The sequence below is a fragment of the Ceratotherium simum genome, chromosome 17 (genome assembly GCF_057802395.1).
Source record: "Ceratotherium simum simum isolate JZ-2026a chromosome 17, ASM5780239v1, whole genome shotgun sequence".
Classification (NCBI taxonomy): Eukaryota; Metazoa; Chordata; class Mammalia; order Perissodactyla; family Rhinocerotidae; genus Ceratotherium; species Ceratotherium simum.
In genome coordinates, this window is record NC_141916.1 from 12,819,800 (window position 1) to 12,888,290 (window position 68,491).

At 46.4% G+C, this 68,491-nt stretch overlaps 5 protein-coding genes across 15 annotated transcripts in view; 2 read left to right on the forward strand and 3 right to left on the reverse strand.

The window, feature by feature from the left end:
• Window positions 1-1,168: 1,168 nt before the first annotated feature.
• Window positions 1,169-17,824, reverse strand: RAB5B (RAB5B, member RAS oncogene family). Of its 2 annotated transcripts, XM_087442258.1 has the most exons (7): window positions 17,520-17,672; window positions 6,859-7,121; window positions 5,382-5,533; window positions 4,989-5,111; window positions 4,102-4,195; window positions 3,621-3,758; window positions 1,169-1,565 (listed from the first exon to the last, which is right to left on the reverse strand). In XM_087442258.1, exons 1-6 carry the CDS (start codon window positions 17,564-17,566, stop codon window positions 3,643-3,645), a joined length of 795 nt encoding a protein of 264 aa, XP_087298384.1. In that variant the 5' UTR covers window positions 17,567-17,672; the 3' UTR covers window positions 1,169-1,565; window positions 3,621-3,642. The 2 variants fall into 2 exon arrangements, with proteins under 2 accessions (XP_087298384.1, XP_004429279.1); XM_004429222.3 differs by lacking the exon at window positions 17,520-17,672 and adding an exon at window positions 17,720-17,824 and having other exon boundaries at window positions 1,169-3,758.
• Window positions 17,825-18,994: 1,170 nt separating this feature from the next.
• Window positions 18,995-24,640, reverse strand: CDK2 (cyclin dependent kinase 2). 3 transcript variants are annotated; one of them, XM_014786595.2, is made up of 8 exons: window positions 24,330-24,640; window positions 23,513-23,590; window positions 23,284-23,404; window positions 22,457-22,627; window positions 21,857-21,958; window positions 21,035-21,178; window positions 20,522-20,725; window positions 18,995-20,243 (listed from the first exon to the last, which is right to left on the reverse strand). In XM_014786595.2, exons 1-8 carry the CDS (start codon window positions 24,443-24,445, stop codon window positions 20,139-20,141), a joined length of 1,041 nt encoding a protein of 346 aa, XP_014642081.1. In that variant the 5' UTR covers window positions 24,446-24,640; the 3' UTR covers window positions 18,995-20,138. The 3 variants fall into 3 exon arrangements, with proteins under 3 accessions (XP_014642081.1, XP_004429277.1, XP_087298383.1); XM_004429220.3 differs by lacking the exon at window positions 21,035-21,178 and having other exon boundaries at window positions 24,330-24,638; XM_087442257.1 differs by lacking the exons at window positions 21,035-21,178; window positions 21,857-21,958.
• A 113-nt stretch (window positions 24,641-24,753) lies between these two features.
• PMEL (premelanosome protein) lies at window positions 24,754-33,546 on the forward strand. Of its 3 annotated transcripts, XM_087442250.1 has the most exons (13): window positions 24,756-25,016; window positions 25,100-25,181; window positions 25,399-25,524; window positions 27,736-27,846; window positions 28,002-28,148; window positions 29,094-29,228; window positions 29,629-29,790; window positions 30,035-30,754; window positions 31,758-31,874; window positions 32,110-32,194; window positions 32,278-32,483; window positions 32,587-32,674; window positions 33,296-33,546. In XM_087442250.1, exons 3-13 carry the CDS (start codon window positions 25,449-25,451, stop codon window positions 33,435-33,437), a joined length of 1,989 nt encoding a protein of 662 aa, XP_087298376.1. In that variant the 5' UTR covers window positions 24,756-25,016; window positions 25,100-25,181; window positions 25,399-25,448; the 3' UTR covers window positions 33,438-33,546. The 3 variants fall into 3 exon arrangements, with proteins under 3 accessions (XP_087298377.1, XP_087298376.1, XP_014642080.1); XM_014786594.2 differs by having other exon boundaries at window positions 24,756-25,181; XM_087442251.1 differs by lacking the exon at window positions 28,002-28,148 and having other exon boundaries at window positions 24,754-25,181.
• Window positions 33,547-33,642: 96 nt separating this feature from the next.
• DGKA (diacylglycerol kinase alpha) lies at window positions 33,643-53,970 on the reverse strand. 5 transcript variants are annotated; one of them, XM_087442247.1, is made up of 25 exons: window positions 53,778-53,970; window positions 53,532-53,665; window positions 47,945-48,092; window positions 47,445-47,518; window positions 46,986-47,118; window positions 46,663-46,737; window positions 46,153-46,202; window positions 45,715-45,789; window positions 45,412-45,531; window positions 45,184-45,298; window positions 44,275-44,363; window positions 44,037-44,156; window positions 43,743-43,841; window positions 43,479-43,562; window positions 43,168-43,241; window positions 42,933-43,007; window positions 42,433-42,518; window positions 42,252-42,341; window positions 35,848-36,008; window positions 35,531-35,595; window positions 35,199-35,289; window positions 34,717-34,915; window positions 34,486-34,606; window positions 34,233-34,293; window positions 33,643-33,973 (listed from the first exon to the last, which is right to left on the reverse strand). In XM_087442247.1, exons 3-25 carry the CDS (start codon window positions 48,006-48,008, stop codon window positions 33,890-33,892), a joined length of 2,205 nt encoding a protein of 734 aa, XP_087298373.1. In that variant the 5' UTR covers window positions 48,009-48,092; window positions 53,532-53,665; window positions 53,778-53,970; the 3' UTR covers window positions 33,643-33,889. The 5 variants fall into 5 exon arrangements, with proteins under 5 accessions (XP_087298373.1, XP_087298372.1, XP_014642077.1 ...); XM_087442246.1 differs by having other exon boundaries at window positions 53,532-53,694; XM_014786591.2 differs by lacking the exon at window positions 53,778-53,970 and having other exon boundaries at window positions 53,532-53,701.
• A 2,814-nt stretch (window positions 53,971-56,784) lies between these two features.
• PYM1 (PYM1 exon junction complex associated factor) overlaps window positions 56,785-68,491 on the forward strand; it is a 14,719-nt gene continuing 3,012 nt past the window's right edge. The window contains exon 1 of one of the 2 annotated variants that reach the window (XM_004429215.3): window positions 56,785-56,856. In XM_004429215.3, the coding sequence (XP_004429272.1) occupies window positions 56,823-56,856 (34 nt within the window). In that variant the 5' untranslated portion in view covers window positions 56,785-56,822. Of the gene's footprint in view, window positions 56,857-56,926; window positions 57,622-68,491 lie in introns of those variants that run through there. The other variant, XM_087442259.1, reaches the window with a different exon arrangement.

Consider the following 68,491-nt stretch of genomic DNA (forward strand, 5'->3'; position numbering starts at 1 on the left):
CACTGTCACCTTCTTGTATGCCATGCACATGCTTTACAAAATTGACCTTTAAATCTTAACTTTTCTTCATTTTACAGAAGAAACTGAAGCAGAGAGCAGCTAAGTAACTTGGTCAAGGCCACAGCTGGTAAGTTGGCAGCGACGAGACTAGAATGCCAGTCTGTCCAGCACCAGTCCTCGTCCCTGTCCTTCAGATTCTTTGGAATTTAAAACTCCTCCTGCCACCATACCTAATCTTTTCTCCCCCACCCACCACTTAGACTATGATGGACTGAAGGGCTTCAAGTACAACAGGAAACTAGAGCAGATCTAGGAGAAATTTTCCTGTTGCGGTGGAAGCCAAATGATCAGTCAAAAATGCTAATGCAGTAATTTTTTTTTTAACCTTCTTTAGGTCATGGTCTCCTTACTAATAAGGCAATGGACCCTCTCCCTAGAGACATGCACATAAATTTTTGCATAATACTTCGAAGGATTCACAAATACCACCTCTCCCTCCAATCTCATCAGTTGTCTTTCCACAGGTCCATAGACTCCCCCTTATATATATATACACTCTATTAAAAGGCCTAAAAAAATAAGCTAGGGTCAGACTTTTTTTTTTTTTGTGAGGAAGATCAGCCCTGAGCTAACATCTGTGCTAATCCTCCTCTTTTTACTGAGGAAGACTGGCTCTGAGCTAACATCTATTGCCAATCCTCCTCCTTTTTCTTCCCCAAAGCCCCAGTAGATAGTTCTACGTCATAGTTGCACATCCTTCTAGTTGCTGTATGTGGGACACGGCCTCAGCATGGCTGGAGAAGCGGTGCATCAGTGCGTGCCCGGGATCCGAACCCGGGCCGCCAGTAGCGGAGAGAGCGCATTTAACCACTACGCACTTAACCGCTAAGCCACTGGGCCGGCCCCTAGGGTCAGACTTGATGAGCTCTCTAGTGGCGTGGGAATAGGAGTGATTAAACAGCAATAAAGAGGCTATTTTCCAAATTGGGTTATCTCACTATTCAAGAAAAGATTAAAAGGAATAAGGAGGTACTAAGATGCGGGGGCGGGGGGTATGTTTCTGATCCAATACAACATTATTGTGTGCCCTTTCTTCCAAATTTCTTGTATCAGACACACAAATAGCAAAAAATAAATAAATAAAAAAGAAAGAAGCAACACTCCAATACACTTTTTTTTTTCCTTTTTTACTTACATTAAATACATCGGTAAATCAGCAGTCGCATTCTGTTACCACGATTGTTATGTTGGGAGAGGAAGAAAGGGGAAAAAAGGCAAATGCTTTCTTAAAAGCAAAAAAAAAAAAAAGGGACACCCCCTCTTAAAAAAATCATCAGAAGAAAAAAATGAAGAGCTGGGATATAAAAACTAAGATCCCCAAGCCCAACAGAGCTCAAAGGAAAGCAGAAGAGCTGGTAGGAAGTAGAAGGAAGGCAGCAGATAGGCCTAGAAGCTAAGGCCAATCCTGTTCCTAAGGGGGGTGGGGGAGGGGACAAGAAGTCTGGAGAAATGGTTTCCCAGCCCCAAGGCAATGAAACATCTTCACTCCTGCTCCACCGGGAAAGCTGCAAAGAGAAAGAACTTCATTTCTAAGAGACTTAAGAGAGCAGCCATCCTAGTTCTTCCACTGGTAAGAATGCACTGCGTGCTTTTAGGGGCTAGTGGGTGCTGGGAAAGGAAGGGGAAAATGTATGTGTTTCAGGGCCACGGGAACTAAGGCTGCCCCTGGAAAAGGAAGGGAATTGAGGCCCTTAGGCCCTACACTGGGTCCTTCAGAATCTCAGCTGCTCTGGGACAGAAGGCAGTCTGCAAGCCAAAAGGGCAGAAAGATGCCAATCCTAGGTCACTGACGCCTCTCCTATCTTACTTCCCCCAATTTTCCCAAAACTCTGGGCTGGAACAAAAAGGAATTTAGAGTTCTCTCTTGCCTTGATGGCTTCCCAAAGACATCCTAAAATACCTAATGAGGGATGTGAAGAGAGGCTAGAGATTTAGAAAGGACCAATGTCCTCTGGTGATATGAGACAGCTGTGAGGGACCTTCAGTGCCCGTTGTTCCCTGTCCACAGGAACAGGTGTTTTGATATAAGGGGGCCACAAGTAAACCTCTGTGGTACAGCCCCTAGTGGTACATGGATTAAACCACTGGTTACATGGGGGGTGGGTATGAAGATAAGCACAGAGGGACTAAACTGATGATACTAACAAAGGAGAAAAGAAGTAGGGTGTGATGGGAGGTGGGGGACAGAACAGACTGTACAGTGGGAATAAAGATCATACGTATTTACAGGGAAGTAAAAAAGACATGGTAATGGGTGGATCAAACTGAATGTGAACCTGGGAAAGGACAGAAAATTCCTCTCTCTGGCCCAGCTCCTCTTGGTTCCTCTACCCTGGCCTGCACTATCCTGAGACCACTCTCCAGCTGCTCATTTAATTCCCCAGGAAAGGCAAAGCTATACCCAAGAGCTAGGATGGCAAGAATATAGGTTAAGAATCAGAGTTGGAGGAAGCTAGCAGTGGAGATTGGGCTTGAGTAGCTGCCACTGGTCCTGTTCTCTACAGCCCCTCCCAAACCTCATGTACACCTCAGATTCCATTTAATTAAAAAGGTGAGAGGGCAGGTAAATCAATCAAAACCTCCATAAAACAAGTATCCCAACTGAACTACCGTCAATTAAAGTGCAAACTGCAGGGGATATAGTGGCTGGGGCTGAGGCCATCTAAAGGCCAGAGAGGAAAAAAATGCATATGTATAGATCAGAGGATGGATATCAGAAATTGGTCCCTCCTCTGATTAGATCACAGCAGAGCCAAAGATGCAGGCAACCAGTGAAGATTCTTTGGAGGACTCTGGGGTCCAGAGTCTCCCCCACTGTGGGGGAGAAGCTACCTAAGAGGCTGGGTGAGGGGAAACTAGGCCTTGGAAGAGTTCTAGAGCCACAGATGACACTGCATCTCCACCTCCGCCCAGTTAGCTAACAACACGACTCCCATCTGTTGCCCAAGAGCTTGCCTTCCCATTCTCAGCTCTACCTAGAAACACCCTCCACAAGGCCAACTCATGGATACTGCAGTGTTTTCAAATATGGGAAACTCCAACCAAATAAAAACAAAAAGGAAATGTTTCCTTACTCTCTCTTGCTTTGAGCCTTACTCTCCCCCAGGGCCCTTAATGTGACTGAACTGGAAACCTCCTTCCTCAGTTCCTGGGTTCACCACCTTCTCCATCCTGGGGAGAGGAGGAAAAGGGGATCAAGAACAGGGATTGACCAAAAGCAGAAGGGGAAAGGGCAGGAGACAAAAAATGTTTTCTGAAAAAATGGGGAGGAGGAGGAAAGATAAGTAGGTCACTGTCTTGCATCTATAATACAAAGTGAAGAAAGTTTGTTTTGGAAGGTAAGTCCTGGGGGGGATCTGACCCCCAAGCCCCAGAGTAGGGGTAGGAGGCCAGTGGCAACAGCTGCCTGGTGTTGGTTGCTGAAGCGTTAAAAAGTGCCATGACGGAGCTGTCAGGAGGCAGCCCTTGGGAGCCAGGGCTCAGTGTGCTGTTACCGTAGGGGCTGTGTGCTGAGGGGTGGGGATGGAGGTTATTTCTTAGCTCTCATGCTAGCTCCATACTTGTTTGCTGCTAGCGACCCCCTCAGTTGCTACAACACTGGCTCTTGTTCTGCTGGGACTGCTCATGGAGATCCACAACCCGGATTCGGCCTGCTGCACCCCCTGGATTCTGGGGTTCACTCTTTGGCAACTTCTTAGCTAGAGATAAAAAGAGAAGGGAACAAAGTATGGTAGATTTTACTCCTCCCCCTAAAAGACTCCCCCCCATTGAGTGGGGGAGAATTAGAGGGGAAAGGGGAAATATGAGAAATTAAAAGAATGTTCTGAAGAGGGGAGGGTTCACTGTCTGTAAACTACATTGAAGACGAGGGGGTTTAAGCTGCAGCCAAAGGATGGAGGTCACGATGGAAAGTTAAGGTATTTCCATACCTAAAGTTTTCACAAGAGGAGACACTCCCATCCATCCTTATGACTTGGGTTAGTGATCTTGCCCAGAGGCAAGGGAAGAAGACAGGAAGACTTCAGGCTGCTGTGACCTTACCTATTGCCAGGAAGAGGTCGTTCACGTTCATAGCTGTCTTGGCTGAAGTCTCCATAAACAATAAGCTGTTGTCATCTGCATATGCCTGGGCCTCCTGCAAGGGGTGGGGTGTAGTGGTGCTCAGAATGTAGGGTAGGAACAAATACTGCCTTTCCGCTCCCATGTAGCACCACTTGGCAATATGCTAGGTTCCCTCCCCTTAACTGTCCCTGGTCCCAAATTTTGGTGACGACTCCCTCAAGGATAACCCATGGTTTAGACCACTTAATCCAACAAACATATGCCAGGAATCTTTTTTTTTTTGTGAGGAGATCAGCCCTGTGCTAACATCTGCCAATCCTCCTCTTTTTTTTTTGCTGAGGAAGACTGGCCCTGGGCTAACATCCATGCCCATCTTCCTCCACTTTATATGGGACGCTGCCACAGCATGGCTTGCCAAGTACTGCATTGGTGCACGCCCGGGATCCGAACTGGCGAACCCTGGGCCGCCGCAGCGGAGCCTGCGCACTTAACCGCTTGTGCCACCAGGCCAGCCCTGATGCCAGGAATCTTAATTATGGGGGAGAAGATAAGTTGGTTGGAGCTTTTGGGTTCTGACACTTGAATAGTCCCTTACCTCAAATTTAATTGCTCCCTCCTTCCTGTTTCACACTGGTACCCCCACAGCTGGTATTCCCCTACCCCTCTGCTCTGGAATTTTCTTCTGACTCCTCTAAAATCTCCTGCATGTCATTATGGTCACAGTGTTGTGGTATTTAACTTGGTGCAGAACTGGGGAATGAGATGATGAAAGTCTTCAGATGAGGCTTTCCGAGAGGACAGGTTTGGATAAGAGGTCCCAAGCACAGAGAGAGTGTGTTAGAGAGGGACTCTGTAGGCCATCTTACTTCATACTCCACCATGCGCTTGTTGGCCAGGTCAGCTTTGTTCCCCGCCAGGGCAATAACGATGCTGGGACTGGCTTGTCGCTGTAGTTCTTTTACCCATGTCTTTGCTCGGGCGAAGGTTTCCTAGGAAAACATGAGGAAAAGAATGAGTGGGCTGGAATGACTGCCAATCTAGGCCAATTACCTTCAAAACTCAGTCTCAAAACTCAACTCTTCTAGGCGGCCTTCCCTCACTGAAACCACCTGTCTCTGATCATTCATTACCTCTGTCTTCTCAGCACTTGGAAGCATAATTTGTACTCTTATTTTGCTATTTCAAGAACTGGTTTTCTCTTCCCCACCTAATTTAATTCCTATAAATAAAAGCAAGGATAATCTTCTCAGCTCACTTACCTGATTAGTAATGTCATAAACCACAATTGCAGCTTGGGCACCTCTGTAGTACATGGGGGCCAAGCTATGGTATCGCTCCTGCCCAGCTGTATCCCAGATCTCAAACTTGACTGTTGTGTCATCTAGACAAACAGACTGGGTGAGGAAGGCCGCTGTGGATGAGATAACGAAAGAGAAGTTGTAACTGGGAGGATGAATGGGAACACCCCACCTCCCTTCAAAATATCTCCACTCTCAGTCTAAGACCAGTCATGACCCAGGCCATTCACCTACAAGAAAAGGTTTAACGATCGCCTTCTTATATATAGGTCCTGGAACCAGCATTAAGACTGCTCTTGGCTAAATCCTTCCTGCCAGAAGTTTCTCTAGCTAAGGAATGGGGGCACATCATAAGCTATGAGGGATAAAAAGAAGAACTGGCACTTATACCAGAGTCATCCCTCTTCTAACCAAAACAGAGGAATAAGAGATAACAACAGAGATCATAAGCTTCAGATAAAAGTTACATCAAGAATTGATTAGAAGGGCCGCCCCGTGGTGGCTTAGTGGTTAAGTGCGCATGCTCCGCTACTGGCGGCCCGGGTTCGAATCCCGGGTGCACACCAACGCACCGATTCTCTGGCCATGCTGAGGCCGCGTCCCACATGCAGCAACTAGAAGGATGTGCAACTATGACATATGACAATCTACTGGGGCTTTGGGGAAATAAATAAATAAAATTAAAAAAAAATTGATTAGAAGATTTTAAAGCTTGATGGGAGGTCCCACCATCATCAATATTATTTGGCTGTTACTTTTTCATATAATCTTCTGCTGGTCCAAGAACAAGGTGACCAGTAAAAGCGAGGAAGAAGTAACATGGGAGTTCTCATAAAAGATTCTTTATTGAATTAACACACTATCTTGGGGGTAGTGGCAGGAAGAAGGTAGCAAATGCGGGAAAGGCAAATGCTCTTTATCTTTTGTATTTAGTTCCAGCCTCTCTTTTTCCAGGTATGTGCACCAGAATCATATAAGGAGCTTTTCCAAACATACATGTCTACACTGCCACCAACCTCATTCTACCTCTAATACTAATCAGTACATTTAGGGTAGAGCCCAAGCATGCATTGGATGAAAATGCTCCCCCCGTGATGGTGATGTACATCTTTGATTAAGAATCCCTGCTCCAAACCAATCCTGCTCAAGATGACAGTCAACTGAACGCCACTGGGATTAAGATGAGAGTGGGAGGAGAAAGACTGAGATAAAGAATTAGTGATTTTCTTGGTGTGCGAAGGTCAACTTTTCTAACTTTCTTCTAGGAAGCAAGAGGATGAACATATACTTGCTTTTTGGCATTATGGCACTTTTTTTCTGTTTTATAAAGGATTTCCATTATGGGGAGCTAAGAGGGCCAGCTCCACAATCAGGTCCCTAGATCTCCCTTCAAAAGCCATACTAAGCATTGAACCTCTTCCTTCCCTGAGGTACTCACCTCCAATGGTGCTCTCTTGGTACTCATGGAACTGCCCTTTGACAAAACGTAATACCAGGCTAGACTTCCCCACTGCAGATTCACCCAGCAGGACCAATTTGAACTGGCATATTTTGCTGGCTTGGGGCTGCCCATTGGGCCTGGCTGTGCTTCTGCTAGTCATGGCTAGATTATCAGAGTGGGAAAGGGTGGAGGGAGGGGGATGCCACAAAGCGGCAAAGGGGGGAGGGGGGAGGGGAGGGGACTTCCAAGCTTCAACAGTCCTGCAAGAAAAAAAGTAGGTAAAATTAAACACAGGGCCATTGCAGCTACAACCACTTTTTAGAGAAAGGATAGAATCTCTTCATTTCTTTGCTCCTATGAGGAGGTAACTTAAAATTATCCTTTTTAAAAAAAATTTTTTTTTAAGCTTCAGTGCATGGTTGTGTATCCTAGTTGTTAGTTTTTCGTTCTCTATGTGAGCCGCACGCAGGATGACAACTGACAGACAGGTGGTGTGCTTCCACGACCGGGAAACGAACATGGGCAGTGGCAGTGAGAGCACCAAATATTAACTACTAGACCACCAGGGCTGGCTCCAAAATCATCCATTTTTTAAAAAATGGATTAAAAAAAAACATTAAAAGGTTACACCACTGAGAGGGTCCCAGGCAGCTGACGCTCAGTGCTAAGAGTGGGGAACAATAAAATAAGAATTATAGCTGAAGTAGAGTTTGCCCTACCATATAATCCCCAACTGCCAAGAGAGCTGAAATAGAGACTGAAAACTGTGTGAGTTTTTAATCTCCTACTAATTCCCCACCAGGTCTTCAAAGAACGGCAAATTGATCAATTTTTAGTTGGCCTGAAGAACACCCAGATCCACCAATAAGTACCCTAGATCCTCAGTATCTCCTTGGTATCCTGGTGCTGGTTCCACCCCCCAGGCCCCTGCTCCCACTTTTCGAGCTTTCAAAATGAGAGATTCACCCCAGGGGTGTGGGATAAGAGTCACCCTAAGGGTAGAGGGGTAGCTTCTGGTTCTGTGTGCTTAATAATGACCAGTCTTCTTGATATTTCTGAAAATCTAACCAGGGTCCGACTGCCAGAAAATCTATCCTTTCTGATTTCTTCTCAAAGGTGAGTAGAGAAACACAACCAACAGACCACATTCAGTATCAACTCTTTCACTTTGCTTCTGCCATCTCTCGGAGTCTGAAAGTCTATCAAGTCTAAGAGTCAGTAGGCTTGACCTACTCTCAACTTGCAGCTGTCTTCCTGGTGCCTAGGGATTAGATTACCCTCCACACTGAAAAGGCCTAACAGCTCTACCCCTCCAAATTAGAGGCAGAGAAAGGTGTACCTTCCAAACACATGCAGGAGTCTCCAGAGGATGTTATAGGGGATAAGTCTTCAAGCAATAAGTATTTCATGAAAGAATAAACTGAATCACCTTTCTACTTTCCAAGAGGCTATGAAAGCTGGTAGTGGAGGAGACAGACAAAGAGAGAAGTTGGGACTTGAAGAGTCTAATCATCCAAACCTGAATATATTTCATCATCCTGACCCTAAGGGGAGAGGAACCATGAGATCCCAAGAAGAGTTAGCATGATCGGAGCATGCAAAACCTCTCTCCAAAACCTAAGCCCTGCTTGGGTTGTACCTTGCTTGTTCAAACTAACCTTTCCCTTCTTCAAGGTTGATCCTAGTGACCCCAGGGCCGGCCCAGCGGCGTAGCGGTTAATTCCGCGCGCTCCGCTGCTGGCGGCCCGGGTTCGGATCCCGGGTGCGCACCAACACACCGCTTGTCAGGCCACGCTGTGGCGGCGTCCTATATAAAGTGGAGGAAGAGGGGTGTGGATGTTAGCTCAGGGCCAGTCTTCTTCGGCAAAAAAAGAGGAGGATTGGCATGGATGCTAGCTCAGGGCTGATCTTCCTTACACACACACAAAAATCCTAGTGACCCCACAAACATCATACTCTATGGCATAAGTGGGGAAACATTATTTTGTCATTATAGCAAGCTGATTTGGAGTCAAATCAGGATTAAAAATTTCTGCAATCCTAGTAAAAACATAAAAGACAGTAAAATCATACAGGAGGCAGTGCAAAGGAACAAAGGCCATGGAATCCAATTCAGTGGGTTTATTTTAAAGTTTTGCTTACTAGCTGTGAACCTTTGGGCAAGTTACTAAATCTGTCCATTCGTTTCCTTATCTGTAAAAAGGGATAATAGCCTTATGAGCACCTACTTCATAAAGTTGTTGTGGGGAATAAATGAGATAATAAATACAAAGAACTTAAATAAGTATTTGACAAAAAGTGCTAAATGAATATTGAGCTACTAATCTCATTATTAATATGACATCAAGAAAATTTCTCTGTCCAAGCCTTACCTTCCACCTTTACAAAATGGAATAGCTACCTCATGGAGTGACTATAAGGATTAAGTGAAAGATGTGTTTAGCGTAGTGCTAATAAATAAGACAGATATTGTTATTTAGCGGCCTTGATTGATAGAAAAGATCAATTTAATATATTAAAGTATATCTCAACATTAGTTATCAATATATTCCTAAAAAGCAGCCATGATATGAAAGAGGTAGAGAAAAAAACAGAAAAAACAAAAATGTAAAGAGGACATTAACAAAGGAATGAGATAGAAGTGAGAATTCAGAAAAGTCCCAAAGGAGACTAGATTAAGACAGAAGAATGTAACAAATCAGTCTGATCCTACTGGGAATTTTGTAGTCCCCTAGGCCAGAGTCCTAACAATCCAGATACACATGTGCCATTTTGTGATGAAGTTTTCATTGGTCTACGATGAAATGATGAAAATAAAGACGATTTAGGAAGTTTTTCTTAAAGCTAAATTATTCAATTTTAAAAGAGTATCCTTTATAACAAGATTTCTAACTTAGTATCAATTTTCTTAGTATCAATTTTCTCTCAAAGGTAAATACATATATTGCATGGGAAAACCTCTAAGACCTATTGTTAAGCAAAAAAAAAAAAAAAGTTTTAGAACAAAACACCTGGTTGGATCCTATTTCTGTAAAACAAAACAAAATCCTGAATAGAGGGGCCAGCCCAGTGGCATAGCAGTTAAGTTCATGCACTCTGCTTTGGGGAGCTGGGGTTTGTGGGTTTGGATCCCGGGTGCAGACCTGCGCACCGCTTATCAAGCCATGCTGTGGCAGGTGTCCCACATATAAAGTAGAGGAAGATTGGCACAGATGTTAGGCCAGGGCAGATCTTCCTCAGCAAAAAGAGGAGAATTGGCAACGGATGTTAGCTCAGAGCTAATCTTCCTTGAATGAATGAATGAAGGAACAAATAAACAAACAAACTAATAAATAAATATCCTGCACAGAAAAAGGTATGGAAGGATACATACCTATCTGTTAACAGCACCTCTGAGGAGAGTGGTACTGAGAAGGGTGGTATGTGAAAGATTCAGATTATTTCATTCTACATAATTCTTTCTTTTTTAACAGAAAATATATATTTTCAAAGTTTTCTAAATAACTTTTTTTAATGCTTTTAAAAAAATAATGGTGTTGATAGGCAATAGTAAGCTTTCTAAATATCCTTATGTGGAAAAATAAAAACCCCCAAATTTGAATTAATTGGTCCATGAAATCCAAAAATCTGGGAACCAGTGCTGCAAGAAATCAGTATTTTTTTTTTTTTAAAGATTTTATTTATTCAGTTTTTTCCCCCCAAAGCCCCAGTAGATAGTTGTATGTCATAGATTCACATCCTTCTAGTTGCTGTACGTGGGACTCGGCCTCGCGTTGGACGGAGAAGTGGTGCCTCGGGGCGCTCCCGGGATCCGAACCCGGGTCGCCAGCATCAGAGCGTGCGCACTTAACCGCCAAGCCACAGAGCCGGCCCAAGAAATCAGTATTAATTAGCTTCTTAACCACTAGTCATAGTTCTTTAGCTCTTTTCATCCTCAGACCGTTAGAGCAGTGTTTCTCAAACTGTGGGCTGTAGGCCAGTAGTGACCTTGAAATCACTTGGTGGATCATGATCAGTATATTTAAAAAAAGAACAAAAAACATCAGGTGTTGCAAATAATAAGCATTAAGAATCATTTTGTGAAAATGTTTCACTTGTGTGTATATGTACACACACTGAGTTACGATGTAAAATGTTTTTTTAATGAGTTGTGATCAAAAAAAGTTTAAAACAGATTGCTTTGGAGAGGCCTGACACTGAAAGATGGGTTGGTAGGGATGGGAGGAAGTACAGTCTCTGACCAGCCTATAGGCTATGGTTACTACTAAAGCACTTCTGGATGAAATTAAGATGAGGGCTGAATATAGCTCTCCAGGGGTCAGAGGATTCTCCAACTCTGCTACTAAAACAATGGAGCAATTACGAAAATGGGAAACCAAACTAGACAGAGGCAGTTCCATGCAGTGGTAAGGGCTTTGGAATCAGGCAATCCTGAGTTTTAGTCTCTGCTTTTCCAGTTAATCCCCTATGATCTTAGGCTACTTACTCCCTTTGCCATTCTGAGCCCCAGCTTCCTTATCTATAAAGATCTTGGAGACAGGGATAGGTGAAAGTAGCAAACAACAGAATTTGAATTCTATTTCAAAGTTCTGGGTACATTTAAGAAATTAGTTTCTCTTAGGGCTTCTCAGCATCTGTGAGGATGAATTTTTTTTCTTTTTTTGGGATGAGGAAGATTGGCCCTGAGCTAACATCCGTGCCCATCCTCCTCTATTTTGTATGTGGGACACCACCACAGCATGACTTGATGAGTGGTGCATAGGACAGTGCCTGGGATCCAAACCTGCGAACCCTTTGCCACCGAAGCGGAGCGTGAGAACTTAACCACCATGCCACTGGGCAGGCCCCTGGATGAATTATTTTCAAAAACATATTTATGTGGTACTTCATACACGTTGTTTCATAGGAAAAAAGGATAGGCCATCATACCTCTACACTTTAAAACAGAACACAGATGACACAATAGGAAAAGAAAACCCTACAAACGATAAGCTGATCAAGTTTCCTTTAGTTGACATACATATACTATACTCTTAAGAAATAACAGGAAAAGTTACTAGATTCTTCGACTTACTCCCTCACATTTTTATCTATTTCAAAGCATGTGATCCAAGGGGCAGAAAACTAAGCCTCAATGTTACTATTCTACAATATGAAAACACGGGAGTTAGAATGGACTGAATTCTCATGGGCAGACGCCTGGGAAAACAGTAGGGAGTTGGATAAGTGGGAAGATAGGAAACAGTCACAGACACACTCAGGTTGCAAAGCCCTTGTCACTAACCCCTACAGAGGGTAAGTCAAGCCAGAACCCAGACACAATCAGAAAACTTTCTTGCTACTAAGCAACCTTGGGTTGTCAGATTAGAAAAGACTACCTCCCACCCCAATGTGTCACCTCAAGAATATGTCCTGTCTTCCCTGTTCACAGTAATTGATGCGCTGCCTATCTCTGTGCCTTGATCTTTAATCTCAAAATGTTTATAAGTGTATCATGTTTTCTGTGTAATAACTAGACTTTCAAAAGATCAGGTGTACAGAAATGAAATAATATGTCTAAGACTCATTTGATTTCTTCCCTATTCTGGTGGTGATTTTTTTGCTAAGAGTTGACACTGGGCAAATGATCCATTCCAAGGCAAAAAATAAACCATAGCCAGTCAAGTTGGTGTAATGATTATTACCTTCTAACCTGAGGCAAAAAAAGAGAGGAGGTTATTCCCTTCAACCCTTTCAGGTCAGAAGAGAAGAAATCAGATTTAACTTCCCTTAGAAGTGGAGCTCCACGGGAATGGCTCATCAAATGACCACTAACTAGGGAAGACTGAGGCTTGACCATGGCATCAGCCTGCTGGGGAGAGGGAGGGGGAAGACAAAGGGGCAAGTTCTTTAGTGTGAGCAGCTCTCCCAGCAGTACAGGAAAATATGAATAGGAAAGGTTTTTAGCCTGCTGATCCCAGCTAGAGCAAGACTCCATTCCTTAGTCCCCCTTCCACTTGGTAGCTTTTCGTCCCTATGCCAACTACACACAAAACCTCCAGAAGTCTGTCACCTATCAATAGAGACTGAGTTCCAGGTATCTAGCCCCTGGACAGCCCACTCCCAAATATCAGCCCTATAAGGTCACTTTGCTAGATAAGAGGCAGTCTAGAGGTCACCTAGTCCAGTCTCTGTATTTTACAGTGAGGAAACTGAGGCAAATAAAAATAATCAACTTGCCAGGTTACCTTGGCAACCATACCTCTGAAGTAAGCAGGAGCTTCTGAACTGAGTTCTGCCTCTATTCAGTTTAAGTATTTCCTTTGGGACTAAAAACAAGTTAGGAAGACCTAAGTCTTCCCTGGGAACTGGGATCCAGTCCCATGGCCTTCTGACAGAAAGACTCACTCATTACTATGGCTCTCTAGAAGGTCTTGACCAACCCCAGCCAGGACAGTTGCAACAGGAGCAATTCAATGGAAGGTGATAGGGAGAGAAGTGTTAACTTTTGCATGATTCAATAGGCCTTGGGGTTAATGTGAGAGATTTATTGAGTAGGGAAGATAGGGCAGAAGCTAGTAAATACCTTCAACTCTCCAACTTTGTTTTGACCCAAAATTACTAGAATCTTGGACTGAGAGTTCCACTATTTGGCTCAGCTCTTTCATCGTGTTGACCCAATGTTAACCAATGAGTCACTGGCTTAAATGCGAGTCCTTCCACTTCCTGCCTTCTCCCTTATATTTCCCCAAGAGGCAAAAAGCATACTTATCTCTTACCAGCATGGTAGTACAAACTCCCTATTATTGACCTAGGAAAGATTGGAATGCCCTTCCCCACTGTCTGCCTAGCAAACTCCTAATGCATCTTTAAGGCCAGCTCAAATGTCACCTTCTCTGTGAAATTGCATAATTACCCTCTCACCTCAGCAGAATTCATCACTGATACCTCTGGGTCCCATAGTATTAAGACTGTATTTCTATCACAGCATTTATTACATTATATGAGTTAATTGTTTGTATCTGCCTGCTCTGCTAAACTATGAACTTCTCAGTAAGTGTGACTTTTTTTTTTTTGAGATCAGCCCTGTGCTAACATCTACCAATCCTCCTCTTTTTTTTGCTGAGGAAGACTGGCCCTGGGCTAACATCCACACCTGTCTTCCTCTACTTTATATGGGACGCCACCACAGCATGGCTTGCCAAGCACTGCGTTGGTGTGCGCCCAGGATCCGAATCGGCGTACCCCGGGCCGCTGCAGTGGAGTGCTTACACACAACCGCTTGTGCCACCGGGCCAGCCCCATATGTGACTATTTTTTATGTCATCTTGAATCTCCAGAGCAGAGCACAGTGCCTGGCCCCTAGTAAGTGTTCATTAAATGCTCCCTAAATTAATTAAGACCAAAGCTATCCTGCTTTCCTCCTCCATCTACTCCTCCCCGCTGTGCCATCTGGATAGATTCTTACTCAGTTCCATTTGGGAATGTTTTTAACAGGCCTCAGAGAACCAAATCTCTTCCTTTCTTCTTTGTGACCTCCCTTGGATGGAGGGCCCTCTTGGGACCCAACCCACAAGGTACTGTTGCAACTCACATGGGCTAACTGCTTTTCCTGTCACCCGTTACTATGCCTCAGATGGCCTAATCACACCAAATATGTGGCCCTCCCACCCTAACACTGAAGCAACTGTGGCTAAAAAACAAAGTTCCCCGAATTTTTGGTTGATGTTAAGTGTTTAAAAAACTTTGGGTCATTATTTCTGTTAATTCCTGAACTTGAGAAACACAAGTTAAAGAAAAAAAAAAAATCATACCACCACAGAGCTAGAGGACACTCTGAAAAGGTACCCAGTGCCCCTAACAGAAGCTACAACCTGGCCCAGAAATCTGCACACGCTTTGCTCACCTGGGTGGCTCCTTACTCAGCTCAGTTACTGTTCAGTCAATGACCAAATCTTTCCTAAAACACTCTTGGGAAGTGGGAGTGTATTGCGTAGGGTTTTAAGGTATCCTTCCTCCTAAAGCGCTGTTGCATTTCCTTATTTTAAGTTCACGGTCTCACACGTTGGTTACTTTCCAATCTGAAATGCCTTGGGATTAGAGAGCAGGCTATATACTTGCTTCTCCTACCCTATGCCTCCTCAGAAGTCAAATTCGTATCAATGCATACAAACAAGCAAACTATAGAAGACCAATCCTTGCTCATGGGCAAAATAAGAGGTAGAAGACATGAGGTATGACTTCAAGGGCAATGGGAAAACCCTCTTCTCCAAATATATTTTTGTAACTCCAGGTCTATGTTTGAAATTCTATATTGATAATTCCACTCCTCAGCTCCCTCTTAAGAAGCAAAAACTCTTGGAAGAATTAATACTTTAAGTGACTATTTGTTACTTACACCTTAATATGGAGCGATTCCAGATCATTTCTTGAAGGTAGGCTTTGAGTAAGGGGAAGGTGGAAAAGACAAAAGGGATGTACAGAAGAAAGGGATAGGATACCACCAAGATGTAGAAAATGGCAAAGCCTAGAGAAGATTAAGAACACACACATACATCTACACAGTATTTCTAGGACTGGCTTTGCAGGAGAGAAAATAAAAGCTCCTGGGGGGACAACATATCGAGGTTTCTGAGGGCACTGTACAAAGGCTGGGCACATTACAGGGTTTCTAAGGCCAGGAAGGACAGATTCAGTTAATAAGGTGGTAGTATGAAATGTCCCAGCTGTACTGAGCTTTAGAGGAAAACCAATTTCAAATCCAGAGAAACTTGGGAGCTTCTCCTATCACTATAGAAAGACAGATACAGGTGCCCCTTAGAAGAATCATCATCTTCTTTTGGGATAATGGAAGGACAGTCATATAATCTGAACATGCAGAGACCATGAACCAGAAGATAGAGGTCTCAAATTCCTCACTTTAGCAGAGATGCTAATAATTCTCCCAAACAAAATGATTCACCCCAACGCTTCTTTCCTACCATAAAAGAGAAAAAAGTTTTGGCCATCTATTTGGACATTTCCTAGGATACCCAGTGCACAACTGGGGTGTGTGTGTGTATTTAAGGAGGTGAGAGATAACACAGAGTAGAGCTCTCTATTGGTTGAATTCGATAGAAGCAAGACAAAATGAACCATGAAAGGAGCATAGTAAATAAGAGAGTATCATCCCAGAAGGGAAAACTGTGAAAAGAATGAGAAACCAGAGTTTGGTGAGAACATGAAAACAGAATTGCCTTTAGTGGCGCATCCCCCAAAGCGAAGCAAGATTATTCTGATCTGCTATCTCTTATCTCTGACCTTTCTCAATGAAATATAATGAGTGAGGTATGTGTGGGAGGATTTGCACTTTTTACACTTCTGTACAGCTTGAATATTTTAAAATATGTACATATTACTTTTGTAATTAAGAAGAAATGTAGTTATAAAATACAGTGGTATAAAAGGGAAAAAGGAGGAAGTAAAATAAGAGAAAATGCAATAAGTTCCAATGTATGGGGGACTACAGAGGTCAGCAGACCATTAAAAATATATGGGAGGAGGGGACTCCTGTGCCTTGGTAATCCAGCTTCCTTTTCTCTACTCATCCCCTTCCCAAGTGCCTCGCTGTTTGACCCAACTTTCCAATAGCACAGAAACCTGGGCTCCTAAAGAAGTGGACAAAGAACAGAGGTGATGCCAACCTTCTGGAATGGAATTTCTCACTCTTCCCCAAATCCCTTCCTCAGTGATATCACCTCATAGTTCCAGGCTTGGTTCCACCTAACCATTACCTGCCTGGGAAATACCCAAGTTTGCGTCCCACAAAAGTTTCACCAACTGTGGTCAGAAGATCTCTTGATGGCTGGGGATCCCTGAGCCCCTTTCCAGTGCAGATAATGAAATCGCTGATTCCCCACTTCTAGGTCAGAGAGATGGTATCCACTAGAGACCACATTATTAAGTGGCAAAGAAACGGACAAACATCCCTCAAACCCAACTTCTTAGGTTTTTCACAGGACATGAAACAGTAGGTAAGACGCACACAGAGACTGCAGCCTAACCCAGCTGAGGCCAAGGGAAAGTGTAGGGGCTGAGTTTGGAACAATCACAGAAAAAAAAAATGACATTGTCTTCACTGGCTACCCCGGGAGTACCAAAAAACTTCAAGTTACCACATCTCAACACGAATGGGAACAAAAGAGTGGGTACTCCCAAGACCCAGAGCCTCCAGCCCACCCTTCAGCATTCCCAGAAGCTCCGATAACTGACACCAGGCCCTGCTTCCATTTCCCCAACTACCTTAGCTTCTAGATCACGAGAGCTCTCTTCGTTTGCCTCAGTTCTCCCTCACTGAACCCAAATCCCTCTCGGCTCAACTGTGGGGCGTAGTTATTTTTATAACAGTCACTTTCCCTGAAAAGAATGCCTCTTACCCAGCTAAGAACCCTTCTCCGGCCCTTCCAGTGAGACACCTCAGGGAGCCCCAGCCCGGTTACCCTCGGGGCCCGGGCGTCAGGTCTGACCCCTCCTCACCTCCCGGCAAATGGGCTTACCTCACCGCCGCCCCGTCCCTTTCCCAGCTCCTCCCTCTTCGGCGCTGCTCAATGAGGCCTGCCCCTGCCCTCACACCAGCCCCGGGCCTCCCGCGCCGGCCCCAGCCCGGCCGCCCACAGAACCCGGCCGCCTCCCGGACTCACCAACTTTGCGCTCCCAGCCCGCCCGGTCCCCTCCTCAGCGCCCCCATTAGGCCTGCCGGGGCCCGGCCCCCTTCTCCCCTCTCCAGTGGGCCGCTCTACCCCATCGCTGAGGCCCAGACCCGCCTCTGCTCTCGGGCCAGGCCGCTCTCCTCTCGCGGGCGCTTCCACCCCTGCCCTTGTGGGCTCCATCACCCCGGTACCTGGGGCTCCGTCTCCCCCGTCGGGCCCAAGCCTGTGTCGAACAGACAAACAGCTACGGCTCAACCAAACCCTCCTGCCCCTCCTCCTCCTCCTCGCCCTGGGCGGGGGCCCCAGCCAGTAGCACGATTACCCGCCTACCACCAAGGGTGGGCTATGTGCGCCCTAATCCGCCAATCCTCTGGAGAAGGGCGGGTCTCTTTCGGGGCTGTCACCAATGAGTACGAGCAATGGACTCGACAGGCGGGGCCCCAGACCAATAAGGAGAGGGAACCCTTGATGATGGATAGGGTGAGGAGCCATAAAAGCGCGAGCTCCCCGAGACAGGGGGCGGTACACTGTTGACAGGCGTATTTAGCAACCAATAAAATCTCGACACCCTCATGACCCCGCCTTTTGACTCATAAACATCTAATCAGGTGAGTAATGGGGGCGGGTCAAAGGGAAACTTTAACCAGTACTGCGAAAATTCAGGGCTTGAATGGCAGGCAAGGCGGGGCTGAAAGAGGCCTTAGGAAGGCCGCCCCTCCCCTGGATTTGGCGGGGGCTGCCTCTAGCGCCCCGCCCTCTATGACAAATTCGCGGGTGAAAAGGGAAATACCTCTCCCGGGGACCCGGAGCTTGGGAATTGAAGTAGCCGTCACGTCGGTGCTTCCTCTTTTTAGTGGGACAGGAGTCTTTGGGGTGGCCAGCGGCAGTCTGAGATGTTTTTTGGTAGGGTGGGACAATGTCAACTCCATGAAGTGGCAGCTTGCAGAGGCTTTTGCTCCTCATAATAATTTTTCGTACAGACAGCTGACATTGTCTGAATCATATGCAAATGTGAATAAAGTATCTTTAGAAAACTTTGCTGTTTGTGATATGCAAAAAAAGCAAAAACGATGAGCTTACTGGGAAATGCAGTGTCAAGGTGAATTCCCGCGGAGTCCACTCCCAACCACATTGCTGCTCCTAAACCCTTCCTAACATTGAAATCCTGTAACTGCCGGCTGTATGTATGTGTATGTGGCATGTGTGTGTGTTGGGGGGGAGGGGGGAGATGCAGGGTTGTGGGGAAAGTGAAGTAGGAAATACATAGGCTTCAGTTTCCCCAGCTGTAAACTGGGGGCACTATCCCAGTTGCGTCATAGAAGCAAAATGGGGTAGGGTGGGTAGCCCTGCAGACAGAGATTAGGAAAAGTGGAGGTCTGAAACCAATTATCACATATACACATTTATATTCTCTCTCACACCATTTTTTCAGTAAATAAATACACAAAAGTAAAGGAGAAAAGAGATAAACTATAAAACTTTTTTTTAATGAATTACAAACTAAATTACAAATAATGTTAATAGCAAGAACACTCAAGGACAAGAGGTGGGAGAAGACAGACAAAATCACAGAAAGAAAAAAAATACTCTTTTTTTTTTGTAACATTCGCATTACAAAACCCCAAGGTACACATGGCAACAAATCCACCCACTCCCACTTAAAAAACTACTATAACCTGAAATATAAATATAATTGTTCATCCTTCTCTTAAAGAAATATTTTTTCCCAATGCCCCTGCTCAGTCAGAGCCCTAAAAAAGTGTCAGCATTCTCAAAATGATGTCTAAACCCTAACTTCCACTCCTATGGGATGGCCTTCAAAGGAAGATGGGAGCGGGGATCCCTGGCGCCTGAAGAACTAAGACTCTAAAAAGGAAGAGAAAAATTCAAACATCTTTCACTTGCCTCATAAGGCCGCGGTGAAACACAATCCCTGTCCCAGAGCCTCCCAGACACCCTTGCCTATAGGAGGGACAGACAACAGGCCTGAGGGCAGTCATTTCTATTGCAGACCCACCAGGATTGTGGAGACTGGGAGTCTTGAGTCTCCCAGACTGTTAGGTGAGATGAAACACTAAAATTAGGGTATAAACTGGTTGGATCTATTTTTTAACCTAATTCCTTAAAACAGGCCCCTCCCTATGTTTTTGTTTTGCTTGGTTTACAAAAGTTCCAACTTAGCCCGGTTGCTATCAGTTGGCCTTAGGAACACAGTGGCTGAAGGAGGCTTGGGGTCTCTGCCATCCGAAACACGGGAAAATAATAACTGCGGGGCTTTCAGAGATTGGGATGGCAAACCCTATGTTGGGGGAGGGGAAACAGTCAGTCTTTTTTTTTTTTTTTTTTAATACCAGCCTTCCTCAGCAATGAGGAAGAGGAGGGGAGAGAGTGGTGGCGGCTGACTTAAGTGCATCCAATACTGAAGCTTCCTTTCATTTTTCACCCATTTTGCCCCTCCACCCTTGTGTATCCCCAGAGTTGGCTGGCTAAGAGGGGAAGGTGAGTGTTAAGGCAGCCAGACAAGATCGAAGGGCAAATGGCCCAGGGCCAAGCCACATCAGGCCCCCACTGGAGAAGGTGAGACCAGGAGTGGTGGCTTAGCGAAGGCCATCAGAGTCGAAGGTGGGGTACTGGCTTGGTCACATCCTGGAAGAAAGGGTGAGTCAGAGCTGCCTTTGCCGAAATCCGCTTGTTGGGGTCGTAGTGCAGCATTTGCTGGAGGGAGAGATGTATTCTGACTTCAGTGATATGATAGCGGACTAAATGGGTGGCAGGTATTCCAAGAAATTGGGAAATCAGAATTCCTTTTACCCAAAGCAGAGTTCCCATTTCCCTCCTCCCTATATCTGGACAGGTGTGCCAACAGGGAGAGAGGCAAGGACTAGGGAAATGCTGAGACCCAGAGTCCAGGGTCTCATCCTTCCTTCATCCTGGAAAAACTCTGCCCTGGAGGAGTGAATGAGAGGAAATGGATGCCCACCCTCCACTCTCACCGATAACAAGCTCCGTCCATCTTCATCCAGGGGAGGCACAACTTTGCTAAAATCTTGCCGGGCCCACTTGGGGAAACTTGGCTTATAATCAGGCATGGAAGTAACTCCTGGCCAAACCACCTCATCTGGGGTCCCCAGAGTTCGAAAGATCCGGAAGAGTTGGTCGATCTCAGAATCTCCAGGGAATAGGGCCCGGCGGGTCACCTGAAAACGAGGAAAGAGGATAGGCCAAGACTTGCAGTGACGTCAGTCAAAACTGCCCCCAGTACAATGGAGGTTCCCACAGGCAGTGGAAGGTCAGCAGGGCCCCATGACTCCCTCCCCAGGGCCTTTCATGGGTTCAGGGTCAGTCACACAGAGCCTGAGACAATGAAGTCCCTTCATCTGTCTCCTCGCCCCCTCCTTCCTTCCCCCAACCATGGCTTTGCAGATCCCCAAGACTGGGTGGGGCTGGGAGGGGGTGAATGTCTGGGGTGCCACTGACATGTAGCAAAGGGATCCCAAGCCACTCACGGGGTGTGGGGTAGACACTGCGGTCATCCCCCCTCCTTGTGATGCAGCCACTTCTAGATAGGAGCACAGCGGGCAGAGACTGTGTCTTCCATTTCTTCTGTGTTCCCCACAGCACTTAGCATGGTGCTGGGTACACACTAGGTGCTTAACAAATATTTTTGGATGAATTGAGAGAGGAATATGGGCAATTGTAAGGTAATGCACTGGGGGATAAATGCACATTATATATATTATATATGTAGGCTAATGGTCTCCAAGCCCCCAGTTACAACCCAGATAAAGGACCATAAAACATATTGCTGATTTGATTTGAAAACTCAGCCCACTCACTGCTGTATTAAAGGGGATGAGAGCTCCCATATAAAGCTGGGCCTCAGGGATCCTTCAATCTGAAAAGCCAGAGGTTGAGGGGGGACATGATCTAAGCCTGCAGTTTAAATAAAAGGTGTGGATAAGGTGAACGCTGTTGGCTTCACCACGTTCCTGGCACCCTACAGTAAGGTCTACAGGCCATCAAGGAGGCACTAAATGGAATTCAGTCTCCCAAATATATGCAGACCAAAGCTAAAACAGCTTTAGAAATTATTTAGCTCAATTTGGGGATAAGAGAAGTAAACTGGATGCTAAGGCTGTTTGAGGATATCCTAACATGTGGTTGACATCAGGGACAACAATCCTATCCTTCCCCACCACCCCGCGTGGTGCTACTCTAGAGAAAGAACCCTGTGATAATAGGCCCATGAGTCTGGGCCAAGAAACAGTTCTGTTGTTCTTAAACGTGGGGAGGAGTGGGCTGGGTGGAACTAGGGCATGCCTTCGTACCATCTCAGCAAAGATGCAGCCCAGGCTCCAGATGTCCACAGCTGTGGAGTAGTATTTGCAGCCCAAAAGGATTTCAGGTGCTCGGTACCACAGGGTCACCACCTGGGGGATAAGAGTGGGAAGGGGAGGGATGGTGTATGGGGCATGGAGATTCCCACGTCTCAGTTCCTCAGCACTACTCTGCTAACTCTCAGGCTCTTAACAAGCAGCTTCCTTCCCTCCATCCTTCCCCTCCTTCTGACTTCGCCTAAGTGAAATGATTACACACCACTTCTTAGCCCAGAGTTAGCCTTGCCCATGGCTCTGGGAACCGTATTTTCTGAACCCCCAATTTGTGACCTTTCTGGAAAACCTGAGACAAGTCGTCATAATTTTAATGGTGTGCCATCCAGCTCTCCTGGCTTGGTATCTATCAAAGGCCAGTTAGCCCTACGGTATGAAGGTATGAACTATGTGCATACTCTAAGACCTCCTGGGGTGTCAGAGATACTTTCCATCTACTGAGAGAGAAACTGCTGCCAGGTATTTTTAGTAACTTGGTGAATGTCTTTGTTAACACCTCCCAGGAAGTTCAGAGAAGAAATGCAGAGAGAGACTCACCTCATGAGTATAAGTACGAACAGGAACTCCAAAGGCTCTGGCTAGTCCGAAGTCTGCTAGCTTGATGGCCCCCTCTGCATTGATAAGCAGATTCTGAGGTTTGAGGTCTCGGTGCAGGACCCGGTGAGAATGGCAGAAAGCTAGGCCCTGGAGCAGCTGGAACAGATAGCTCTGACAAGGGAGACAGAGAGGACTGTGTTTTTCAACCACAGTGAGAAGATTAGGGTCTGCTCTGTGCCTCCAAAGCTCTACTAAAGCCTTTACTATGTTGGATCATAATTACATGTTTACAAGCTATTTCTCCCACTGGATTGTCAGCCCAGTGAGGGGTAAGGACCAGGTCTTATTCAGTTTTGCATCTCTTTTCCATATGCTGTGCCTAGCACATTGAAGGTGTTCAATAAATGTGCATTGAATAAACATTTGTTGACAGATTGAAAGTAGCTCCAGGAGTAAAGAACACAGGCCTAAAACAGACAGTAGAGAGCTGCTGGCTATTTCTTCCACCAAACAGGTGGAAGGGCTTTTTAGAGGAATCTACCAAGTGCCCTCAAGTCCCATTTATCTGAGTTTCATCTGACCTTCCACCTGAGCTGCTAAGTTGACTTACTAGAGTTTCCACTTCTCTGATTCTCCTGCCCAGCCCTGGGGTTAATAAGCATAATGAGCAGTGAAAGAGCCACAAAAGAAAGGGGTAGGTATTTGTCTGTAGGGGAATGAGGGCTGGGGAGGAAGCCACGATTACAAATCATCACTCAGTCTGAATTGCCTGCCTTCAGTCCCCTCCAAGATGCCCATGATGAGGAGGAGTTGAGGAGAAGGATTACCTTGATGAGGGGAAGAGGAATGCCCGTGAGAGCAGAGGCATCCATGAATTTCTTGAGATCCTGGTGCAGAAACTCAAAAACCAGGTAGAGTTTGTTTTCTGTGTGGATGACATCCAGCAGCCTAGGGAAGAGAGGTCCAGGAATGGAGGTGAGGGAAAGAAATGCCCAGACTTCACAGACAGAAGGCATCCTCCTTTACTATCAGAGTACCTCCCAAATACATACTTACTTGACAATATTAGGGTGGTTAAGCTCCTTAAGCAGAGAGATCTCCCGGATGGCAGTACTGGGTACACCCTCCGTCTCACTTGGAGAGGTTGGGAAAGTAGAGATGGGAATGCGGTTACAAATATTCTTTTTCCTCCAGCCCAGTCACTCCCTCTCCCCCCCACACACAAGGTGACACCACCCCCAGCATCCCCTAGGAAAGTGAGAGAAGAGAAAGAGTGCTGTAGGAGTTAATTCATGGGTGGTCAGGGAGTGGCTTTTAGACATATTAAGGTCATTATTTCTTCTTTTCCCAGGGGTAGGTAAGTAAAGCCTCCTGGTGAAGGTGAAGCAGAGAGAAGGTAACAGAAAAAAAATGGGACTAGCAGCACCCAGCCTCCCTGGAGGGGCCAGTGAGGTTCAACTGTCATTCTTTTGAAAGAGGGAGAGAATTCTAAGATGAGGGTGGGGTTGGGACAGTGAGGAGGGCTCTTCCTTCAGAAAGGTGCTTTTCACCAGTTCCTACAAAACCCAACTCCACCAGGAGTCCTGGACCCCATCTCAGGGGCCTCCTTAGTCTTCCTGAGTCTTTCTGACTGCACATTTGGGGGGGGTATCACCCGGCTTTGGGGAGGAAGTTCCCCATGGATTGTGCACTACGCTATACTCTCCACAGGGAAACTTTCTACTGTCCTCCAGTCCACCTCTCCACCTCAAAAGAAGTCCCTCCCTGCTACCTTCCGGTCCCTGGACGGCTACCCGCCTGTGGGGGTGGGGGTGGGGGTAGGGGCACTCAAGGAGCTCCGGAGTTAGGAGTCCCGGGTACAGAGGCCACTCACGTGTCCAGGCGGATTTTTTTAAGCGCCACCACTTCTCCCGTCAACTTGTTTTTGGCTTTGTACACAACTCCGTACGTGCCCTCTCCGATCTTTTCCACTTTTTGGAAGTTCTCCATGAAGCGCTAGCGAGCCGGGTCAGCCCGGCCCTGGAGCGGGGGCCTGGGAACCCTGCAGAAAGCGGGCCCCGGCTCTCGGGGGGCCAAAGAGGGGGAAACAGGGCCCAGCACCGCGACCCCAGGTCGGGATGGAACGCAGTGTATCTCTCGCTCTTGTCAATTTGTCCAACTTAAAACAATGTTGCCGCCTCCCCCCCAGTTCTCTACCGCCACCAGACGCCCCGCCCCTCCTTCCCGCGTTTCCCTGGCTCCGCCCCCGGGCCTTCCCATTGGTCAACGTCAGAGCGGGCGGGGCGAGCCCAGCGCCCCTCGCCGCAAATGACCTTCCCGCGCAAGTTTGGTTCTGAGGGGCGTTAGAACAAGTTTCTGCGTCGGTGACGAGGCTGAACACCTTTTTCCAAGTACCTGATTTGGGCTCGAGTTTCCGACCCGTGCCCTCAGTCTGTAGGGACTTCCTGATCTTTAACTCGCAGGGTTCGCCACCCTTAGGGGAAATGTGTATCGACCTAAGATGAAATTCCCCCCGGCCCAGGGAGCCTCCTTTGAAAAGCAGGAAGCTGGGAATCTCATTGTAAGGGTTTCCTGGGCCTCGGAGGAGTCGTTGCCTCCGCCTCTCAGCCTACCCTGAGACTGTCTCTCTGTTTTTGGATGCAGGATCTCTTGTCTTTTTGAGAGGTTCCTGTTGGACTCAAACAACAGACTGATTCACTCTCCCATGATGAACTGTGTGTGTCCGGTACGTGTTACGTAGCTGCCCTTCACTCAATTCTTTCCCGGGAGGATGGAGTGTGTCCAGATGAAAGTGACCCAGAAACTGTCATTGAGTAGTGGGATGTCCAGGGACCAGGATCCCTTGTCAGTTCTGCCGTTCTCCGGTCCTCCCGCCCCTCCCAGACCTTCCCTGGAGGGAGAGGAGGAAGGGCTATGCAAATAAGCACCCCTTTCTTATATAGGGGCTTGTCCCAGCCCACCAGCACCTTTGGTTGCTGGAAGGAAGAAGAGGATGGATCTGGTGCTGAGAAAATGCCTTCTCCATATGGCTGTGATGGGTGCTCTTCTGGCTGTGGGGGCCACAGAAGGTGAGTGTGGGGTGTGTGGAGATGAACAAGTATGAATTTGAGATTGCACATCTGCTCTGGTTTTCCCCCTCCTAATAGGAGTTACCAGCAATACTTCTGTCTTCTCCCATCCATTTGATTTAGTGAGGACATGGGCACCTGAGCTCCCTCCCCACATGGAGATTTGGGACTGGACCTGAAAATAATCCCATCTGCTTGGAAGGGAAAGAGGATAGTGGATCTTCACGGCCCTAATTCTGAGGCCCCCTGTGCAGTGAGATGGGGCAGGGGCTCCAAAGGGCTGAAATGAGTGGGAGACTCTTTTAGGCAATGTCTCAAACACTTGGGATAGGGTAAAGTGAGGAATAAGAGAATGTGGTATTGGATAAGAAGGGTAAGGGGGCCCCATCGCCCCTCTTTGGGATGGAGATGGGCGAACACAGCCCAGGCTTTTGTTCTGGGGCTGGAAGAGACAGGCAGAGGGTCTCAGCTGAGCATCACATGAAAGGGCTTTGGGGGATTGAAGCCTCGTGATAGGAGCAAGGGATGGGGGCAGGGGTGGTGAGAGGGTCTGGAATGTCCCGTGCTGCTCTGAGAAGGGAGGGTTGGGAGTGGAGAAAGAATAGGGCATCTTATGATAGGGTGGGATGCTCAATGACATGCTTCCAGATCCTCCCCCAGTGGAATCAACTAGGTTTCCAGTACACATTAGAAATGGAGTGAGGACAGTTTCTGCTGTGCTGAAATATATACCTCATATCCCAGTCCCCATTTTCTTTTTTTTTTTAATAATTTTATTTATTTATTTTTTCCCCCAAAGCCCCAGTAGATAGTTGTACGTCATAGTTGCACATCCTTCCAGTTGCTGTATGTGGGACGAAGCCTCAGCATGGCCAGAGAAGCGGCGCGTCGGTGCGCGCCCGGGATCCGAACCCCGGGCCGCCAGCAGCAGAGCGCGCGCACTTAACCGCCAAGCCACCGGGCCAGCCCCAGTCCCCATTTTCTATCTCTAGATCCCTAGTCACACAGACTTCTAGGAAGTTCTCCTTGATCTGACTTCCCTCATTCATGCTGCAGTTTCAAGTCTTATTCTTTTACTATGTTCCTTAATGTATTCTGGAAACATTCTGTTCATACTTGTCCACCTGAGGCTCTTAAAAGATTGTGCTTACTTTTTGGGTCCCAATTTTTAAAATCATAAGAAGACATTTTTGGATATTCATGAAATTTTATATTGACTGAGTTTGATAATTTCGTCTAGTATAAATTGACATTGTTCTTATTCAAGAAAATATTCATATTTAAAAAAATTTTTTTAACCCTACAGATACATGCTGCATTTGTAGGGTTAAAATAACAAGATGTCTGGGATTTTTTAAAAAATACTTTAGCCAAAAAACAAACAAACAACAGTAATAAAAGAGAGATAAGACAAATGTGGCAAAATGTTGACAGTCGTTGGATCTGGGTGAGGCATATGGAGATCCATCATATCCCTTTTTTTCTCAGACTTCTCTCTTGGTCAGTTACAATAATTTTATCTGCTCTGTCCCCACCCGCAACCTTTGCCTGCCTCTGATCCATCCTCCTCACTGCTTGCCAGTGATCCTTCTAAAACACATCTGATCATATTCAAAAGCTTCTGAAGGGTGAATTTTATGGTATGTGAATTATATCTCAATAAAACAAACAAACAAAATCTTCTGAGGTGGCCTTGCCTACAGGATAAAGGCCAAACTCCTTCACCTGGCACTGAAAGCCCCCATCTTCTTGGCCTCATCTCTCACAGTGTGCATCAACCACATTGCTGGTAGTCTCCTATCATGCCATGTGCTTCCCTGCCTCCATGCATCTGCTCATGCTGGGCCTTATCCCACAGGCCAACTCCTCACTGACATCTTTCCCAATCTGCCAGAGTAGAACTAGTCTGTTTAGTTTGTCATTTCATGCACTTTGTGCATGTCTGTTATTGTTCATATTAAACAGTGCCTTGAATTATAGTAATTTATGTATATGTCTATTTCCTATACTTTACCTTGAATCCCATTAGGGCCATGTCTTGTTCATTTCTTAAGTCCTTTGTACCTAGCATAGTGCCTGGTACCTGGTGGGCATTCAGTAAATTAAAATGCAATTTGAATGTGAGAATGAGTGGGGCCACATGGGACGGTGTTATCCCCTGAGAAGGGACTGAGTGAGGATCCTAGGGCCCTCATGGTACCTTCCTTTTAGGACCCAGAGGCCGGGACTGGCTTGGTGTCTCAAGACAGCTCAGAACTAAAGCCTGGAACAGGCAGCTGTATCCAGAGTGGACAGAAATTCAGAGGCCTGACTGCTGGAGAGGTGGGAACTTGACAATTTCTGGGGAGGGTATGGTGGGAACGGGGTGAGGAGAGGAGCAAGAACGGGGTTGGATGTAGCTTGGAATGATAGGAAGGGAAAAGGTACATGGGGAGTGGAAACCAAGGAGTCCCAGCTAATGCAGCTGCCCTTCCCAGGTGGCCAGGTGTCCCTGAAGGTCAGTAACGATGGGCCTACACTGGTTGGGGCAAATGCCTCTTTCTCTATTGCCCTGCACTTCCCTGAAAGCCAAAAGGTGCTGCCAGATGGGCAGGTCATCTGGGCCAACAACACCATCATCAATGGTGAGTACCTTTCTACTCCAGGCCCTCATTCCTAGGGCTCGGATTCCCTGGTATCCCCAATGAGCTCAGGGAATGCTCCCTTCCCCTCTAATTTTTTTTTTTTTTTACAAATTATATTTGTAATACATATTCATTGTAGAAAAATTAGAAAACACAGAGAAAGCAAAAAGAAGAAAAAATTATAGTCCCCAAAATGGGGGACAGAAGACCCAGTGGACCTAGAAGTGGGACAGACTTTGATTTAAACTTGCTACTAGCATGTGATCCTGGGCAAGTTACTTAATTCTTTTATGCTTCCATTTCCTTATCTAGAATGGGGATGATAACTTGAAAGGTTTTTTTAAGGATTAAAATGTGATAATCTGTAAAGAATTTAGCATACACCTTCCACAGCCTACAGTAAAGGCTCAATAAATGTTAGCTGGGGCTGTTATTTTTATTTTTAGTGAGGAGATCAGCCCTGTGCTAACATCTGCCAATCCTCCTCTTTTTTGCGGAGGAAGACTGGCCCTGGGCTAACATCTGTGCCCATCTTCCTCCACTTTATATGGGACGCCGCCACACAGCCAAGCAGTGCGTCAGTGCGCGCCCGGGATCCGAATCAGCGAACCCCGGGCCGCCGCAGCGAAGCACGCGCACTTAACCGCTTGCGCCACTGGGTCGGCCCCGTGGTGCTGTTTTTATTTTTATCCCACTAGCTAGAGCAAATCACTCTAAACATTTTGATATATGGCCTTCCAATCTCTTTCCTATTTAAATATACATATGAATCTTTAATTGTAGTTTCCATTCTCCCCACCACCACCCCAAATGGGTTATACAAGGGGAACGTACTTCGTAGCTAAAGAAGTATTCCCAGACCCCCTCTCTGGGAGCCATGTTAGGGGTTCTGGTGTATAGAAAGGAATGCCAGGGTTTGAGGGTGACTCTGTATCTACCTTTCAGGGAGCCAAGTGTGGAGAGGACAGCCAGTGTATCCCCAGGAACCTGATGATACCTGCATTTTCCCTGACGGAGGGGCCTGCCCATCTGGCCCCATGTCTCAGAGGAGAAGTTTTGTTTATGTCTGGAAGACCTGGGGTGAGGGACCTCCTTCTCTGGCCTGTCATCCACACTTGGATTCTCCTCTTCCTACCTGATCCCCTTTCTCTTTGGTCCCATCGCTTAAGCTCTGTGAGTTTCCCTAATCTTCATTTCCCCCATGGCTCTTTCCTCTTCCATAGCACCTAGCCCCCTCCGACTCTCTTTATTATAATTCTTTCTGCGGACGCTTCCCCAATTATAGTTCCATCTCATGGAACCCCTCATTAGGACTCCTTTCCTGCCCCCCATATCACAACCTTCCAAACACCCTCTGAAATAACCATCCTCAGTACATCTCCTGACCTTCCTTCTCTGGTGCCCTGTCTCTAATCCTGCCCCTCAGTCCCCTTTGACCAGTAACCCCCACCCCTCCTGCTTTTCTTTCCAAAAACCTCAGACCAATACTGGCAAGTTCTGGGGGGCCCAGTGTCGGGGCTGAGCATTGGGACAGGCACAGCAGTGCTGGGCACACACACCATGGAAGTGACTGTCTACCACCGCCGGGGGTCCCAGAGCTACGTGCCTCTTGCTCACTCCCGCTCAGCCTTCACCATTACTGGTAAGGATTTAGGACGGCACAAGGCCAGCTGCAGGGCAGGAGAAGGTGGGGAGGCTTGCTAGACTGGAAAGGGAAATGATGTGTAACCTTAAAGGGGCAGAGCCAGGAAGACCTGGGGGCAGAGGAATGTGGAGATTAGAGCCAGTGAAAGGCCACTTAGTCAGCTTGGGGTTGGAGGGTGGGGTTGTGAAAAGAGAGGCTATGGCCCAGACCTGCTTCTCACTTTTTCTGGCTCCAATCCCAGACCAGGTGCCCTTCTCCGTGAGCGTGTCCCAGCTGCAGGCCTTGGATGGAGAGAATAAGCACTTCCTGAGAAATCAACCTCTGACCTTTGCCCTCCGGCTCCACGACCCCAGTGGCTATCTGGCTGGAGCTGATCTCTCCTACACCTGGGACTTTGGAGACAGTACTGGGACCCTGATCTCTAGGGCACTTGTGGTCACTCACACTTACCTAGAGTCTGGCCCAGTCACTGCCCAGGTGGTGTTGCAGGCTGCCATTCCTCTCACCTCCTGTGGCTCCTCCCCAATTCCAGGCACCACAGATGGACATATGCCAACTGCAGAGGCCCCTGGCACCACAGCTGGACAAGTGCCTACTGCAGATGTTGTAGGTACTACATCTGGTCAGGTGCCAACTGCAGAGCCCTCTAGAACCACAGCTGTGCAGGTGCCAACCACGGAGGTCATAAATACTACACCTGTGCAGGTGCCAACTGCAGAGGGCACAGGTACTACACCTGAGCAGGTGTCAACCTCAGAGATCCTAGATACCACACTTGCAGAGATGCTGACTGCAGAGGCTATAGGTATGACACCTGAAGTGTCAACTCCAGAGTCATCTGGAACCACGGTTGCCCAGGTAACAACTACAGAGTTGGTGGAGACCACAGCTGGAGAGGCATTCACCCCTGAGCCTGAGGGTCCAGATGCCAGCCCATTCATGCCTACAGAAGGTGTTACAGGTAAGAGGCCAGTGTGAACAAGGTTCAACGGGGCAGGGCATTTGTCACTACTCTAAAGAGCTGACTCACCCAGGACCCAGATGTTACCCAATCTTTTGCTTAGCAATGGAGTCCATCAAAGCCCTCACTGGTTTTAAAGCCCTCAAGTCCCTCTTAATGACATGGAATAGAACTGGAATTCAGGAAGCCAAGTTCTTCCCCTAGGCCACAAGGAGAGAGCTTGTTGCTTCTCTGTCCAAGGAGAGCTGTTCGCTGAGAGGAAGGTCAGGGAACAGACCGTTATCATTTACATAATATTTATATCTCATTTTCTGTTCAAATGTAAATGCCTAGAAATCTTTCCCAAATTCTGACACCATTTCCCACCCCTGGATTCCCATCCCAAAGCAGGTCAACCTGGGATTGTGGTAGGAATACTAAAAAGGGAGGAATTAGATAGTGATGCTTTAATGACTTAATGGATGTCCAGTGTCTAGCATGGGGCCTGGCACAGTGTGGGGTGTGATAAACATTTGGGATTTTTTTTTTCTTTTTTGGTGAGGAAGATTGGCCCTGAGCTAACATCTATTGCCAATCTTCCTCTTTTTGCTGAGGAAGATTGGCTGTCAGCTAACATCCATGCCCATATTCCTCTATTTTGCATATGGGAGGCTGCCACAGCATGGCTTGATGGGTGGTGTGTAGGTCCACGCCTGGGATTCAAACCAGCGAACCCCAGGCTGCCAAAGTGGAGCGTGTGAACTTAACCACTACGCCACTGAGCCAGCCCCATTTGGGATTTTTTAAAACTCTAGCTCTACCCCAAATGGTGTGACTCTGGGGCAGTCATTTCTCCTTCTGGGCCTCAGTTTCCTTACCTACAAAATGAGATTTCCTAGGTCTTGTCTGATTCCAAGCCTGGATCCATTAGTTCTGACTCTACCTGGAAAAATGCCTGCTTGGCCTCTGTTTCCAGGTGAGTCATTTGTCTCCTGACTTTTCCTCTTCAATCCTCTCCTGCCAGGCTCCCAGATCCCCCCGCTGGATGGCACAGCCACCTTAATCTTGGTGAAGCGACAAGCCCCCCTGGATTGTGTTCTGTATCGATATGGCTCCTTTACCCTCACCCTGGACATTGTCCGTGAGTCTTGCCTACTTTGGGGCTGGTGGAGGGAAGCATGTGCTGCCTAGGGCTGGCCAGTGGAAGCATACCTTGGAAGGAGTTACTCACCTGGACAAGAACACCCAAATCCTAGGGTTTCCATTTGAAGGCACAGGGGTGGGATTAGGGGGAGCAGCCCTGGGGCTTTCCTGTCTATGGGCCCTTGAAGAGGCCTAGGAGAGGAATCCAGACTTAAAATCTCCCTACTGTGCAGAGGGTATTGAGAGTGCTGAGATCCTGCAGGCTGTGCCATCCAGTGAAGGGGATGCATTTGAGCTGACTGTGTCTTGCCAAGGCGGGTGAGTGTCCCACTGGTTGTCCTGCTCTCTGGTGTCTAGCATTCCTTCCCAGACCCTCTGACCTAAGCTGACATCTTTCTCAGGCTGCCCAAGGAAGCCTGTATGGACATCTCATCACCAGGGTGCCAGCCCCCTGCCCAGCGGCTGTGTCAGCCTGTGCCACCCAACCCAGCTTGCCAGCTGGTTCTGCATCAGGTATTGAAGGGTGGCTCAGGGACCTACTGCCTCAATGTGTCTTTGGCTGATGCCAACAGCCTGGCAATGGTCAGCACCCAGTTTGTCATGCCTGGTAGGTACTTGGACAAGAGCTAGGAGGAAAAGGAGTGGGCAGAGGCTATCTGGCAGGGAGCAGACACTGATTGAAGCTGTGCCTGGGATTCTTCTGCTCACAGGTCAAGAAGCAGGCCTTGGGCAGGCTCCCCTGTTCATGGGCATCTTGCTGGTGTTGATGGCTACAGTGCTTGCATCTCTGATATATAGGTGAGGGCCCCACTATCCAGCTTACACCCCCTTATCCCTTATTACCACCATTCATTCTTCTTCAAGGGGAGAAGGAACCACCGCTCCCTGTGAGGAAGCATGGTGTCCAGGAATGAGCCCAGACTTGGAAGTTAAACAGGCCTGGGCTGCAGTCTTGCTGGTGGGACCTTAGGGAAGTAGCTTAACCTTTCTGAGCCTCTGAAAAGTAGGAAAACTAATACCTGCCCTGTGGGAGATGTTGTCAGGATTAGAGACAATGTGAGTAAAGCTGGTTCTGAAGCAAGAGTGCAATGAATGATGATATTGATGACTGTTGTTGTTAATAATATAAAGAGTGGAGGAGGTTGGGTGAACTGAGTTCTCCACCTATGAGAAGGGCAGATCCCCAGGCCCAGAATGCCAAGATCCTCAAAGCAAGGAAACTTGTAGGGTGAAAGGGGAATGGACAGAGGTTACCATAGAAACAAGAGAGGATGAACCCTGTTGGTGAGGAGAAGAGGAGAGAGCTAGGATCAAGGCCAAGTAAACCTGGGATATGGGTGTGTCCTCTTCTTTGGAGAAGCACAGAGAGGCTGCCCTTGTCCCTTGCTTACCAGTTTCCCCCTTCTTCTCCCAAATCAGGCGCAGACTTATGAAGCAGGGCTCAGCTCTCCCCCTTCCCCAGCTGCCACACGGTAGAACCCACTGGCTGCGTCTGCCCCGGGTCTTCCGCTCTTGCCCCAGTGGGGAGAGCAGCCCCCTCCTCAGCGGGCAGCAGGTCTGAGTACTCTCATGTGATGCCATGATTTACCCAGGTGTGGACAGCAACGCCTCTCTTTTCTCCAGTCTTCCCTTGGAGACTACCATTACCTGAAATAAATACTCAGAACCTGGTGCTGTTTTTTTCTTGCTTCTGGGAGAATCTATGTCATTTAAGGAGTGGAAGTATAAAGGAGGGAGGTGTACCACTTACTTAACAGATATCCCAGTGGGAAAAACAAGTCATTTTATTCAGATGAGGCACTTTCAATGTATGTGTTTGTGGTGTGTGTGTGTATGTATGCGTGTGCATGGGGAATAGTGGAAGGTTGGTGCAGGATAATAAATACTGTGAGGGTGAAGGAACACCCCCCTGAGCTGGCAGGAGGATGTGGCAGCAATGTACAGAGCCTAGGAAATAGAGTCCAGAGACGAGGAGGTGGGTTCAAGGCTGGCTTGGAGGCTGAGGTGTCCCCCTCAGCACAAGAAGCCAAAGAAATTGGAGGAGCGGGGGGGTGGGCCCATGAGCATGGGCATCTGGTTCCTGTGGGTGATCTTGATCTGGAAGGGAAGGTGGCATGTTCAGAGGCAGGACCTTGGGGCTGGAGCAGCAGAGATTTGGGGGAAAGTCTTTGGGGTCTGGGGTGGGTTGCTGGGGTCCTAAAGAGGCCATAGTTGGAAGGCCAGGGGCAGAGAAATCAAGATTTGGGAGAAATGGTGCACAGGGGAAGTTCAGGCATCAGGAGGAGGTAAAGAAGCTGTGCTATGGAACCCATGGAGCCTGAGGGTTCAGTTTATGGCAGGCATAGGCAATACTCACTGTACAGGGCGTCTGCATCCAGGGTTCTCCATCAATTTGCATGGGGAGGGTTTTGGTGGTGCTGTGGGAGGCCAAGGCAGATTGGTGATTTCTTTACCAACTGAATACCAAAACTTGGTTTCTCAGGCTGGCTTTGAGACCCTTTGTTACTGAGGAAGAACTCCTAGTACAGCCCCTCCCCAACATTTCCATGACTCTCTGCTCTCCTAAGCCCACTCCTTCCCTCAGAGCCTGTGGCTGGAGTTCTCCTTACTGGAAGGTGATCTCAGAGCACTTGGCCAGCCGATGTCCAGCATTCTTGAGCTTTGTATAGATCTGGCCCATCTCAATGGCACCCTCCAGCCCTACTACTTCCAGCCGCTTGTCACTTAGGTCTGGGGGTGGGAAGCAGGGAGATAGGTTTTGCAGAAGCAGGGTGCCTCCAAAGAGAGTCACACCTTTCCCTTTGTCCTGCCCACTCAGCTCCCAAAGCTGCGCCTCTCACCTGGTACACAGGTTTTCAGGATATCAGGGTCGGTGATGACTTTAGCTGCAGCGCCTAAGGCCTGGTTGATCCCATGGATATCCCCGTGAGGTCTCTTGGTATCCCCCCAGAGGTTGGAGCCGCCATGCGTGCTAGGGATGTTCAGCACTGCGATGCCTTCTAGGGACAGGTTGCTCAAATCCAGCGGTTTCCCACAGATCTGAGGGGAGGAGAGCACAGATCCTCACCTCATGGCGTAATCACAGATTTGACCCCTCCCTCCATCAGATGACAAACTGGGAAGGCCAGGATTTGGAGGTGTGTAAGGAAAGGAGGGAAATAAGGACTGGTGTATCTTGAAAACTTGGGAAATTAGGATTGGAGAGCTGGGAGGTCAGAGTATAAGTCCAAGAATATGGGAAGTTCCTGAGGGCACCTGTGGAAGGAGAAACTAAGATATAAAGAGCTAAAAAGAATGTAGGGTTGGGTCTCATCCCACCCACCTCAACTGTCAAAGACTCCTCCAGCTTTTTGCACGTTGAGAAGATGGATTCAGAAGTGGCGAATTCAAAGTACCATAGCTTGTTCTTCATTCTGTGTCAGCCCCAACACAAGGCCCAGTAGGGAGGGACAAGTTATACAGTGCTGGCCAAGGTGGGCCAAGTGACAGGGAAGGACATCAACCTCCCGACCCCAGTCCCATGGGGAACAGGGTAGCTTTGGTTGAGGGGCTTCCTAGAGGTGTCACTGCCTATCTAAGTGCTCTGAGTCAAAGTCAGCCACAACCTAGTCCCTGCCACTGTATATGCCCACCCCCCATCCCCTTGCCCCTCACCTGCTGTTGAACTTCTCAGGATATTTCTCTCGCATGACATGGAATCGGTGAGCAATAGAGGCATCCTGGGGAGTTCAGGGCATGTAAGATCAGAGGCCTGCCTCCTCTCTCAGCACAGAACTCTTTCTCTCTTTAACTCCCCAGTTTGGGAGCAGTATGTCCCAGGTTCTTTTCTTGCAACTAATACCACTGTACCCCACCCCCAATTTCCCTGTGTCACAGCTCCCTTAACCTCTACCTTCCCTTTCTGCCCTCTTCCAGGCTCTGCCTGCTTAACCCCTACTTCCTCCCTTACCCCCAGGCCCCACTCCACTGACCACACCGATGGAGAAGTAGTTGTTGATGATTTGAAAGGGGACTGGGTCACTCTTTTCTTCAGTTTGTTGGGGTATCACTTCCACAGACCATCGATCCATATGTACCACCTTACTCATCTCTAAATCCTTGAGGATCTTCCCCAAATTCTGTCCCTCATACCCTAAGGATTGGGGAGAAGACAAGTTAGCACTGAGCCCTGGATCCCTGAGGGACCTCTTCTCAGTTCCCAACTCCACAAATTCCCAGAGATCCTCTGCCCTGGTTCTGCAGACCCTCCCAGCCTAGCCAGTGAAATGGCAAGGTGCTCGGTCATGAGTCCCATGGACCAATCTTAAGTTCAGCCCCTTACTGACTCTTTTCTCCACATTGTCATGGAGGGTGAATGTTCCCAATGTGCGTGCACAACTAACAATAACACCAAAGTTCCTCTGGAAGATTAGAGAAAATAGCCAGGAAAATACAAAACAATAAAAAAGATGAGCGAGGGGCCGGCCCTGTGGCTTGGTGGTTAAGTGCGCGCGCTGCGATGCTGGTGGCCCGGGGTTCGGATCCCGGGTGCGCATCGAGGCACCACTTCTCCGTTCATCCTGAGGCCGAGTCCCGCATACAGCAACTAGAAGGATGTGCAGCTACGACATGCAACTATCCACTGGGGCTTTGGGGGGAAAAAATAAAATAAATAAAATCTTTAAAAAAAAAAAAAAAAAAAAAAAAAAAAGATGAGCGATAAGTGGGGGGTAATCTCTTTCTCTCTCTGATGCTTCCTCTCGCCATTCTATTGGATAGAATACAATGTAAAGCAATGGTGTCTAAATAGTGTGATACTGGCACAGCAAATAGAATAAAAAGTTCAATAGTAAAGAATAGAGTGGGGCTGGCCCCGTGGCTTAGCGGGTAAGTGCGCGCGCTCCACTACTGGCGACTGGGGTTCGGATCCCGGGCGCGCACCGACGCACCGCTCCTCCGGCCATGCTGAGGCCCCATCCCACATACAGCAACTAGAAGGATGTGCAACTATGACAAACAACTATCTACTGGGGCTTTGGGGCAAAAAGGAGGAGGATTGGCAATAGATGTTAGCTCAGAGCCGGTCTTCCTCAGCAAAAAGAGGAGGATTAGCATGGATGCTAGCTCAGGGCTAATCTTCCTCACAAAAAAATAAAAAATAAAAATAAATAAAGAATAGAGTGCCCAGAAATAGACTCAAGTATATCTGGGAATTTAGTATATGATGACATTTCAAAGAAATGGGGAGGGCCGGCCCCGTGGCTTAGCGGTTAAGTGCATGCGCTCCGCTGCTGGCGGCCCGGGTTCGGATCCCGGGCGCGCACTGATGCACCGCTTCCCCGGCCATGCTGAGGCCGCATCCCACATACAGCAACTAGAAGGATGTGCAGCTATGACATACAACTATCTACTGGGGCTTTGGGGGAAAAAAAAAAAAAAGAAAGAAATGGGGAAAAGATGGGTTATTCAATGAATGGTGCTGAATGAGAAGTAACTCCTTATTCCAAAATAAATTCAAGGTGGGTCAAAGAATTTGTGAAAAAATGAAGCAGAAGTTGTACTAACAGAAAACAGGAGTGAATGTTTTTATAATCTTTGAGTGGAAAAGTCCTTTGTAAAGCATAATATAAAACTAGAAGCCAAAAAGAGAAGACTGACAAATACAATTATATTAAAATTAAAAACTCCTGTATGGTTAAATAAACTAATGCACACCCGGGAAAAAAAAAAGACAAAGAAAAAATATCTGAAGCACATTTAACAGACTAACTTCTCCAACATTCAAAAAATGCTTACAAATCACTATATTTAAAAGTCAATAGAGGGCTGGCCCCATGGCTTAGTGGTTACGTGCGCGCGCTCCGCTGCTGGCGGCCCGGGTTCGGATCCCAGGCGTGCACCGACACACCGCTTCTCCGGCCATGCTGAGGCCGCGTCCCACATACAGCAACTAGAAGGATGTGCAGCTATGACATACAACTATCTACTGGGGCTTTGGGGGAAAAGTAAATAAATAAATAAAATTATATAAAAAAAAGTCAATAGAAAAATGGGCAAATAACACAAACAAGCCAATCACAGAAGAAGAAATACAAATGGCCAGTATGCATATTAAAGATGCTCAATATTACTAATAATTAAAAGAATTGTAAATTAAAATAATTAGTTAACTTTTTGTTGCCTCTCAGATTGACAAAGTATAAAAAGATTTAGAAAACCAAGTGTTAATGAGATTATGAATAAACTGGCACTCTCATTTGCTGTTAGTTGGAGCATAAATTGGTATTTCATTTTTGGAAGGCAATTTGGCAATTTTTATCAAAATTTTATCAAAACATATCCTTTGATGCAGCAATTCCACTTTTAGGAATTTCTCCTGCAGAGACTAAAACACATGTGCACAGAGATGGTTGTACAGGATGTTTGCTGACATACTCCCTAAAACAGGAAAAAACTGGAAACAATCTAAATGCCCATCAGGAGGGGAAGGTTATGTTAATTACGGCAAATCTACGCCATGAAATGATGTGCAGCAATTGAATATAGAATGAAATCTATATGTACTAACATAGAAATATCTCCAAGACATATTAGTCAATGAAAAAAGAAGTCCCAGAACAATCTGTAGCATGATCTCATTTATGTTTGTCTAAAAGTGTGTGTGTGCGTGTAAAAACAGGAAAATGAGTGTCAATAGGAAACAGTGGTTATCTCTGGGGAAGTATGTGGAATTTGGTGGAGGGTAGGGAAGAGGAGACCTGTGTAGGAAGTCTCACACATTTTACTTTTTAAAATCTTTTATAGTGAAAATGTACTGATATATTATTTGTGTAACTTTTTAAAAATACAATAACTAGTAAATGTAATTATTCATACTCTTTGAGCCAGCACTTCCACTTCTAGAAATCTCTCACATCTGTGTGCAGAGACAGAGGTGCAAGGGTGTTCACTGCAACACGGTTTGTGATAAAAAACCGATCATTACCCAAATATCTCTCGATCGAGGACTGGTTAAATAAATTATGACATATTTACTCAATGGAATGTTATTCAGTAATAAAAAGAGTGAGGCAAACCTGACTGTATTGAAATATAATGATAACCAAGATGAACTGTTTAGTTAAAAAAGGAAGAAAAACATCAATAAAATGATCTCATTGTTTAAATACATAATAGTATGTGTCTAGAAAGAAAAACATGGAGGAATAGACTCCCAAACTTTAGGGAGTAGATTACAGGGAACTTTCACTTTCTTGGCATGTATATCTGAAATGTTTGAATTACTTTTTACCACAAGCATGTATTATTTTTGTAATCAGGAAAAAAAAAGATTAAAAATGTAAGTCTCCACTTCCTCACATTCCATTTGATGGTTCAACCCACTGTAATTTGCCTTCCACCATACCTCCCTGCTGAAACTCTTTTGGCAAAGATTGGCAATGATTCCTGCCAAAACCAAGAGTGTATCTTTAGTTCTCACTTTAATTCATGCAACTCCTCACTTGGCCTCTAAAATACCACTCTCTAAATTACAGAGGACCCTCTCTGACTGTGCCTTCTTAGTCTCTATGGTAGGCAGAATAATGGCCTCTCAAAGATGTCCACAGCCTGGGCCGGCCCCATGGCTTAGCGGTTAAGTGCATGCGCTCCGCTGCTGGCGGCCCGGGTTCGGATCCCGGGCGTGCACTGACGCACCGCTTCTCCGGCCATGCTGAGGCCGCGTCCCACATACAGCAACTAGAAGGCTGTGCAACTACTGAGGCTGCGTCCCACATACAGCAACTAGAAGGCTGTGCAACTACGACATACAACTATCTACTGGTGCTTTGGGGGAAAATAAATAAATAAAAAAAAAAAAAAAAAAAAAAAAGATGTCCACAGCCTAATCTCTAGAATCTGTGAATATGTTGCCTTACCTGGAAAAAGAGACTTTGCAAGTATGATTAAATTAAGGACTTTAAAATGGGGAGATTATCTTGGATTATCTGGGTGGGCCTGATGTAATCACAAGGGGCCCTTATAAGTGAAAGAGGAAGGCAAAAGGGAAGAGTCATGGAAAGAGATGTGACAATGGAAGCAGAGGTTGGAGTGATAACATTGCTGGTTGGAAGGGGGACAATGAGCCAATGAATGCAGGCAGCCTCTAGAAACCAAAGGCAAGGCAAGGGATTCTCCCCAAGAGCCCCTAGAAAAAAACAGAGCAGCGCCAACACCTTGATTCTAGTGCAGTGGGACCTATTTTGAACTTATGAACTCCAGAGCTGTAAGATAATAAATTTGTGTTGTTTTAAGCCACTGTTTGTGGGGATTTGTTACAGCAGCAATAGGACACTAATACAGACTCCTTTAATAATTCATCTTCCTCTGCTCAACCCTTAAATAGAGTATTTACCAGGATCTTGCTGTCCTTGTCCACCTTCTCTTCTTACCTCTTTCTCTGGGTAACTCATCTACTCTCAGGACGTCAATTACCTCCTAGGAGCAGATGACTCTCAAACACATATCTTCGACCCTGACTTCTCTCCTAAATTCCTAACATTTATTTCTAACTACCCATCACACATCTCCATCTGGGTGCTCAACTGACACCTCAACTCAATATGTCTAAAACGGAATCTATCTTTCTTCCTTAAACTGGTCTTCCTCCTGTATTCCCTATCTTAATAAATGGCACCCTCATCTGCTCGCTCCCCATGTAGAAAATGTCCTAGATTCATCTTCACCTCCTCCTCCACACCCATCAGTTACCAAGTGTTGTGGCTTCTACCTCATCAACTCCACTGCTGCTGCCTTTGCTGTTGTGTTCATCATCTCTTGTCTAGACGATTGCAATAGACGTATTCTCCTATCCTGTCTCCTTCCTCCAACCCATCCTCCACAGAGTTCCCATAGCAGTATTCTTTTCATCTCCCCTTCTTCAAATGTTATGATTTTTTCAATATCAACACAAATTTTCATTAGTGCTGTATTTATATCATTATTTTCATGATTCAGGTTGAATTATCAGAAACTGCTATGAGAGTCTCATTTGCAGAACACACAGTAAAGACTCAAAATATATGATTTCAAAGTGTCTAATACTATAAATGAAAACGAAGTCAGATGTTGAGGATTTAAAAACTGGCCAAAAAAATTGATCATGTGTTTAAATACAAGATTTAAGTTATAATATGCACCCAGAGATATTTCTGCTTTCTGGAATAATATTTTATATACACAGAGAGTAATTTTTATTATATACATAGAGTAAAATACCATATATATTAGCATCTATATATATATACCTCTCTTTTCTTTTAGTTAAATCTTTCATGAGTTCAAGAGTTACCCACGGTTCAAGGATTGCACATTCAAATGCCTTAGTGGCTAGAAAGGTAAAGTGAATGAGTGAATAGCAAGGAACCGAGGAGACTGTGGTAAATTGAAGAATACATGACCCACTTCTTAGAAATAACCAAATTCAAAAAAATTTAAAACACTGTAAGGCAAACAATACTAAACAAGACAAATCATTTCTGTGGGCTGTCAGCTTTCAATCTCTGGCAGGATAAAGTTAAAAGTTCCTCAGCACAGCATTCATGACCCTCCATCATCTGGACCCTGCTCAACTCAGTCCTCTCTCTTTCCATTCCCCATCTTGTACCCTATGTCCCAGTCACAATGAATGACATACACTAGTGCACCTCCACATTGTTTGGTGGCTCCTCTGGCCTAACACGACTTCTTCCATCTAGAATGTCTTTCACTCTCCTTATCAAACCCTGATTCCATAACCTCCTGCAAGATCCCAGAGCTGGATTCTCAACACAACAGCCTCAATTCCAAGATACCTCAAACTCAACTTGCCCCACACTGAGCTCTTCATCTACCAATACCATCCCTCCAATTCTTTCTCTTTGAAGGGAGAAAGAGACTAGAAATGGGAGTGCAGTTAGGAGACTGTTGCAATAGATTTGGGAAGAAATTATGATGAATGAATGAATGACCACTGATTAACTGGTTGAATGAATGAATGAACCATGGCCAAGTTCCCTGCTAGCTCCATCACTCAGTATCTGGCTTAGCTCTTATACAACCTTCCTTGTTCCCACATTGTCCTCCCCCCACCCCCACATTCTTGGCTTCTCTGAGCCCTAAGAGTTGGTTGGGAGAAACAGATGGATATTTTTAGGTTTATAGGGAAGAGGATTGTCACCCTTGACCCTTCTAGGTTCAGATTATGGTCCTTGCTTCTTCTAAAGCTCCCTTCCATTTGGGCAATCCACTTTGGTACCCAACCATCTGTGCCTCTCTTCTTCCTCAACTCTCTTTCTATGCCTTGATACCTTCTCTAAGTGCCTTTCCCTTCTTACCCAACTGCCCTCATTCCCCAGGAAAACAATTTCTAACCACTTACCTCCTCCCCATCTTAGGCAACGAGCCAGATCATTTCCAGTGCCCAGGGGCAACACAGCGACAGGAGGCACAACAGGCAAGTTGGCTTTGTCTGGGGAGGCAGGTGAGGAGATGGATGGAGGGAGTTAGCTCTGGAAGGCCACTGCCCCAGTGCCCTGCCCGGAGCCTCTCCCTGCACTGACCAATGGTCTCTAGAATCCAGCCTACTGTGCCATCTCCGCCACACACCAAAACCCGGCAATCAGGAACCTCTCTGAAGAATCTGAGCCTGAGACAAAGGTGAGAGAGAAGGTGAGGAAGGATAACAGGATCAAGGCTACCCAACTCCTGGACAGGCAGATTACTTCTTGTCTCTCATTCCTTATGACCCCCTTTCCCTTTGTTAAAAGGCTTGAGTTTCAATTAAGGGCAGAGAGAAAGTACATTGGGGGAAGTTACATCCACTCCTCAGTGGTTAAGGAGAAACCGGCATCTCCATCCTTTGAGAGCAGGAGAAAGATGAGCCAGAGAACTCAGAGATGGGGTACCCAGTGACCCCAGGAAAAGCAGCATTCTGAATTCTGGTTTCTTGGGGTCCCCTAGCCTTCCCCTCCCAACATACACTCTTTCTTGTTCTCTCCCAATGTACAAAGACAGGCAGGCACACACAAACACTGTGATACAGCCCCTAATCTATACTCACCCTGGCTCAGGACCATCCTTTAGGAGGTTGAACACCTGTCGAGGGTTTAGCAGATATTGGAATTTCCAAAGCACCCTGTGTGAGGGAAAAAGGAAAGCTCATGGCAGCGGATAGATATTCTGCACCCCACCCTCTTGATGTCCTCCTCAGGGTATGTCCCCTCCATACACACAGATTCCCAGCCTCTATCAGTCATCCCTCTCCATCTTAGAAGACCCAGTATATCTCTTCTCACCTCTCCCCCTGCTTCCCGCCACTCTTAGGGTTGACGAAGACGAGAAGCGGGTGGGTGTTAGAAACAGGGTCAATCTGCATTGGGAAAGAAAACAAGGACAGGGAAGCAGAATTTTGTCAGAGTTAAGATGGGCCCTGGAGACAGGGGCAGAAGGCTGGCATTCCCCCAAGATGCTTTCCCCTCCCCTACCAGGGTGGGGCTTCTGAAAGCAGGCACCATTCCCCAGGTTTCCCACTTCATTCCCTCCCATGAGGGCTCCAGCAAAGAAAAACCAGCCCCCACCATGAATCCCAAGCCTCTCAGCCCTGTACCCGCAGAGCCTCAAAGGTGCTCAAACTTAAATCATCCACAGTCTTCTGGCTTGTTTTGCTAGTTTTACGCTCTTGTCCAGAGGCCTAGGAAGGGAGGGAAGCAGAGGGAAGGAAAACTGGATTGTGTGTGTGAATCCCTAAACAGATGAGAGTCTGACTTGAATCCTAAAAGTATAGGCTTTCTGTATGAAGTGACATTGTGTGTGTGTTTTTTAATCCAGGAAGCACTCCTGTCACCTCCCAGCTGCTGCCCCAGGGTCTCACCAGGACGCTGGGGTAGATGGAAGATGGAGGCAGGATGTGATCACGGAGCAGCCCACAGTCACACTCAGGGCCCACGGCTTGCAGGCAGTCATCATGGATCTGAAAGACAAGGAGGGCTCAGAGAGATGGAACCCCGTCTCCTCTCAAGTTGGGGGTCTGGGACTGGAAAGAGAGCCCTTGGGAGCAGGGGCAGCTGTGGCTGAAGGGGAGATGGGACCAAGAAGGTGAGGGGAGAGAGGGCGGCTTCAGGAGGGGACCTAAGCCATAAGCTGGAGGGACAGCTCCTAAACTGACCTCTAGGTGGCACCACACACAATGCAGCCCGACTAGGCTGTGGTAGATCCGGATCTTTTTCTGACAGCGGTCGCATCGCCCGGACTCACAGCCTCCTCGAACCCACACATGTGATTGGACCTTGGGTAGAAAGGCAATCCCACGTCTGAGAGGGTCTGAGCAGGGACTGGGGGAAGGGCTGAGGGCAGCAACAGGCTAAGAGCCATGGGTGGTGATGGGGGGGCATGGGGTCACTCACACCAATGTCCTTCCGAGACTTGGCATAGGTGCTGACTTCACAAGGCAGGGCCTTCATGGCACAATGGTCGTGAACGATGTACTTACAGACTGGGTGAGAGGGGAGAAGATCAGAGCCTTAGCTGCAGCCCCTTCCCCTATTTCCTCCTTACCTGGGGGTGAGGCGGGAGCACTAACTGAAACAAGACATCTAACCCCTTGCTGTGGGGGTGGGTTAGACAATTACAGCCTGGGGCAGGGGCTTACCTCCAAGACCTGGGCCTCTTGCTCTCTTCCCCCTAAAAGAGCAATTGCTACCACATGCCCGCCCCCACTCCATCCATGTGCCAGGAACTGAGCTGGACGATGCAAAGGAGGACCAGATATAACAACAACAATAATAATAAAATAGCTCATTTTTATTGCAGACTTAATAGTATGTACATGCACTGTGTGAAGTGCTTTTCTTGCATCAACTTATTTTTTTTCGTGAGGAACATCAGCTCTGAGCTAACATCCAATGCCAATCCTCCTCTTTTTTTGCTGAGGAAGATTGGTCCTGAGCTAACATCCATGCCTGTCTTGCTCCACTTTATGTGGGACGCCGCCACAGCACAGCTTAGACAAACGGTACGTCCGTGTGCGCCTGGGATACGTACGAACCTGTGGACCCCAGGCCACTGAAGCAGAGTGCGCGCACTTAACCGCTTGTGCCACAGGGCCAGGCCCCGCATCAAGTTATTTAATGCTCCCTGTTACCTCACTTTCAGTACAGGAAACTAAGAAGTTACATGGCTTTCCCAAGGTCATATAACTAGTCAGTGGCAGAGCCCAGGACTCAAACCCAAGGCTCTCTAAGTTCAGAGCGCCATGCTTCCTCAGATAGCTGGGCTGCCCCTCTGCTCCCACACTCCCAGGCCCCATCACTCACGGTTACAGCTCAGCCCCTGTTTGCCAAGACCAATGCTCGACTCGCACAGGTTGCAGTAGACTGGTCGGGGGAACCTCTTGGGTCTCCACATGTGCTGCCCATTGTCCTTCAGGGTCTGGGAGAGCACAGCAGACGCTAGGGAGTGCCTATGCCCTTAGAGGGCCAACCTCTGACAAGCACAACCCATGGCAGCTGTCTTACCCATCCTCACAAGTCTTTTCTACTCACCATCTCCAGACCCAGCAGCACTAGCAGTGGCACAGTGGTGGCCCCAGCCCGGAGCCACTCAGCTAGGGAGACAGAGCCGCTGCCATCATAGTCAATCTCTTTCATCATCTCCTGAAGAATCTGAGCAGAGAATGGGGGAGACTTGTGGCATGAGTTGCTCCTCAGATCTGACACCTCTCCACTGCCCCCTAGGACACCCAGCCCAGCCATCCTAGCCAAGGGAACCACGCTGCCTATCAGAGATGGTGTAAGGGAGACACATGATTCACCAGGGAGAAGGGACATGAAGAAAAACTGCCTTACCGGCCTCAGCTCAGACACATCCCAATCCAGGTATTCAGCCACTCGCATCATCTGTATGATGATTTTGTCCACTTCCTGGGGGCCAAGAGGGCAAGAGCCACAGCCGTATCCCACCTCACTACCACCATCCAAACTCTTCTCTAGAACTCAGGGTTCCTGGGTTCCACCCCCAGACCCACCTCTCATTCTCAGGTGCCTCTGCCAAGTAAACAAGTGTCTATGTGTGTTCATATGTTTGCAAGGCAGCCCCCAATGCATGTCTCCAGCCTCCTCTTTTACGGGTCAAGAACTTAGAACCTACTCCCAAATTTAGTCCTAGAGGACTCAATTTCTCCCTCTAGCTTCCTCTGCTTTTTAAGATCCTGGAGAGTTGGGACAGGAGGGCACAGACAAATGGACACAGACTCCCTTGCCCAGCATACAGGTCCCCCAACTCACTGAGCTGTCCAGGATCCCATTTCTGTCCGTGTCGTACAGCTTGAAGGTGACTGTGGGGTGTTTTAGGGGGGCCAGGATCAGTTTGTGAGAGATACCCAAAGAATTCATAACAGAATACAGGGGAAACAAAGAGATAGAGAGAGACCATTTGGATGAAGAGCCCAGAGCTTGGGGCTGGGACAGAGAAAGGAGACAAAAAGGGTGGGGAAACAGGCTTGGATTCCACCCTCAGTGAGCCTGACAGGGGAGACAGTACACACCTCCCACATCCCAACAACACCCCAGGCCACCCCCAGGAAATGCACAAGACATGGGAACTGAGGTGACTATATGGAAGGCATTAGGTATAGGAGTTTAGGGAACAGAGGAAATGGGCCCATTCTCTGGCCCCACCTTTGTCTGGCCCTGTCAGCCTTTAGGAATCCTGAAAAAATGAGGGAAGGAAGGCTGGGAAAGCCTCTCTCTCCCTTCACCTTTCCTCCCCTCTCCCAGTCAAGAGTGGCAACTCACATTCTAGCTTGTCTTCTGGCCGGCCACCCTCCAGAAGGGAAAAGTAGCAGGAGACATCACTGAGACATACCAGATCTGGTTACAAAAAGGGCAACAGATTTGAGGGTGGGCCTCCCTCCACTCTGGCTCTTCTCTTTTCCTTCGTTCCAGCTCTTCTCTTTAATTTTCCTCCCTCCAGCTCCTAGCCCAGCCTGGCCACTCTCCACCTCTCTCCCCTAGCCCTGCTCCTAACATGTGACTCAATTCAACTCTCGCCCCCCAAACCCGCGTTAATTTGACTTTTCTTCCGGAGGCCCAGCCCAGTCCCACCTACTTGACCATACCTTTTTTCACGGTCTCTTCTAAGTAGTAGTCAGTCTGGAAGGACTGAAACAGTGCCAGGCTTAGGTGACTGGGAACATTATCTGCTTCTAGATAGATTTTCAGGAATTGCTGGAATCCCTCGTACCCAATGGCCTATGACGAGAGCATGCATTAGCCTGGGGAGTCTGCAGGATGGGAGTTGGGGAGTGAAGAATTGGGAATGCTGGGGACAGAGACAATAAGTGCCGAGCTGAGAAGCATCCAAGGCAGGAGTACGATTTCTTGGGTTGAGTCCTCAGTTAAAGGAATATCTTGCTTTGCCCTAAAGCAATAGCTGTGGTAACAATGGATGCTGGGGTATCTAGATGGAGGATAGCAAGGGCCCAGAATAATCCCTGGCAGCTGGGGATCCCAACAGAGTAGCAAAAACAAAGATGGGAGGAGTTGGTCAAGGAGAGGATTTCCCAGCTGCCACTCACATCTCCTTGGACATATTCAGCCATTTCACCATCCTCGAAGAGCTTTAGGACATCACTGACCTTTTGGGTGGAGTCTAGCATGTGAAGAGAGTGAAAGAAGAGCATTAGTCTGGTCCGGCTCTCCCTGCCTTCTGTCAGAGTCCCACCCAGACATCCAACAGGAAAAAAGCGTCAAGTGAGATGAAGAAAGAAAAAATTTCAAGAAGAAATTGAGAAATACAGAGAGAAAACATTTCAGATCCTCCAAAGTGGTACCCCTCCTAACTTCTCTCCTCTGAGACTTGGAGCAGGCAGTCAAGGTTCAGAGACGTGTGGGTAGAGAATTGAGAACCCAGGCATCTCCCTATCTCCCTCTCCTCCTTTTCCCAGTTATAGGCAAATTTCAGGAGCTGTCTTGCTCAAGGCCACTGGGGAAACTGGGGGAGCTGGGGGGAATGAGGAGGAGGAGGGATTCTCTAGCGTAAGGTCTCCAGAACTGAAGGACTGGGAGGAAGACTCACATTCCATGTATTTCTGCAGCTGGGCAAAATCATTGGGGCTTATTAGGCCCCTCTCCTTGGCCATCTTTCTTTTTTCCTTAAGGATGGCCACAAAGGTGGCTTGGTAGTAGTACTTCCGGTGCCTGGACCTCCACTTACAAGGGCAGTTCTGGAGGAAGATGACAAGAGCATGTGGTGGGAAGAGCCAGCTGTCTGGTCTCTTTGCTTCTGTCTGCCCTGTCCATCCTCTACTGGCACTATGATTTCTTTCTTTCCTCATCTGAGTCCCTCCTGAAGCCTCTTCCTTTCCCTGCATTCCTCTCTCCTGTGTATGCCTCTCTCTCTCCCTGACAGAGTCTGTCCTCTGTCTGTTTCTCTGACTCATCTTTGACTTTCTCTTCTCTGTTTCTGGATCTTTCTCCAGCTCTCTGATTTCTCCCCCAAGCTGTCTCGATTCATCTCTGACCACCCTCACCTCCTCGCCCCCAGCCCCCTCTTTCCCAGTCTATATGGGTCTCTGTGAACGCGTCCCTCGCCTGTTTCTACCTCTTCTCCCGCCACCCCCAATCTCTGCAGTCTCTCCCGAGCTTGCAGTCTCTCGCATCTCGGATCCCGCAGTCCCGGCCCACCCCGTGGTTCTCACTGCGTTGGCGGCACGCCTCCCGGGCCACGACCCCATCTTGCTCCGCCTCCAGCCTCGGTCCCCAGCACCGCTCAGCCACCCACTCCCTGAGCCACCCACGCCCCGCAACGACCTCTAGCGCTTCTGACGCGCGACACAGAACCAGCTCTGGCCGAGTCCTCAGCCTCGGCCCCGCCTCGCCTGCGTCCCGAGGAGCTCCCTGGGGACGGGCGGGGACCCAGGCGCGCGGGATAGGGAAGAGATAGGGGAAGAAGGCTCTGAGCATCTGCTTAGCTTCCCAGTTCCAGGAGGGTTGAGCTGAGTGCGGGAGTCTTGGATGAGGCCTGGGGGGAGGGGGGGGTGTCTTCCTTCCACCCTACTAGGTTAGTAGTGTTTAGGGAGCTCCAGCTTTCGGCTCTGGGACCCAGGGACCAAAGAGGAGCCATCAGGTGGATCATGCTGACCTCTGGCCCAGGGGCCAAGTTGCAAAGGGCAACTTGCCTTGAGGATTCAATAACAGCAGTAACAATATCTTTCATTAGTATAGTACAGCACTGTTTTGAGTCTAACAGAGCTAGGGTTAGTCATGTCTGAGTTCCATTCTTAGCTCTGATACCACTATGTGACTTGGGCAAATTATATCTGTAAAATGGGGGGAATGATACCCATCTTTCAGTTGTGAGGAGTAAGTCAAATAATGTATGAAAAGTACCTAGTACAATGCCTAGCATTGTACTTCTATATGCCTATAGAAGGCCTACAAGAAATGGTAGTTATTATTGTATTAACAATTAAAATCTAATCCAATGAGACAGGAAATTATTGGTATAGCCATTCTACAGATGAAGAAACTGGAGCTCAAAGAGGTTGGGACTTCCTAAGGCAGGTGATAAGTGGAGGAGGCCAAAGCTCTAACCCGAGAACCCCATGTGGGGCCCCTGCCTGTCTCTCTGTCCTCCTCTCATTCCACTTGGTCCTTCACACACTGCCTTCTAGTCCACTGCCTTCCTTTCTGTTCCTCAAGCACGCCAAGTTCTTCCCTGCTTAGGGCCATGAGACTTACTGTTCTGTCTGCCTGGAACACCCTTCCCCACTCTTGGCAGAGCTGACTTCTCGCCCAAGCTGAAATCCAAGAGATCCAAGGTCTCCAAGAGACCTTCCCTGACCATTCCATCCTAAGTAGCTCCCTCCTTTGCACAGCACTCTCCTTTGTTTCCTTCACTGAACTTATCACAAGTGGAAATTATCTTCCTAACTCATTTGCTTGTGTGTTCTGTTTGTCCTCTTCTACCAAAATGTAAGGTCCCCAAGGGGGGGAATTGTTGGTCTCGTTCACCACTGTATCCCCAATACCTGAAACAGTGCCCAGCATGTTGTAGGTGCTCCATGTTGGTTGTACAAATAGTTGTGTAAAGTTAGGGAGTCATATTTTGGGAATATTAATCCAAATACAGTTAAATGAAATACCAGAGTGTCCATCCTGACAGGGGAATATGAGACAATTTGGAACACATATAGTAGGTGCTAAATAAATATTTGTTAAATGCATAAATGATGCTAGAAAGCACTTATTGTGGTACTCCATCCAAGGCTCTGACCTTCTACCCCCCCCCCCCCACCTTATTTAGGGCTCCTTGGGTCAGGCTCAAGGAGGCAATCAATGCCTAAAAGAACTTCCTTTCTGATAGTGTAGCCTCTGTAGCCTCTGCCCTTGGGACAGCTGTGCCGCTCACCTCTGTGTAGCGTACCATTCCTGTTCTGGGGGCTCTCTGGGAACACTTAGAAGGGGATTCTGGGACACTGATATTCTGGAGAAAACACTGCACCCATCTGGCCCTTTTCTATGACTATAATCCAACTTCTACTGCCAACAGATCTAATGAATACAAAATAGTTTTATGGTTAATGGGGCCTGTATGGCTTAATTAGCCTCTCTCATTACCCCTGGGGATTCTTAGATGGCTCCAAGGCTCTAGGAAATGGAATCTGAGAGAGAAAGTGACAGGGAGAGAGCAAACAAGGGATGGCAAACAGGAGAGAGGACATGATGCTTCCCTCTCATCTTTCTTTTCACAGTGACCCTTCCTAGTCCCCCAGGTCTTAGATGTAGATTATCGTAGAGGTTAGGAGAAGGACTTTTGCATTAGATAGTCGTGGATTAGAATCCTAACTCTTGGGGAGTTATTTCATCTCCCTGAACCTGTTTCCTTATTGGTAAAATGGGTACCTAGAGAAATCAGTAACAATGCGGGGACTAAATAAGATAATATGTGACATATACTTAGCAAACTGCATGGCACAGAGGAAGAACTCAATAAACATTAGCTATTATTATCATTATTTATAGTACAAGGGTGGTACCTAGAGAAACACATCTGGAGATTAGGAAAAATGATGTCTTTGACCCAGCAAGGCATAAATTCTAGGAACTTCCAGTACCAATGAAGCCTAGTTGTACATCTTCCCTCCTCTGTCATATCTCAGGCACAGATATGAAGTATCAGGGTCGTGTAATTTGCCTCTGGGAGGGTGAGAAGGTGGCTAGAAACTAGACTGTCAGGGTCCAAAGACACCCCTGGGCTGGGACCTGGGACCAAGGACACTCCTGGCTCCTGGGATCTTTTCAGTTTCCTCCTGACTTTTCTCACCAAAAGTTTGGCTGCTCCTGCTGCTGGAAGGCAGCAAACCACCAGATCCTGGGGCATTAAAGACCTGGAACAACTCCAGTTTTGTCCTCCAGCTCCATCCCAACCCGGAGGCTATAACCTGGGCTAGTCCAGGCGAATGCCAGGGCAGTGGAGGGTGGGGTCTGGGGCCCTCTCGCCAGCTATTTGTGACTCACCCTTCCCTTCCCTCTTCTGATTTCCCTGTCCACCTCTACCAACTTGGGGTAAGAAAGTAAGAAGTTGACTTGGAGGCAGACACTCCTAGAACATCCTCAGAGCTGGGAGGCACCAACTGCCATATTTTACAGAGGAGGAAACTGAGGCCCAGAGAGAGAATGAGTCTCTCAGGGTCACACCCAGACTCTAGACATCTTGTCCTTAGTCCGTTCCACTAACATTTAACCAGTGCCTCTGGTTTTCTAGATCTTATTTTAAACATTAAACACTAAAATTGCTGGTAACCAAGAGATAAATATGATTTCCAAAGCTTAGTGCTAACATTTAAGGTTTCCTTTTTCACGCCAACATTCATTGCTCACATTCCAAGTCTTGTAAGTTTACAATTACTCAAGAATCAGCTATGCCCCCGAACATTCCGGCTGACTCAGCAAGGAACCCCAAAAGGCAGGCACTCCCCTTTGAGGACCTAGGCCTGCTTACCTGGACTTCTGAATCCCTTAACCACACCAGGGCCTGCATCCTCCTCCTCTTTTACAGGACTGAGGGACGGTCTATTCTTTCCTGCCCATCCCTGCTACTAGCCCCTAAGAGGGCATCATTTGGCTTAAAGCCTCAAATTTCATTCAGCTTCCACAAACATCACAGATGGTAGTGTTGCCTGATTAAGGGAGTGGTGTGTGTGTGTGTGTGTGTGTGTGTGTGCACACGCGCGCGCGGGGGGGGGTGTCATTGTGTAGTACAGGAGGAAGTTACAGTGTTGGCATGGTTGGGGGATGTGGGCTCATACCTTCTGAGGCTGAGGAGATGCCCAATAACATTTGCATTTCTTACTCAGTAAAGCTCCTTTCCCCCATTTAAAAGTGAAAAGTGGGATTTAGACCCAGGTAGTTTCAGAAACTTCCCGATGACAGGTGTGGAAAGGATAGAGGTGGGAAGTTGGGGACCAGGAGGCCAAACAAGAACCCCTCTCCACCCGTGCAGACGGGTGTGGAACTGTCCGTAGAGGTTCCACAACAGACCTTCCCCTGACTCTGGTCCCAAGCAGCCGAGCCGCACCATCCCTCCGAGTGAGCGGGAGGGATGCAGGGGAAGGTCCGGGGAATCACTGTCTGCGGGGTGCTGGCCCAGCCCTCCGCTGCCCCTCGCGTCCTGGCGCAAACTCTTCTGGCTACCCGCTCCAGCTGTCACGCTTCCTCCTTCTCCACCCAGCAGCCCTACCCCAGCCCCTGGGGCGTCCCCGCCCGCGCCCCCAGCCCCGCCTGCTCCGGGTGGGAGGGCGGGAGGCGGGGGGCTCGCGGGGTCCCTACCTTGCCTGCGGAGGGCGCGCGGTCGGAGCTGAGGTGCCGGCGCGGGAGCTGGAGCCCTTGCTGGGCTGGAGGGGACGGGCCAGGCAGAGGCGGCCGCCGGAGCCGCCCCGCTCCTGACGACACAGCTGCCCGCCCCCGACCCGGCCCGCCCGCCCGCGCCCTCGCCCGGCGCCCCCATCTTCGGGAACTCCAGTCGGACAGGCCCTGTCTCCAGTTCACCCAACCTGATTCCCCTTGCCCCCGAATATCTTCAGGGCTCTGGTCTGTGCCACTTTCTCCACATCCTGCGCTTCTCATCTTCTTCCCGCCCTGGGACAGGTCTGTTTCTCTCCATCTTCCTTTCTTTCTAATCACTCACAGCCTCTCCCCTCGTCTCAACCCTGGGAGACCAACATAGGGGGTGGGGCTGCTGATGGGACAGCTTGGCTGACGCCCACCCAGCCAGCATCTCACCTTCTCCTAGGTGCTGCCATCGGGGATTTCCCTTCCCAACTCCTTTCCATCCACCACTGACTTAATGCATACTTGGGAGATCCCACAGCAACAAGACCAGAGTTCCAGACTCCACATCCTGAGACCCATATACCTCCCTCCCTCCATGGGCTTCACACTGCTTGATGCGACTTGAGAGAATCTGGCCACCTTTGCCTTCAGGTTCCTCATCTCCCAAAAACCCAAGCCCCGGTTGTCTCAGACTTGTTTTCCCCAGTCTAAGGACACCTCCTTCTCTCAAGACTCAGATCCTTCCCTGAATTCTGCGGTGGAAGTTTAGGTGCAAAGAGCACTCTGGTCCGTGGCCACCCTTTCTCCACACCCTAACCCTCCCACTTTACCTGCTGGCCTTGGCAGGTGGTGTAGAAGGCCCCGGAAAAAAGTAGGGGTGAAAGGAAATCCTTTCAGCTTCTCCTGTCTGGAATCTCTTCTGGAGTTGTTAAAGGCTCTTGGGGCAGCATGAATGGTGGCGAGGCTAGTAGAGCAAGAGAGAGAGACAGAGGCCTAGGGACTTACTGGTAGGAACTGGGGACCCAGGCATCCTGCTCCCTGGCCCCACCCCAATCCCCGGTCTCACCCCCTCCTACCTTTTATTGAAGTAGGGCACAGTGACAAAAGCTTGAGTTCCTGGAAACTTCCCTCTTACACCTGGTGGTGGAAGAGAGGGGGCAGGGAGAGCTCTGACTGGAAGGGTGTATGTCTGCGTTGTATGTTGTGTGTCTACGTACACACATACATACACACACATAATATATACATACTTTTGGCAGGGGTTGGGGAGAAGGAGTGAATACATGAGGCCCCCTAGTGGAAACAGAGGGATCTAAGCAGTTCTTGATTGTTTCAAGACAGACTTGTCAGAAGAGACACCTCCATTTTTGTCAGAAATACAGCTGCTGAGTAATAGAGTTTGGCAGTACTGTTGTTGCATCTGAACTGGAGATCTGAGGCAGGGGTTGGAGAGGGTCTGTCTCTCTGCTCCAATCTTAAAAAAACAAGGGCCTTGCCACTCTCCATCCTTCATCCCCCCTTCCTATATGACCTCCTTAGTCATAAGGAATCATAAACACTTTTGAAGGCCTATTATGCACCAGGTCCTGTACTTAGTTCCGCAGCACTGCCAAACACACAGCCCAGCTTAGGGCTGCACCAGAGTGGCTTGGTGTGTGTGTGTGTGCAAAGCCTCTCCACTCTAAGCCATCCTAAACAAACATACAATATAGGTAAGAATTTAAGTCCCCTAGCCCCTCTTCCAATCAGTTTTCTGCCCCTGAATCCCTCATCTAGAAATCCTGGAATGATATTAATCCTTAAGGCACTCAGCTTTCCTTGCAAATAATACTCACAGTGATACTACCCTATGTATGACCTCTGTTTGTCACTTCATCATCCTCAGATATGTCCCTACATGAAGTTAAAGACACTCCTTTTAAGTCATTTTTTGAGACTTCAAAGTGGGGCATGAGGCAATCTCTGTAATAAGGAACAAGATGGAATCAGTCATGCTCTAGGCTTCTTTGTGTCTTCTTTAGGATCTGTCCCCATCATACCCCAAGTCAGTTATTGGTGGGGGTGGGGGAAAGAAAGGCCAAGAAACATCTAAGGAGGAGGCGTCTAATGCCTACAGTTCCAGGTGCTCATTTCTTTAATCAACCACATCATAAAAGTCAGAAAGAAAGAAACCACAATGAACAAAGGGAAAGGAAAAAACAACAGTCTTGTTCTCCCCAACCTCTTCTTTCTCCTCTTCCTCCTCAGGGTGGGGGGCCACATCCGGGGCCCAGGGCTGGGTCTTAGGCAGGTCTGCTAGGCAGACACTTGAGTTTCACTTCCTGTCAACCCCAGAGCTGAGGCAGGATGTCTGGGGGCACAGTGGGGTGGGTGCCTAGCATTGGGTAGTCAACAGGGCCCACTTTAGGATTCCCTCGTGCAGAAAGGTCCATTGAGCAGCGCACTAGTACTAGTACTCCTCAGGTAGTACAGTCAAGACCAAGGCATCCCTCTAGTTTTCACAGGCTTCATCTCACACTCTCACCTCTAATCATTAGTAACAAGGCTAAGGACAAGATGTTAGACCCAGCAGGGCTGAAGCACAATTGGTGAAAGAGCGGGGGTTAAGGATGGCAGTGTTAGAACACTTGCAATAAGTGTATTGAATGCAAACCAGTTTTTAAATGAGTCTTTTTTTTTGAGACCTTCTGAGTTGGGCCTCTGGTGGAACTCAGGAAGATGGAGCATGGGAAGGAAGGCAAGCTACGACCCGAGAAAATTTTTGAAGCTTCATTTCAAAGCTTTGGGAAGTTCCTAGGCAGCCATTGCTCTCAGTTTTTTGTTTTTTAAGTGAGGCATGCAGCCTAGTGTTGGAGGTGTCACTAAGCTTCGCCTCCTCCCTCCTCCCTGGTTCCAGCGGTACTGTTGGACATTAACCTAAGCCAAAGCCGGGGATTTGGAGGAAGGTAAAAGGGTTGATAAGGAAAAAGCAACACGGGGGTGGGGATGGGGGAGGGCAGAGCGGACACCTGAGAAGAGAAACCTGCAGCCGGCCCCTCCCAGGCTGTAGGGGAAACGAGTTTAGCAGGACTTAGCCCTGAGGGAACAACAGCTGCTGAAAAAAGCAGGGGAGGGAGAATTCTCATTTGGGTTCTTCTCAAGAATAGGGAGGCTCGGGGCAGGGCAGGACTGCAAAGGGAGTGACCGAACGGGCCTGGATTACTGGCGAGTTGCCCCGTTTTAGAGCCCCAGCGCCCAGAGACTTGGACGAGGTCAATTAGAATACTAATGAGGTCCGCCCAGAAGCCCTCACCCTACCCTCTGACCCCGGGACCCAGCCCGAGGAGGCTCCCGGGGTCGAAGGCCAGAGAAAACTTAGGCCGTCGTCACGTCGCCGCCCGAATCGCCGGGGCCGCCCCAGGGGCAGGGCCAGGCCAGGGCTGCCCGCCCAAACCGGCCGGCCGCCTCCCGGGCCGTGGAAGCCGCCGGCAACCCTGAAGCTGCGGGGACAGGTGACCGGCCGGCAGCGCCCTCCTCCTTGCAGTCCCCTCTCGCGGGTCCCTGTTCGGAGGGTTGAGCTGGTGGTCGAGGGCACTCGGCAGGCGATTTCGACCTCCCCACCTTCTAAGAGAGGGTTAGTTGGGGTCTTCCACTCGCCCCCAACCACATCGGTGCGCCCCAGTGCGTTCCCCTCGGGGGAACGCCCCTCCTCACGTCCCCTAGCCACTCTGGGACCTGGGTGCAGGCCAGGGCCTGAATATTCTTCCTCATTTATCAGCCCTCCTGTCCGGGTGCAGGTGGGCCTTGCCCCCTTTTCCTTCGCAGGTCCTGGACGGACGAAGAGTGCCTGTGAGGAGAGAGAGGGTCTGTGCCTCGGAACTTCTCTCGGCGCCCAAAGGACTGCTTTACACGCAGCAGGCGCTCAATAATGGTATCAGTGGCAGTAAAAGAGTCCATGGCTTTTATTTTATTAAAGTCTTCGGCTTCTCCTCCCTTCTTCCTCCTTCACTTCTGTACATGAAAATGGTGTACTGTCCCTTTAAGACTAAAATGGTGGCCTGCTACGATCAGGACTCCACTTCCGGTGGGGAGGGGGGCGGGACCCCAGCCCGCTCACGCCGGAAGTGGTTTGCGTTTTCAAGATGGCGACTCCCTATGTAACTGACGAGACCGGCGGTGAGTGCGGGAGGCGCGGAGCCGCTTCTCCCCGGGCTCTCGGGGCAGGGGTTCGGACTTGGAAAGGGGTCTGTGCCCCGCCCATCCCGGGGCCCCTCCTTTGCCCCGCCCTCCGGACCGCCTTCTCCATTCATTCTCTCCTACGGGGTGTTACCTGCGCCCCCTTCTGGTCTCGTGTTTGGGGGTCTCTTGCTTCCGGTCACCCAAACCCTGGGGTCCTTCAATGCTGGTCTCTGCTCCAGGACCCTCACGAGCCCTTAGCTTTTCTCCAGCAGTTGGAGCTCCCATATCTCTTTTGGGTTATCCAGCCTTGGGGGTTCCTACACTCCTCAGTTCTCTCCAATTCCTGCCTTCCCACTCTTCCCCTCCCCCATCTCTTAGCTATACCCGCTTTCTGCCCTTCCCCAGCCCCGTCTTAATTCTTTTTCTCGAAGCTGGATCTGTTGAAGACCTGCTCATTGCTACATAGTGCTTTTTTCCACTCTCTCCCTCATCTTCATTGTTGGGTCACTGAGGTCTAGAGGTGTGAAGAGAAGAGGAACCAGTAAAACTTTTCAGCTTGAGTTTTTCTCTTTGATGGCGCCACCCCCCTCTGCCTTCTCTGGTGATGATAATAGGAGTTGAGGAATCTAAGGTGGAAGAAGCCAAACAAGAAGATGTCTAGTGGCCTCTCAAGCCCTCTGACAAGTTGATAGAACCCACTATTCCTTCTGGCTAGAGAAGAATTTCCTGCCTGGCTGATTGAGATGCTGAAGTGTCGGCTGTGTATGTGAGGTTTATGCGTTGAAAACTGAGAATCAAGATTTTCATTGTGATTTGTCCCATCATAATTTCCTCATTTTTAGAAAAATGTGCGTAGTATTATCTAGCCAGTGACGATCAAATAAGATAGTGTATGTGAAAACAATTTATAAAATACTGTGCAAGGCAAGGTGTTACTGTTTTTTGTAGCCCTCATTGTGTATGTGTAGTCTTCTGTAGAAATGACATTGTACGTGTGCTGTGGTATATACAGTCTGTTTTAAAATATGCCATTTATGCTTCTTGCTTTGCTGCTTTCCATGTTCCTTACATCTCAACCCACCTCTCCTATGCTATCTAATGACAACCCAGGTCTCTGCTACTTCTCCCCACCTTGCATTTCAAAGTAGTATAACCTCTCTTCTCCTGCTCTCTACTTCTTTGACTAGCTCCTTTTAATGTGTGCTTTGAAAATATTACTCAGTGTCCGGCGTACTTCTCTTTATTCTTAACTGTTTTCTTTAAACTGATTTAATGAAAATCCAGATATCACATCTCACCATCCCTCCCACGAAGAGGTATCTTCTGTCCTTTGTGACTATGTGGAAGAGGAGAAGGAATCATACTGCTTTTTTGCTCTTCTTACTGCTTCCAGATCATTAATCTACCACTGTCACTCTAATCCTGGTGGAAGGTACTGGCGTGCAATTATAGCATTTTCTCTAAAACCTCAGGGCCATCATCTACTGCCCACAAGGATCCAGACCTATTGCGTCATATTTTTTTCTCCACTCTGTTTCTTGCTCTCATTCTCAGTGTCTCCAGCATTTTTGGAATACTCTTGATGTTATAGTTCCTCAGCATGAGACCATTGACTTTCCTTTGTATTTTCAAACCAGCTACACATCAGAATCACTACAACCGGGACCTCACCTATGACACTGCTTCCCCTTCCTGGGCTCCCCATCGCTTGCGTTAGCCTCCTTACTGGTCACCTTTTTCACTACCTCACAACCACAGAATCAGCTTTTTGCCCTCTTTAGGTTCTCTGGTTCTTGACCTTTCCTGTTTCGTTGAGTCTACCAGTGCCTTCATGATTACCTGCTAGACCTCTGTGCCCAGCCACTTTGATACTATCCTCATTGCTTTCTTCATTCATTTTGATCTTCTGTGTTAAGCAAGGACTTCTGTTATCTTGAATCATACCCATCAGCTGTTTTCTTGGCTTCTGCTTCTAGGCCACAGCACATGGCTAGAGAAAAAGCACAGAAGCTAGCACATTCAGTATAACTTAATGTCAACTTCTGCCAAGATCATGGCTTCTCTCCAGTCTTTTTTCTTGGTTTGCTTACATTCTGTCATGGCTATTTCCCCCACCTTTTCCAGTTCTCTCTGACCCTCTCTTTTAATTCTCTCTCTTGGCAGATGAACTCACTTTCTAATTCATTGAAAAATCAAGGCCTATCACTTCTGTTTCTTTCCTGTTCACAGCCTGATTTCTTGAATATCAGATCTGTGCGTACTATTTCCATTTCTTCACTGCTTGTTTCTTAGCTTTTTACAGCCTTTATTTCTAACACCAGCCTTGCCTGAGTTGCCAATTCCCTTTTCTAATTGTTTGGTGAGTAGCTTTCATTCTTAGATATAATGTCACACCTCAAATCCAATCTGACCAAAATCGGTATCAGTTTTTCCTTCCTTGTTTCTGTAAAGGTACCATTGTTCTACCCAACCCAAGATCAACTTTTTGCATCATTTCTCTCTTTTTTATTTTAAGTAGACTTTATTTCTTAGAACAGTTTTAGATTTATAGAAAAATTGAGAACATAATATAGACAATTCCCATATACCTTACACTCAGTTTCTCCTATTATTAACATCTTACATTAGTATGGTACTGTTATTGCAATTAATGAACCAATATTGATACATTATTATTAACTACAGCCCATGCATAATTCAGATTTCCTTGGTTTTTACCTAATTCTTTTTCTATTCCAGGATCCCATCCAGGATACGACATTGCATTTAGTTCTCATGTCTCCTTAAACTCCTATTGGCTGTGACAGTTTCTCAGACTTTCCTTGTTTTTGATGACCTTGACAGTTTTAAGGAGTACTGGTCAGGTATTTTGTAGGATGCCCCTCTACTGGAATTTGTCTGATGTTTTTCTCATGATTAGACTGGAGTTATGTGTTTTTGGGGGGATGATCTTAGAGGAAAAGTCACATTTTCATCATATCATATCAAGCATACATAGTTAATGATTTTTTTTACTATTGATATTGACCATGATCACCTGACTGAGGTAGCGTTTGTAAGGTTTCTCCACTGTAAAGTTACTCTTTCCATACTGTACTCCTTTCCATACTGTACTCTTTAGAAGAAAGTAACTATTCACAGCCCACACTTAAAGAGTGGAGAGTTATGCTCCCTTCGTTAAGGATGGAGTATTTACATACATTATTTGGAATTCTTCTGCACAGGAGATTTGTCTATTCTCTCCCATTTATTTATTCAGTCACTTATTTATATCAGTATGGACTTTGGGTTATAATCCAATACTACTGTATTTATTTTATTGCTCAAGTGTTCCAGGTTTGGACATTGGGAGTTCTTTAATGGGCCGCGTGTCCCTTTGACATACTCCCATCACTGTAGGTTTTTGGTTATGTTTTTGTTTTTTTAGCTCTTCCTTACTTTGGCACTAGAAGATGCTCCAGGCTAGTCTTGTATATTTCCTGCCCCAGTCCTAGAATCAGCCATTTTTCCAAGAAGCCCCTGGAAGAGCTTTCCAGGAGAGCTTTTAGTGGAGAGTGGTATAGGAAACCAAGATCAGAGCATTAGGTGTTTTTGTTGCTATTGGGGTGTTGTTTTGCATCATCTTTTACTCCTCTCTTGCTCCCCGTGCCACACACACACCAGTTGTTCACATATCACTCTTCTGTTCCTACTGCCATAACCCTTATCCCGTCTTCAATACTTGTTAGCTGTATGGCCTTGGGAATTTTTTTTTTTTTAAAGATTTTATTTATTTTTATTTTTTCCCCCCAAAGCCCCAGTAGATAGTTGTATGTCATAGTTGCACATCCTTCTAGTTGCTGTATGTGGGACGCAGCCTCAGCATGGCCGGGGAAGCAGTGCGTCGGTGCACTCCCGGGATCTGAACCCCGGCCGCCAGCAGCGGAGCACGCGCACTTAACCGCTAAGCCACGGGGCTGGCCCCTGGCCTTGGGAATTTTAAGCCTTGGGAATCTAAGCCTTAGTTTTCTCATCAATGAAGTGAGAATAATAATCCTACAAGTTAAATGGGATTATTGTGAGAATTAAAATTTAAGTGAAATAATATACATGTCTGGCACATAGAAAGTACCCAACAAATGGTTCTGTAATTATTAGTTACGTAATGATTATCGTATGGATTAAAAGAGATTATATGTGCAAGTATCAAGCATGGTACCTGGGTCATTCTAAGTGCCTGATAAAATTCTAGTTTCCTTTATCTTGCAGATTTTGCTGTGACCTCCTAAGTAGTTGTCCTATCTCCAGTCTCTCTCTCTGTTCCAGTTCATTTGACATACTGTTACCAGATTACTGCTCACCAGATTACTGCTCCTTGAGTATAAATTTAGTTATGTAATTTTTGTTCAATATAATTCATCCACCCGGAGTCCACTGTTAAATTTGGCATATATCCTTCTGATCTTTATTTTTCCTGTGCATTTTTAAAACATTTTTGAATCAGGTGGTATATACATTTTTATATCTTGCTTTTTCACTTAACCTTATAACATAAATATTTTGCCTTGCTATTAAAAACTCTTTGTAAACATCTTTTAAGATACTGGCAGAGTGTTTTATTGTTTGGGCACACACCCTCTCTCTTACCTTTCTTCTGTTATTGGGCTTTTAAATCATTTTCAGAATTTGTTATAAGAACTCTGTGAATATTTTTGTGCATAAATCGTTGCGGGAATTTAGGGTTATTTTCTTCTTATTATTAGGATATAGATTATTTAGGATAGATTTCTCAGAAGTAGATTACTGGGTTGGAGGATACAAACATTTATCTTTTTTTTTTTTTTTTTGTGAGGAAGATTGGCTCTGAACTAACATCCGTGCCCATTTTGTATGTGGGATGCCACCACAGCATGGCTTGATGAGTGGTGTATAGGTCCGCACCTGTCCTCCAAACCTGCGAACCCCGGGCTGCCAAAGCAGAGCGCATGAACTTAACCACTACGCCACCGGGCTGGCCCCTTATTTATTCTTTAATTATAAAATTAATTCATCTTGATTGTAGAAAACTTGGAAACTGTTTTCACAAGTAGTATAAAATATAAGTCACACGCATGTTCGGTAATTCCAGAACCCAAAGATAACTACAGTTACATTTCCTTTTAGCTTTTCTTTCTATGTACATATATAGCATATCCATATTTAACATAATTGGGATCATCTGAATGGCTGTAGTTTCCAAGATATGATCGTCAGAACACTTAGTAGTCCTGTGAAATGTGCTACAAAATAAATAACATAAAAATAAGATTCCTGTGGTCAAGTAAATTTGGGAAACACTGTAAACCATATTCCCATCTTGGATATTCACATGAATAAGAACATATTAACTCATTTAAGTCTTGCCTATAAAAACAAAATCTTTTTTTTTTCTGTGTTTAACCCAGAATTCCCCAAACAAAAACTTTGAGAAATGCTGCTAAATGGTAGGACTACTTTATATTCTCTTGCGGTATTAGCCAAATTGCTTTCTAAAGGGTTTTATCATCAACAATATATGAATATGCTGATTTCAGCGTTTCTTTGACTGCATTGGTATTCTCATCTTTAAAAATTCTACTGCTTCGATAGATGCAAATGATATGTTATTGTTTTAGTTTATATTTCCTTTGATTATTAGTGAGGTTCAACTTCTTTGTTTTTGTTTTTCATTTATAACACCATACAAAATAGTAGTGTAGAAAGCACAGCCTTTGGGACCCACAGCCTGGGTTGGAATTCTGTTGCAGTTCACTGACTTGGTAACTTTGGGCAAGTTACTCAATTCCTTATCATCTGTAAAACTGGAATAACTCTGCACGGAGTTGTGAAAATGAAATAACGTGTAAAAACAATGAGCACTGTCCTTAGCCTGAAGCAAGCACTCGATAAAGTGTAGCTGCTGTTATCTTTTTCAGGATTGCCTGTCAAATTTCCATATGGACCATTTGCTCTTACATTCAAGATACTACTCTCTAACATAAGCACAAACCACTTTTCAATATACTAGTGGCATCACATGCTACGTCTCTGCCTATACCCTGCAGTGAACCTGGGCTATGTAGTGTAAGACAGGTGGAACAGCAGTGTGCTGATGTGTAAGCTTGGGCATCAGAACTGAGTTCAGATTGCACCTACATGCTGCTTCTGTGATCTTGGACCTATCTTGAACCTCTTGAAGACTCTATTTCCTCAGCTGTAGGTGATAATATCTACCCATTGCCTAGATTCAATAAGGTAATGTATGTAAAGTAATGGCATAATGTAGCTACTTACTAATAAATGCTTTTTCCTAATTGTTCTTAAGATACTGTGAGTTTTCCACTGCTATGATTTAGCTTGTTATTATTCTACCTAGAATGCCCTTTCCCTTCCTTTCTCTGTGCAGAAATATTAGCCACTAATTCATTGTTGTTGTTAATTATTACTACTACTGCCTAGCCTTTAGGGTCAAGTCCCTGAGATTTTCCTGATTTCCTGTCACCTTCCCCCATCAAACAGGGCTGGTTATTTATTCTCTGGAAATCTTTCTGTATGTATCTGTGTCTCTTAGGATACCTAAGACATTTATATTTGTGTCTTATTCTTTGTTTGCCTAACTTGCCTACCCACCTCCTTACTTAGACTGTAAATTTCCTGAAAGTAGGGACCATTTTACTCATCTTGATATCCCTGTAGCACTTAGTATAGTACTTTTCTCATAGGAGGCTTTCAATAAATGTTTATTGCATTTCATTAATTTGTAGTCTGGCCTCTGACCACTCTATTTTTCTAAGGCTGTGTTCTTGGAGGTAACTCAGGATTTCCAAATTGCCAAAATCGGTAACCTTTTTCTTCTCAGTTCTCCTTTTCTTTAATCTATTTGCAGTATTTAATATTGTTAATCACCTGCCCTTACTTAAAACTCTTCTGCTTTCCATGGCCTAGCACTATCCTGGTTCTTTTTTCCTAGAATCATTTCTTCTTGTTGCTGACACTTTTTCTTCCTTGAGGAGACTGGTCATGACCATTTTTCCAGGGTCATTCCTCCAAATGGGGTCTTCTCTTTTTATAGTTTCTCTATATGAGAAACCACATCTAGGTTTTATAATTTTTGGCCCTGAGATCATCCTCAGCCTCAGATCTGTGACCTAGATCTCCTTTCTTACTTGAAGCAGGTCCCAGGGATTCAATACTCCTTTAACAGTCACTTCTTCCTCACCCCTGGAGTTCTCCCAAGCCTTGCTATGTTGTTGTCTCTTTACTGTCTTCCTGCCGCTCCTGAAAACAAGGCCCTTTTCAGTTTAAGGAAACAGATTGAGAATTACAAAACAGCAGATGTGAGGAAATAACAAAGTTTACAAAGTTCATAGAGTAGCAGTCTCTAATTTGTAGTTTCTAACTCTCTCAAAGATGTTACCTGAAAATCCTGATATTCTACCCTTGGTTTTTATGTCTGGGGGTAGGAATCACCAAACCTCTCCCTTCTTTTTTACCTTTGGATACCATCATGGCCAGGGAATGGGCTCAAAATAACATAAAATAGGTGCCCTTTGTGATAATGGGCTATTTCTATCCCTGAGGGCCTCTAGTTAGGATAGCCATTCAAGAAGCTTCTGCCCTATTTTTTCTCACATTCTCTTTACTAATCTTAAATCCTCAGCTATAATTTCTGTGCAGTTTACTTAAATATATGTTTCTAGCATTGTCCCTTTCTCCTTAATTCCATGTAAAACATTGCCTATCTAGAACTGAATTAGTTATTTTCACAAAGTTTTCTTCTCCTCTAAACTTTTCTTTATATCAGTGGTTTTTATTGTTCTCCAAATTTTCCACAGTCAAGAGTGATATTGTATGAGTTTGTTTGTTTGCGTTCGTCTTTATTACCTCTCTTCCTCACTAGAATGCATGCTACAAGAAGTCCAGACCCTTGCTTGCTTTACTCATTGTTGTAGCCCCAGCTCCTGTTACAGTGTCTGGCACAGCAGCAAGTGCTCAATAAACATTTAAAATCCGTGTGTGAAGAAATGTTATTACCATATGCTCCACGTACCCACAGGTATGTTGTGAAAAATAAGAGAATACACCTGAAAAGCACCAGATTAAATCCACTGTAGCACTGTTTCAGTTATTTTCTCTCTCTAATTAGAATCTTGGCAGTCTTTAGATCCTGTTGAATTATTCTTCATAACGAATTTCTCTTTCATTTTCCTTTCAATACACACAGAGACTATCTAAATCAAGTCTTCTCACATTGCGGCTATTGCTTTCATTTTTTCTACCTTTAGTTTATGTTACACATTTTCAGGTTAGTCTTCTTAAAGCATTGCTTTGAGCAGATCATCTGTACTCTGTTATTGGCCTTTGATGCTCTCCTACATTCTGAAGCTTAAGTCCAAACTCAAGAAGAGATTGGATACCTTCATATTCTGACTAATTTACCTCTAGTCTCTTTTCCCATTACATATGCTTTTTGCCCAAAATATACTGGATTCTTGCTATTCTCTAATATGATACTTAAATTTATGTATTCATTAATTTGTATTAATTACAGTCTTCTATGGGCCAGGCCCTTTGCTTCAAAGATCAAAGCCCCTGCTCTTGAGCAAGCGAACAGTTATGTTAAACATTAGAGCACGATGAAGGCCCAAGCAGGTGCTGTGGGTGCACAAAGGGCAACTTCTAACCTGGCTTGGGGTGGGGAGGTCAGGGAGGCTTTCACTGAGAAGTTTATACTTGAACTTGACCTTTAAAGGCCAATAGGAATTAGCTAAGATAAGAATCAAGGAAAGTCTATTCCAGGCCAAATGAAGCAAAAGCAAAACGACATAGAGAATAGAGACACCGGTGGGGTGAGATTTGTGAATATTTCAGTGGCTGGAGCAGAGAGTGTGAGTGACTGAGAGCTAAGAGGCTGGAGACTAGCAAGAACTGGGTCAAGAAGGCCTTTTGTGTGTGTTTCCAGCCTCCCAGTAACTACCCTGAGGGCAACAGGAATCCAGGTAGAATTTTAAGTAGGGGCGTGACTACTAGTCTGACTTGTCCCTTGGCTGATGTCCCAAATGTCTGAAATACTTCCCTTTCTCCTCTTCCCTCATAACCCCCCCACCTGTCTAAATCCTGCTCATCTTCCAAAGATCACAACAGATTCTGTGTCCTCCATAAAATCGTTATAAATCACCTGGTCAGAAGTAATTTCACTCTCCTTTGTGTACCCATGCTCCAAGCCATTTAGGGTTGAAACCAAAAATGAGATATTTTTAAAACCCACAATATAACAACATTAATGGGAATTTTCAAGAAGAAAAATTATTCATAACCTAATCACCCAACGTAACTTTCATATTGCACACATTCTTGTCTCAACTTCCAAATATGCCTAACATATTTATTTATTTATTTATTTATTTTTCCCCCCAAAGCCCCAGTAGATAGTTGTATGTCATAGTTGCACATCCTTCTAGTTGCTGTATGTGGGACTCGGCCTCAGCATGGCCGGAGAAGTGGTGCGTTGGTGCGCGCCGGGGATCCGAACCCGGGCCACCAGCAGCGGAGCGTGCACACTTAACCACTAAGCCACGGGGCCGGCCCTGCCTAACATATTTAATAAATGAAATCATGGTGTATATATAATTATGTTGTATATTACATTATATCACATTACATGATTTAAAAATTTTTTATCATGATCATTTTTAATGGATGTATTATAAACCGTTTCTGTATAACTGATTGTGAAAATCATTTTTAATTTTTAGCTATTTATAGATAATGCCATAATTTTCACACGATTATCTCTCTCCCTTTCTTTTTTGTTTATGTTTTTGTTTTTTCATGTTGGAACTGTTTCCTTATGCTAAATTCTCAAGATTGGGATTACTAAAACAAAGTGTGCTGAGTTATTTTTGCTTAAACTCCATTCCCCTCCCCCAATCAGTGAATTACTAAGTGTTGTTGATTATTTGCTAATGTATCTGGCATCAGTCCTTTCTTTTTCATTCTCACTGTTTCAGCCAATTCTGTCCCTCGTGCCAGGATTATTGCAATCTTTTTCCTAACTGATTTCCCCAGTCTCCCATGTTTTCGCTTTCCAGTTCACCTTCTCGTGCCAGATTAATTGCCCCAAAGCACTGCTTTGGATAAAAGATTCATTCATTTGACAAATATTTGTTGAATGTATGCCATGTGCCAGATATTAAAATCCTTAACTGGCATTTCAAGGTCTGAGCCGTCTCCCCTCATTTACTTTATACCAGCCCTCTGACTCAGCCAGACTGGTCTATTCAGTCTTCTGGACATGCCATCGATATCCCCATGTCTGACATTTTGTTTTAGAATGAGCTTCTGTTTAGAATCCATTCTGCTTCCCTTTTCAATTACTTTAGTTTGCCTCTTTCTTCAAAGCCCAGCTCTAGTATCAGTCCTCCCTCCATGAAACCTCTCCATTTTTCATTTTTCAGTTGTTTCTCGTCTCTGAACTGTCGCAGCTAAGCAAACAGTATCCTCAGTGTCTCTCTTTTATTCACCAGATCAACTCCAAATTCCTTGACCTTGTTTTTAAGGCTTTCTGAACTCTGGCCCCATTTTTTATCTCCCACCTGGCTTCCTGTTATTCCCTCCCACGACTGTCTGATTCACCTGGACTCCTCCACTTCTGTTCTCTCAGTCCTTCTGCCCATTCCCACATCCATGCCTTTCTTTGCTCACGTTTCTTCTTTCTCCCATCCCGTCTACTTGTCACATCTTACCTATTTTCTTTAACAAATTTCTTTTTTAGTTTTAATTAATGATATTTGCATTTTGAACAAAAAATCAATTCATGTAACAATGTATAATCCATTTGGGAGGCCCTAGACTTGACTTTTTACTTTTTCTTTAAAAAAATCTTTTTTTTTTTAAACAAAAGTAATACTTTTTTTTTAAGAGTAATACAAGATATATATATAGGTTTTTAAAAATATATATATTAATGGTTAATGGTTTCTACCACCTCTTCTTCCAGGTTATCCCTCTTAAGGTAACCAGCATTAAAGGCTTGGTATCTTGGTATGTGTCCTTCTACACCTTTCTCTTTGCCCCTGTACACAGACTATATGGACCTTTAAGTGCTACCCCTTGCCCCAACAAGAATGGAAGCATACTCTACATCAGTGGTTCTCAAAATGTTGTTCAGGACCCTTGGGGATTCCCTAAGACCCTTTCAGGAAGTCTGCAAACATAACTATTTTCATAATATACTGAGATGTTATTTGCTTTTTTTGCTGGGTTGAAATTTGCATGGAGGGTACGAAAGCAAAGGTGGGTAAAACTGCTGGCCCCTTAGCACTAATCAGGGCAATGGCACCAAACTGTACTAGTCCTTGTGTTCTTCATTGCCACACGCTTGTAGTAAATAATGCCAGTTTCACTTGAGAATACCCTTGATGATGCAATAAAAAAATATTGATTTTATTAAACTTTGGCCCTTGAATACACATCTTTTTATTTACTTATTTTTTCCAGTATTATTGAGATACAATTGACATATAACACTATAAGTTTAGGGTGTACAATGATGATCTGACACATTTATAGGTATATTGCAAAATGTTTACTACACTAAAGTTAGTTAATACATCCTTCACATAATTACCATTTT

Coding starts and splice junctions, on each gene's coding strand:
- RAB5B (XM_087442258.1), bottom strand. CDS start 17,566: ATGGGGGCGCTGAGGAGGGGACCGGGCGGGCTGGGAGCGCAAAGTTG. Junction 7,122..17,519: donor GGGCTGGGAGCGCAAAGTTG/GTGAGTCCGGGA, acceptor TTTTTCTTGCAG/GACTGTTGAAGCTTGGAAGT. Junction 3,759..4,101: donor CGACCTCTTCCTGGCAATAG/GTAAGGTCACAG, acceptor TTTTATCTCTAG/CTAAGAAGTTGCCAAAGAGT.
- CDK2 (XM_014786595.2), bottom strand. CDS start 24,445: ATGGAGAACTTCCAAAAAGTGGAAAAGATCGGAGAGGGCACGTACGGA. Junction 22,628..23,283: donor TTCCTCTTCCCCTCATCAAG/GTAATCCTTCTC, acceptor CTCCCTTGTCAG/AGCTATCTGTTCCAGCTGCT. Junction 21,959..22,456: donor TTCGTACTTATACTCATGAG/GTGAGTCTCTCT, acceptor CTTATCCCCCAG/GTGGTGACCCTGTGGTACCG.
- PMEL (XM_014786594.2), top strand. CDS start 25,449: ATGGATCTGGTGCTGAGAAAATGCCTTCTCCATATGGCTGTGATGGGT. Junction 28,149..29,093: donor CAACAACACCATCATCAATG/GTGAGTACCTTT, acceptor TCTACCTTTCAG/GGAGCCAAGTGTGGAGAGGA. Junction 29,791..30,034: donor CTCAGCCTTCACCATTACTG/GTAAGGATTTAG, acceptor CTCCAATCCCAG/ACCAGGTGCCCTTCTCCGTG.
- DGKA (XM_087442247.1), bottom strand. CDS start 48,008: ATGGCCAAGGAGAGGGGCCTAATAAGCCCCAATGATTTTGCCCAGCTG. Junction 42,342..42,432: donor CTGGATTCTAGAGACCATTG/GTCAGTGCAGGG, acceptor CTGCCTCCCCAG/ACAAAGCCAACTTGCCTGTT. Junction 34,607..34,716: donor CCTGAAAACCTGTGTACCAG/GTGAGAGGCGCA, acceptor TCCCACCCCCAG/ACCTAAGTGACAAGCGGCTG.